This window comes from Salvia miltiorrhiza, chromosome 7 (genome assembly GCF_028751815.1).
Source record: "Salvia miltiorrhiza cultivar Shanhuang (shh) chromosome 7, IMPLAD_Smil_shh, whole genome shotgun sequence".
Taxonomy (NCBI): domain Eukaryota; kingdom Viridiplantae; phylum Streptophyta; class Magnoliopsida; order Lamiales; family Lamiaceae; genus Salvia; species Salvia miltiorrhiza.
Window position 1 is genome coordinate 44,180,234 of NC_080393.1, and position 60,948 is coordinate 44,241,181.

The following is a 60,948-nucleotide window of genomic DNA, read 5'->3' on the forward strand; positions in this document are numbered from 1 at the left end:
TATATAAGGGTTAGGAACGTTCATGTAAAATTTGAGGTCATGTGGACATCGTTTGCTACTGTTTTAAAATATAAATCTCCTACTGCAACTTTCTACCAAAAGTTTGGAAGAAACAGACCTTAGAGTCACCCTTCTCAGCAATTTTCCCTAATGTTTTGCCTTCCTAATTTTTATGGTAAAGATATTAATATGTTATCTAGCTACCCACAAAATTTCAAGTCATTTCGGCAATGTTTACTATTTTTCAAAAATCAAATTTTTCGGTTGCACGAAACTGCCGAATATCGTAGACTGTGGGAGAACGGTCATATCTCTTAAACCACTTGGAGTTTTTCAACCTACTTTTTTTAAATGAAACTAGACTTAAAGAGGTTTCCAATAGTATGAGTCTCAAACCCATCAGAGTTCCGAGGAGAAACAATTTATTCTCTTAAGTTAAGGCAGTGCAGAAAGAGTGAATTGAATAAGATTTTGATTATGAGATGAGATATGAATTAAAGATGCCTATATGTGGCTTAGTGAAGGTGAATTGAGCTTATACATGAAAAATGAAATAAAATGGCACAACTTGTTTATGTGAGTTAATTTTTGAATAATTGGTTTAAGAATGATTTATAAAATAGATTTTTGAGAAATTTCCCCGACTAAAAATATTTTTTTTTTTTTCAAAAATGAGTTGTGTATGTGATTGCTATGTGCTTATGGATTGTTTATCTATGAGTTGTTCCTTGACAGAGCCTAGACCTAAATTAGGTGATAAGTTGAGAATAGAATAGTGATTACTTAGAAAGTGTTTACGATATGAGGTCGAGATAGACGGAGTGTAGTGATGAGGAGATGAAATAGTACTAAGATAGGAATGGTATTCTTAGTCAGGAAGTTTCTGACTAATCTCTTTTATTCTTATAATGAACTACTCCGATGTGATGGTATTTGAAGGACGGAAGTGAGTCCACCCCGAACGCTACGAGAGTAAGCTAGGACATCAGGTGGGCATTATTTTTACGATACGTATATAGAGATCCCCTGCGTATCGTAGGCCTCTTATACGAAATGAAGTAAATGACATGAGTTAACTGTTAAATTTCAGTTTGATGAAAATTATTACTGATGATGATGTTTATGAGTTTGATAAATAATTTGAGATTTATTGATGTTGAACTAATTGACTTCGCGAGTTTTGATGACGATGAGTCTGTATGTCACCCTCTACTGATGAGACGAATTCAGGTCCTGCCACAAGCGGGATTGTGTACACAGAGGTGACCGTGAGCTGTCCTTCGGGTCGGCCGAGTCACGGTACTTGAGAAGGAGGCCTACTTCTCAGTACCTTTTATGATGATGATTTGTAGATAACGAGAATTTTGACAGGTCATTTATTTATGATGTTTATGATTGTTAACCGCTTACACGGGTTCTTTTGAGTAAAATTTCCGTGTATTGCTAATGTGGCAAGTTCAATCTATAGCTCTAAGAGCTAGTTTTCATTGATTTTCGGCTTATGTCCACTGAGTATTATGTACTCAGCCCTGCATGTATTTCTAAACGTGCAAGATAAGCGAGGAGGGAGATTGGACTGGTGCTGGCAGGGATTTTGTTTCAGATAATCTTCATTATACCGTAATTATATTGTCGCAGCCCGACATCTAGCCAGTGATAGCGTAGATCGGGTATCGATACGACTAATAAAATGATAGGGTAAACCAAGGGAAACTAGAAGACTCGTCAAGCGGAAGCTACTAATAATTCAAGTTAAAGCAAATAAAATATCATCAAACTTAATAAAAACATTGTCGGCTTCATACATTCAAATGTATCAGGGTTCTAGTCAACGAAAACAAAGGGAGTAAAGCTAAATATTTACAATGATTCATATTGTTCAGGGTAGCACAGCAAAACGTGATCAGACTATATGTATGAGGACATATAGCTGAGAGTGACAATCCTAATTAAGTTCAAAGGACACAGTCTTCAACTATTCACACTACCGTATAGGAGCGGAATACGGTACTCAAAGTCGTCTAGAAACAACAGCGCTCCAGCGAACCCCCAATCTCTCTCCTTGCTTATCCTGCACATTTAGAAATACATGCAGGGCTGAGTATAAAATACTCAGTGGACATAAGCCGAAAATAAACAATCTCGCTCTTAGAGCTATAAATTTAACTTGCCATTTATACATTACACAGGGGTTTTTCTTAAAAGAACCCATGTAAGTAATTGATAAATTAACAGCATCATAAAGTAAAGAAAAATAGACTGCAGTCACAAATACTTAGCATGTAGTACCGCTTCTACAACTCATCATCATCATGGTACTGAGAAGTAGGCCTCCTTCTCAAGCACCGTAACCGGCCGACCTGACAGTCGGCTCACAGTCATTTCTGACCGGCCAAACCGGTATACAGCTCACGGTTACCTCTGTGTACCCAATCCCGCCTTTGGCAGGACCTGAAATCGTTTCATCCATAGAGGGTAACGTACAGGCTCGTCGTCATCAAAACTCGGCAAGTTAATTAGTTCAAACATCAATTTATCTCAAATCATCTTAAACTTATAGACATCATCATAATCATCATTTAGAAAGCCAGTAATAGGGGTATTAGAAAGTAATGCCCACCTGGAAATCCTAGTTTCGGTCCTCGTACTTCGGAGCAATCCTACTTATGCCCTTGACTCGTGTCTTCAGTTATCATCATTGGCATAGACGGTTCATGTAATAAAATAAACGTCGATCAGACAAATCCTCACTAGGTTTACTATTCTTATCTAAGTACTAGTCTTCCTTTCTCATTGTTTCCTTGTAACCAATCACTCTTAAAATAATACTTCCTAAATATTCATCGTTTCCATTTTCAACTCATCACCAAAATTTTAAGTCTAATCTGTTCATTAAGGAACAACTTCTAAATACTCAATACCCAGGTAACATCTAACAATCACATACTAAAGTTATGATGTTATATCACATCCTTATATATATATACTCGATAATTCACATAATGCTTAATGACATCATTATGTGGTTAACTATCTCAAGTGAACCAAATTTGGTTAAGTAAATTAAACTCGGAAAAAGTGTTATATCTATATATATATATATATATAAACATATATATATCCCATTAGCATTTTTATGAATTAATATGGTGTATAGTTATCGTCATTAACACATGAAATTATAATAATAATAAAAGTAGGTGTACTGTGAAAGACCATACTTGACCTCATACTCTTCTGTTTTAACTTCGAGGAATAAACTGTTTTACCTCGGAACTCTCCTGGGTTTGGGACTCATATCGTTTGAAACCTCTTGAAGTCTAGTTTCATTTAAAAAAAAGTAGGTTGCAAAACTCTATGTGGTTTAGGAGATATGACCATTTTCCTACAGTCTACCATATTCGACAGTTTTGTGCAACTGGAAGTTTTAATTTTTGAAAAAAAAAAATAGATCTTGTCAAAATGACTTAAAATTTTGTGGGTAGCTAGCTTACATGTTCATCTTGTTCATATAAAAATTTGGAAACCATAAACTCAGGGAAAACTACTAGAAAGGTGACTCTAGTATCTCTTTCTTCCAAACTTTAGGTAGAAAGTAGCAGCTGGAGATTCATAATTTAAAAGGGTATCAAACGATATCCAAATGACTTCAAATTCTGTATGTGCGTTGCTAGCACTTATATATACTTACCATAAAATTTTCAAGATTTTTGGGTATCATTAACCTTGTACAAATCAATCAAGTCAGTAGCTTGATATGCTAGCCAATTAACTCATCAATTAGTCCACCCACCCTAAACATATAGCCAAGCATACTCCATTTCTTGTCAAACCAATTTATCATAATCGTTATCAATCATTCTCTAATCATCATTTTAATCCATCAACTATCATAACTACAATCTCATAGGCTCATTTTTATACTCAAATCCTCACTTTCTTCATGAACTTCAACTTTCCAACATCACACAACCTAACACCTTTAATATTACGTATCTCAAAATCAATTCATGCTTTTAATTCAAAGACCAACAAATAACATCTTAATAGCATGCATATACTCTCCACTTAAAGTTAGAAGACGGCAAAATTTTAGAAGATTTCCAACCCTAGTAATTTTCGAAAATTTCCATCTTGAATTAGGAGTTGTTTTCATGCTTTGATCCTCCATTTACATGCTCATAAAGCTTAGATATAAGTAGATTCATGTGTTTAGAAGCTTACTCTTATGATCTGTATAGAGAAAAGTATAATTCCACCTTCTTGATTCCTAGCTCGAACCTTCAACCCAGCTTTTGTTCTATGGATTTAAGAGTGTTTTCAGCTTGATTTAATCGGTAGTTATGGCATACCAGTAGCTTGTGAAGCTTTTTACTATCTCATCAATGGTGTTGGGTGAAGACAGTCGAGAGAGGAGAGAGAGAAGAGAGAGGAAAGAGAGAGGAAAGGGACGTCTGTTATGAGGGATGAAAGAGAAAGGTGTTGTTTTATTTAACCCCATTTACTTAGCCATCTAGTACTGGATAAATAACACATGCTTAATTATCCACTTGCCTAAAATATGTTATCCGTTAACTATGTTTATCCACTTGCTTTGACTCCTCTCTCTCTAAAGTTAGTTCCGCACCAGAGCAGAGAAATAAATACTCGCCAGAGCAGAGGAATGATGATTTCTCTGTCAGAGCAGAGAAATCGTGATTTTCATGTCAGAGTAGAGGAATCGTGATTTCCTTGTCAGAGTAGAGAAATCGTGATTTCCATGTCAGAGCAGAGGAATCGTGATTTCCATGTCAGAGTATAGGAATCGTGATTTCTATGTCAGAGCAGAGCAATCGTGATTTCCATGTCAGAGTAGAGGAATCGTGATTTCCATGTCAGAGTTGAGAAATCCTGATTTCCATGTCAGAGTAGAGGAATCGTGATTTCCTTGTCAGAGCAGAGAAATCGTGATTTCCATGTCAGAGTAGAGAAATCGTGATTTCCATGTCAGAGTAGAGGAATCGTGATTTCCAAGTCAGAGCAGAGGAATCGTGATTTCCATGTCAGAGCAGAGGAATCGTGATTTCCATGTCAGAGTAGAGGAATCGTGATTTCCATGTCAGAGGAGAGGAATCGTGATTTCCATGTCAGAGCAGAGAAATCGTGATTTCCATGTCAGAGTAGAGAAATGAATTCTCGACTGAGTAGAGCAAGACTCAAGACAGAACAGTGCAGACAAGAGCAAACTCGAAAATTCATCATCAAACACTCTCAAACATCAAAATACTATCAGGCTCATATCTCCATCTAGAATAATAACTCGTCTCATCAAAAAGTGTAACTCTAATGCTCAATATCTCTATTTATCATCATAACTCCATCTCATCTTAATTATAATCTTATATCTCAGTACCGTAGTACACTCTCTATAGTGTCTCGGCACTATTACTACTCATATAAGTACGGGGTGTTATATCTCGGCACTACTACTACCCATAAAAGCAGGTCAATCGGCGCTAACTTTGTCCAAAGCAAAGACCGCTCAAAACATAACTCACTTGGCAGAGCAGAGCTCGCATCCAGAGCAGAACTCAACTTCAGCTCTGCTTCCAGAGCAGAGCTCGGCTACAACCTATCGAACGAAAAGAAATTTTTAACTTCATCAATGTTCAACCAACATCTCTATACATCCTTATTTGATCAAAGTATTTCATTCACTAGTTCTTCATTGAAAATATAATAGCTCAAACTATTAGAATATCTCATCTCATCATAAACTTATTTTTATATCTCAGTGCTCTCAGTGCTCTTAAAACTCAAAATATTTATAATGAGGAAAAATGCGGGGTGTTACATCCTACCCCCCTTAAAAAAAATTTCATCCCGAAATTTACATTATTTACCTTCGGGAAAAAGCTCGGGGTACTTCTCCTTCATCTTCTTCTCAAGTTCCCAAATTGCTTCTTCTTGGCCATGGTGCCTCCATTGGATCTTCACCAAAGCAATTGATTTGTTTCGCAACTGCTGTATCTTCCTATCCAAAATAACTTCTGGCCTCTCCCCATAGCTCAAGTCTGGTTCCAGGCATACTTCTTCTTGGTGAATGACGTCTTTTGGATCGAACATGTACTTCCTCAGTTGCGATACATGAAAAACTGTCGTGGACGTTTGCGAAGTGTGGTGACAACGCAAGTTTGTAAGCAACGGGGCCTACTTTCTCTAGTATATCATACGGTCCTATGTATCTCGGTTTGAGCTTTCCTTTCACTCCGAATCGATGCACTCCTCGAGACGGGGAAACTTTCAGAAAAACTTTATTTCCCACATCGAAATGAATCTCTGTTCTTCTGGTATCTGCATAGGTCTTTTGACGATCTTGGGCCTCCTTGATTCTCTGACGAATCTGTCGCACGGTAGAAATCATTTCTTCTACCGCTTCAGGTCCAAGTACCTTTCTTTCTCCTACCTCGTCCCAATAGAGCGGAGATCTACACTTCCTCCCATACAAGGCTTCATATGGAGCCATGTTAATAGTTGACTGGAAGCTATTATTATAAGCAAACTCAATTAAGGGCAAAACTTGTTCCCATTGGGTTCCTTTGTCTAGCACAACAGTTCGGATCATATCTTCCAGAACTTGTATAGTCCTTTCAGATTGTCCGTCTGTCTGAGGATGAAAAGTTGTACTAAAGTTCAATTTAGTACCCAACTCCTTCTGCATGCTTATCCAAAACCGTGAGGTAAATTTGGAATCTCTGTCGGATGTGATCGTCATCGGTACTCCATGTAGTCGTACTATCTCTCGAACATAGATCTGAGCTAGCTTGTTAGATTCATAAGTAATCGAAATAGGTATAAAATGGGCACTCTTCGTCAATCTATCAACAACTACCCAAATGGCTGTGTTTCCTCTTTTTGACTTTGGCAACCCAGTGACAAAGTCCATAGCTATGTGATCCCACTTCCACTCGGGAATCTCTAACGGGTGTAGTTTGCCATAGGGTCGTTGGTGTAGTGCTTTTACTTGTTGACATGCCAAACATCTTTCTACGAAAGCTGCTATTTCTCTCTTCATTCCTTCCCACCAAAACCTAGTTTTTAGATCTTGGTACATCTTCGTGCTTCCAGGGTGTGCGGTGTAGGGAGTGTCATGAGCTTCGCTCAAAATTTCATTCTTCAACTCATCTTTATCAGGTACACACAATCTTCTGTCGTATAGGATGGCATTGTCTGCCGCTTCTTGATAACTTTCTATTTTCTCAATTCGAATCTTCACACGCAATCTCTCCATTTTCTCATCTTCTCGTTGCGCCGCGATAATCCTTGATCGCAAATCAGGTGCAATACTCAACGTGGCCACAACAATCTCTGTCGTTTGTGGTGGTAATATAACTTCTATTTTCATCCTCTCAAATTCTTTGATCAAGTCCTTTTCTTGGGTAAGGAGAAATCCGAATTCTACTTGATTATTTCTACTCAAAGCGTCAGCTACAACATTAGCCTTTCCAGGGTGATAATTGATTCCACAATCATAATCTTTTACTAACTCGAGCCATCTTCTCTGTCGCATATTGAGATCCTTTTGCTCGAAGAAATATTTGAGACTCTTGTGATCGGTGTGTATCTCGCACCATACTCCATACTCCATATCTTCAATGCGTGTACCACTGCTGCTAATTCTAAATCATGCATCGGATAATTCATCTCGTGTGGTCTAAGTTGTCGTGATGCATAAGCTATCACTTTTTCGTCTTGCATAAGTACACATCCTAGACTATTTTTTGACGCATCCGTGTAGACAGCGTACTCTTTATCTGCCTTTGGAACAGCTAGCACTGGGGCAGTGGTGAGTCTCTTCTTCAATTCCTGGAAACTTCGCTCACACGCGTCAGTCCACTCATACTTGACATCCTTCTTTAGCAGGTGCGTTATTGGCTTAGCAATTTTTGAAAAGCCCTCAATGAATCTTCGGTAATAACCTGCTAACCCTAGAAAACTGCGTATTTCATGCGGCGTAGTTGGTGATCTCCATTCTTGTACAGCCTGCACTTTTGCTGGATCTACCTCAATTCCTCTTACATAACCGATATGGCCTAGAAAATTGACTTCCTTAAGCCAAAACTCGCATTTGCTAAACTTGGCGTAAAGTTTCTCAGCTCGCAATTTCTCTAACACGATCTTTAGATGTTCTTCATGTTCCTGTTTACTTCTCGAGTAAATCAAGATATCATCGATGAAGACTACCACGAACTTATCTAAGTATTCGTGGAAAACTCGGTTCATGTGGTCCATGAACACAGTAGGGGCATTCGTTAGTCCAAAAGGCATCACTATAAACTCATAGTGTCCATATCTTGTACGAAATGCCGTTTTCGGAAAATCCTCTGACCGTATTTTCAATTGATGGTATCCCGATCTTAAATCAATCTTCGAAAAAGTATTCGCTCCCTGTAGTTGGTCGAACAGGTCATCTATCCGGGGCAACGGATACTTGTTCTTTAGCGTCACCTTATTCAACTCACGATAATCGATGCATAACCTCAAGCTGCCATCTTTCTTTATGACAAAAAGCACTGGTGCTCCCCACGGGGAAACACTGGGTCGAATGAAACCCATGTCCAACAATTCTTGCAGTTGCAGCTTCAACTCCTGTAACTCTGCCGGTGCCATTCTATAAGGTGCTTTTGATATTGGCGCGGCTCCGTGCTCAAGGTCGATCGTAAACTCGAGTTGTCGATCGGGTGGTAATCCTGGCAAAGCTTCAGGAAAAATGTCTTGGTACTCCCGCACGACTGACACATCGTCAATGTTTGCCTTGGATTCCTCATTTTGATTTAAGTATACAACGTAAGCAGTTGTATCATTCCTCTCTAAAAGCTTTTTGGCTCGTAGCGCTGAGATGATTGGCGTCTTTTTCCATTTTCTCTCAATGCCAATAAAAGATGTAGACTCTTGGCCGGGAGGTTGAAATGATATTCGTCTCTCCTTGCATTGTATTGTCGCATGGTTTTCCTCTAACCAATCCATTCCCAATATAATGTCCAAATGCCACATAGGCATTACCCTCAGGTCTCTAGCCTTAAGCTTAATTGATCCCAACTTAAATTCTAAGTTAGGACACACATGTGAAACCGTAGTAGTTCTGCCTATGGGAGTGATTACCCTTAGATGTTGTGGAGCAAGTTCTATGTTCAGTTCTAACGTATCCACACACGGAATGGAGATAAAAGAATGCGAGGCTCCAGTATCGAACAATATTACTATGGGTACTCCTTTTAACTCACCCATACCTGCTAAATTTCCTTGATTCCCATTCCTCGCTTTCTGATCAATGGAAAACACTCTCTGGTGATGTCGCTGATTCGCCTGCGGGGCTAGAGGTCGTCTTCCCGACTGATGTGGTCGGTAAGCTTGTTGTTGGTGCTGTGGCGGCGGTAATGGTAGGTGTCCTTCCATAGCCCTAAGTTGTGGCTGGAACTGGTGTGGTCGCCCTCCGCCTCCATGTTACTGACGATTGGGACATTGATTTGAATAATGTCCAGCTCTTCCACAGGTATAGCAGTTGTTCGTTCCGATCTTGCATTCTCCCAGATGTAGCTTGTTACATTTCGGACAAGGTGGTATCCCTCGAGGTCCGTGTGGTGTTGCCGGAGGTCCAGCATAAGGTCGCTTATCTCTATTTTGAAATTGTGGTGGTGCATTCTGATATTGCCATGGCTTTTTAAATTCGTGACTTCGGTCTTCCCATTTTCTCCTTCCTTTCTGTCCCTGTCCTGGAAAAGGTTGATTTCCCTTTTGAGGGTTCGGGTTCGATTGAGGCACAGGAATTTGACTCGTCTTTTCTGGCTGCATTGCCAGTTCCATATCTAGTGCTCGATTTAAAGCTTCAGCATATGACAGCGCACTCTGACTTGCCAAGACAACTCGTATCTCTTGTTTTAGTCCAGAGCAAAACAGCTCTGACATCTTCTCGTCCGTATCTACTCGATATGGTGCATATCGAGCCAAATCACAAAACAGACGATCATACTCAGCTACTGTTTTGTTTCCCTGCCTCAGATTTACAAATTCCGTCTCCTTCTTCTTTCGATAACTTCGCGGTACATATTTTTCACACAGCGCTATCTTAAATTGCTCCCAAGTTAGAGCAGCCATCTGTTCTGGGGTCATGGTTTTCTATTTCGCTTCCCACCAAAAATCTGCTGACCCCTTAAGCTGATACGACATACACATAAGACACTCGAGATCATTACATCGCAAAAATCTAAAGATTCGCTCCATGCTTCTTATCCATTCTTCAGTTTCAGCAGGATCTCCAGACCCATTGAAGGTAGGTGGATTTTGCCTCAAAAAGAGTTCTTCTATTCTTCTTTCTGGCTGTGGAGGGGGTCGGTGGTGGCGTAGGTTCTCTTTGTTCCTTCTCTTCCTCTTCTTGATTTCTATATCTCCTTCTCGGCGGCATTCTTAAAACATACGTCAGCTCTTAAAACTAGTTCTTATAAATCACCAATCTTAGGGTTCTTACTCAACATCTTACTACATCTATAATATTACATCACTTCGTTCAAATCTCTATTCATATTTAACATCATAATATGGAAGCGTAAAACAAAACTCTTATTTAAAAAAAAGACTCTCGGGTCATCATCATATATATGAAAATTGTCTCTTACGAGGACTTTTACAAAATGGGATATATACAGCAAAATGTCCCCCAATACATACTATGACGCTCTATCAAAATGGTCGTCATACGTAATAGGCATCTATATGTGTCAGATACTGATATACACACTATACTATGCATCTCTATCTATATACATCTATCTACATATAAGCATCAAAAACCCAGCATCATATGTAGCTACTCTCACTCAGATCCATCCAGTCCCACCGAAACCGTCTCCTGATACTCTACTCTCTGCATCATCTACTGTCATATCTTCACTAGGCTCGGTCTCCTCATCCTCACCTCCATCAATCAAGCGGTTCCCATTTTCATCATCATCCTCTGTCTCATCTTCAACATCTGTATCCGCCATCGGGCCGCAAATAGGTGGCTCTAGAATAGGCTCCCATACATCGACTCCATCAGTAGTGGTCCGACGCCGTAGTGGTCGGGTCTGTCCATGCCCAACTGTCATCTCAGGTGTCTCCTCGTCTGGGTCCTCATCATCACTATCAATCGGAATCGGATGAGACGGTCCCTCCTGTGCATCTCGGGATGGCGGGTATAGTATAGGATGCATGTAAAGTTGAAACTCAAGTGTGCCGGGCTCAGGTAGAGGAGCAACCTTCGGGTAAGGATCAAAAGACACATACTCGGTCCAAGGCATCGTAGATGGAATAGGTGGTATAATCTCTGAAGGAGGCAATGATAATGGTTCTGTCGCTGGGGCCGGCTCCCAGGGCGGCAGATCAGCATAGGGAAAGGGTATCAATGTCAAGTAATGAAATGGATCAAAATCCATATATGGCGATCCAATCTGCAGAATGCCTGACTCCAGAACAGCAGAATCCGGGACAATGGGCTCAAAAGCAACGGCCTCATCAGGCACAACTGGCTCAGGAACATACGGAATCTCATCAACTGGGGGTGCGGGTATAATCGGAAAAGGATCTGTCGGAGGAGAGGGTGCATCATATGGTGGTGGTGGGGGATCATCAAAAGCAAGGTAGCGGTGACTAATCATCGCTATAAAACCCCTAAAATCTGCACGCACTAAACGTCCAAACTCAGTCCTAACTATATACTGCAGCACTAGTGAAGCCGCCCAATCCTGCCACTCAGGTGGTAACTGTGGAATCAAACTTGTGATAAGCCTCTGCTTCGCCAATCCCATATGCGGTAGTCTCCAGCCATCGGTTGTGGTAGTGGGCTAAAAACTCTCCGAGTGTATCCCCTTCTTGGGGCCTGTAATCCCTGAACCATCGGCGCATCATCTCTCTTAATTGTCGCTGCATCCTGAAATAAAATTCTAACTTCTATCACATCAAGGATAAAGAACTTACTTGGTACATCTCATACAATGACATACTCAATCTCGTTTGGTACGGTGGTGCATTGGCTATTCTAGCCTCAATATTTCTCCATTTATTCCAAAACCACTGGCTCACATCATATTCCATCACCTCAAGCAGTTCCATCCATCAAAACATTATATATCTTGTTAGTAAATCAAAATCAATATTCAACATAAACACAGTACAAAAGTAATAACTCTTACCTCGTTAAGCCGGAGGAGATGGGGCGCTGAGGTGTTGTTTCAGACTTACTCTCAATCTTACTATCACTCTAGCCTAAGGATTCAAGGTAGGCTAGACTCATCTTCAAGGTAGAACTTAGTCTCATGAGTAAATGAGATCAAAAGATTTACTCAACTCAGGGATAGTTGAAATCAATCATTTGGCTCAATCGTGGAGTTTTAACTCAATTAAGGAGTTTGAACTTAATCAAGAATGAAACTCAGAGCAGACAACCTGCTCTGATACCACTCTGTCGCAGCCCGACATCTAGCCAGTGATAGCGTAGATCGGGTATCGATACGACTAATAAAATGATAGGGTAAACCAAGGGAAACTAGAAGACTCGTCAAGCGGAAGCTACTAATAATTCAAGTTAAAGCAAATAAAATATCATCAAACTTAATAAAAACATTGTCAGCTTCATACATTCAAATGTATCAGGGTTCTAGTCAACAAAAACAAAGGGAGTAAAGCTAAATATTTACAATGATTCATATTGTTCAGGGTAGCACAGCAAAACGTGATCAGACTATATGTATGAGGACATATAGCTGAGAGTGACAATCCTAATTAAGTTCAAAGGACACAGTCTTCAACTATTCACACTACCGTATAGGAGCGAAATACGGTACTCAAAGTCGTCTAGAAACAACAGCCCTCCAGCGAACCCCCAATCTCTCTCCTTGCTTATCCTGCACATTTAGAAATACATGCAGGGCTGAGTATAAAATACTCAGTGGACATAAGCCGAAAATAAACAATCTCGCTCTTAGAGCTATAAATTTAACTTGCCATTTATACATTACACAGGGGTTTTTCTTAAAAGAACCTATGTAAGTAATTGATAAATTAACAGCATCATAAAGTAAAGAAAAATAGACTGCAGTCACAAATACTTAGCATGTAGTACCGCTTCTACAACTCATCATCATCATGGTACTGAGAAGTAGGCCTCCTTCTCAAGCACCGTAACCGGCCGACCTGACAGTCAGCTCACAGTCATTTCTGACCGGCCAACCCGGTATACAGCTCACGGTTACCTCCGTGTACACAATCCCTCCTTTGGCAGGACCCAAAATCATTTCACCCGTAGAGGGTAACGTACAGGCTCGTCGTCATCGAAACTCGGCAAGTTAATTAGTTCAAACATCAACTTATCTCAAATCATCTTAAACTTATAGACATCATCATAATCATCATTTAGAAAGCCAGTAATAGGGGTATTAGAAAGTAATGCCCACCTGGAAATCCTAGTTTCGGTCCTCGTACTTCGGAGCAATCCTACTTATGCCCTTGACTCGTGTCTTCAGTTATCATCATTGGCATAGACGGTTCATGTAATAAAATAAACGTCGATCAGACAAATCCTCACTAGGTTTACTATTCTTATCTAAGTACTAGTCTTCCTTTCTCATTGTTTCCTTGTAACCAATCACTCTTATAATAATACTTCCTAAATATTCATCGTTTCCATTTTCAACTCATCACCAAAATTTTAAGTCTAATCTGTTCATTAAGGAACAACTTCTAAATACTCAATACCCAGGTAACATCTAACAATCACATACTAAAGTTATGATGTTATATCACATCCTTATATATATATACTCGATAATTCACATAATGCTTAATGACATCATTATGTGGTTAAATATCTCAAGTGAACCAAATTTGGTTAAGTAAATTAAACTCGGAAAAAGTGTTATATCTATATATATATATATAAACATATATATATCCCATTAGCATTTTTATGAATTAATATGGTGTATAGTTATCGTCATTAACACATGAAATTATAATAATAATAAAAGTAGGTGTACTGTGAAAGACCATACTTGACCTCATACTCTTCTGTTTTAACTTCGAGGAATAAACTGTTTTACCTCGGAACTCTCCTGGGTTTGGGACTCATACCGTTTGAAACCTCTTGAAGTCTAGTTTCATTTAAAAAAAAGTAGGTTGCAAAACTCTGTGTGGTTTAGGAGATATGACCATTTTCCTACAGTCTACCATATTCGACAGTTTTGTGCAACTGGAAGTTTAAATTTTTGAAAAAAAAAAAATAGATCTTGTCAAAATGACTTAAAATTTTGTGGGTAGCTAGCTTACATGTTCATCTTGTTCATATAAAAATTTGGAAACCATAAACTCAGGGAAAACTACTAGAAAGGTGACTCTAGTATCTCTTTCTTCCAAACTTTCGGTAGAAAGTAGCAGTTGGAGATTCATAATTTAAAAGGGTATCAAACGATATCCAAATGACTTCAAATTCTGTATGTGCGTTGCTAGCACTTATATATACTTACCATAAAATTTTCAAGATTTTTGGGTATCATTAACCTTGTACAAATCAATCAAGTCAGTAGCTTGATATGCTAGCCAATTAACTCATCAATTAGTCCACCCACCCTAAACATATAGCCAAGCATACTCCATTTCTTGTCAAACCAATTTATCATAATCGTTATCAATCATCTCTAATCATCATTTTAATCCATCAACTATCATAACTACAATCTCATAGGCTCATTTTTATACTCAAATCCTCACTTTCTTCATGAACTTCAACTTTCCAACATCACACAACCTAACACCTTTAATATTACGTATCTCAAAATCAATTCATGCTTTTAATTCAAAGACCAACAAATAACATCTTAATAGCATGCATATACTCTCCACTTAAAGTTAGAAGACGGCAAAATTTTAGAAGATTTCCAACCCTAGTAATTTTCGAAAATTTCCATCTTGAATTAGGAGTTGTTTTCATGCTTTGATCCTCCATTTACATGCTCATAAAGCTTAGATATAAGTAGATTCATGTGTTTAGAAGCTTACTCTTATGATCTGTATAGAGAAAAGTATAATTCCACCTTCTTGATTCCTAGCTCGAACCTTCAACCCAGCTTTTGTTCTATGGATTTAAGAGTGTTTTCAGCTTGATTTAATCGGTGGTTATGGCATACCAGTAGCTTGTGAAGCTTTTTACTATCTCATCAATGGTGTTGGGTGAAGACAGTCGAGAGAGGAGAGAGAGAAGAGAGAGGAAAGGGACGTCTGTTATGAGGGATGAAAGAGAAAGGTGTTGTTTTATTTAACCCCATTTACTTAGCCATCAAGTATAGGATAAATAACACATGCTTAATTATCCACTTGCGTAAAATATCTTATCCATTAACTATGTTTATCCACTTGCTTTGACTCCTCTCTCTCTAAAGTTAGTTCCGCACCAGAGCAGAGAAATAAATACTCGCCAGAGCAGAGGAATGATGATTTCTCTGTCAGAGCAGAGAAATCGTGATTTCCATGTCAGAGTAGAAGAATCGTGATTTCCATGTCAGAGTAGAGAAATCGTGATTTCCATGTCAGAGTAGAGGAATCGTGATTTCCATGTCAGAGCAGAGAAATCGTGATTTCCATGTTAGAGTAGAGGAATCGTGATTTCCATGTCAGAGTAGAGAAATCGTGATTTCCATGTCAGAGCAGAGGAATCGTGATTTCCATGTCAGAGTAGAGGAATTGTGATTTCTATGTCAGAGCAGAGGAATCGTGATTTCCATGTCAGAGGAGAGAAATCGTGATTTCCATGTCAGAGGAGAGGAATCGTGATTTCCATGTCAGAGCAGAGGAATCGTGATTTCCATGTCAGAGCAGAGAAATCGTGATTTCCATGTCAGAGTAGAGGAATCGTGATTTCCATGTCAGAGGAGAGGAATCGTGATTTCCATGTCAGAGCAGAGAAATCGTGATTTCCATGTCAGAGTAGAGGAATTGTGATTTCCATGTCAGAGCAGAGAAATCGTGATTTCCATGTCAGAGTAGAGAAATGAATTCTCGGCTGAGTAGAGCAAGACTCAAGATAGAACAGTGCAGACAAGAGCAAACTCAAAAATTCATCAACTTTTTCATTCCCAGAGTTCATCAAACACTCTCAAACATCAAAATACTATCAGGCTCATATCTCCATCTAGAATAATAACTCGTCTCATCAAAAAGTGTAACTCTAATGCTCAATATCTCTATTTATCATCATAACTCCATCTCATCTTAATTATAATCTTATATCTCAGTACCGTAGTACACTCTCTATAGTATCTCGGCACTATTACTACTCATATAAGTACGGGGTGTTATATCTCGGCACTACTACTACCCATAAAAGTAGATCAATCGGCGCCAACTTTGTCCAAAGCGAAGACCACTCAAAACATAACTCACTTGGCAGAGCAGAGCTCAACTTCAGCTCTGCTTCCAGAGCAGAGCTCGGCTACAACCTATCGAACGAAAAGAAATTTTTAACTTCATCAATGTTCAACCAACATCTCTATACATCCTTATTTCATCAAAGTATTTCATTCACTAGTTCTTCATTGAAAATATAATAGCTCAAACTATTGGAATATCTCATCTCATCATAAACTTATTTTTATATCTCAGTGCTCTCAGTGCTCTTAAAACTCAAAATATTTATAATGAGGAAAAATGCGGGGTGTTACATATATTCCTTACGGTAACATCAAGATGTTGAAGTTTATTTTGAACTTAATCAAGAAATTTACTCTCGGCTATATGTCTTCATACATATAGTCTGTTCGCATTTTGCTGCGATACTCTGTATATCCCGAGTCATTGTGAGTAATTAGCTATGTCTACTTTGTAAAGGTTGACAAGAATCTCGATGATTTAAAAGTTATAAAGCCAATAATAATTTTATTGATGATGATGTCGTCTTTCTTGATTTATCACGTTTCAGTGATTGCTTCCGCTTGACGTTCAATCTACTTTTCTCTTTTTACCTTATTAATTTATTTAGTCGTATCGATTCCGCTTACACTATCACTAGCTAGGCGTCGGGCTGCGACAGGAATACACATATAGGCTATTTTTGAAAATTAAACTTTGAGACACAAACTGACTCAACCTTTAGTTAAAAGAGTTTTATCAAAACAAGGTTGACGACTGATACTGAATACTCTTCACTAAAGAGTTATCAGTTAAGTCAAAGACTTTAACTGATACACGTAAGGCTTCAGTTGAGTTTGTTAAACAAAGAGATGTTATGAATCTTACTGACTATCTGAAGATAGATCAGTTAGACTAATAACACACACAGCGGAAAACTTTTGTTTTGAAATAGCCTGTGATATTAATCAAGTTGTCAGCAGTTAAGTTTTTCTTTGCAATTAATCAGATTTTAGTTTAAGAAAGTAAGAGCACAGGTAAGAAGGTAAATACTGAAAGCTATAAATAACACAGAAATTTTTACGTGGTTCGGAAAATACTTCCTACACCAACGGCCAGTTGATCAGACCGACAACTTCACTGGGCATGTGCTTACGGGTGCACAGCAAACCTGAGCGTTTGCTTACGGGAACCTCAACGTGTGCTTACGGGTGCACAGCAAACCTGGACAACTAAAGATCCTATCTTCAGTCCCAACACACCTGGTTGGATTTCTCACTCTTAGCGCACATTGGGCACTAAGATCTCTTCGAAGACAGAGCACTGGTCTGAACTCCTTACAACTCAAACTCTCAATTCGGTCGATTGAAAAGAGGTTTGAAAACTTGCCAACTAGATTACAAAGAACAAGTTCTCTGTAATCAGTTATACATAGGCTTTGGATATACAATATTTGCATGTGTTTGTCGGTCGGAGAGACGTCTAGTTTGTCTGTGTTTGCCGACTGCTTTGACGTGATATTATGTGAAATTACGTGACTGATTGATTATGTGATTTTCGTTACTAATGTCTTTATGAGCAAATTATTATGATTTTTATTTGAGACTTTAGCACTTGGAATTTTGATTAAGTTTCCAAAGCAAGTGCAGATTATTTTTACTGAGAAATCGAATAATGCCGGTTTATGGAAATTTTTCCAAACAAAATATTTTCAAATTATTTTTCCTATGATGGTGTATTTATAAATTGAGAGAGAGCACTAATGCTAGTGCTATTTATTTTTAATTTTGGTTACAAGAGTTTTATACTCTAGTATTTTATTAATTGATAATTAGTCTTTCATGATTTTAATACATGGTTAATTCCTACACCACATACTACCTACACTCACATGATTATTTTAATCTATTGAGCATGTGATTAATTTCCTTACCTTCCAAGTGGCCGTGTGACATGGCATGGATGAAGGATGAGATTAGGATGTAGGATTAGAAGGGAACCAAGCATTAATTAGTGAATAGTGAATTCTCTTTTATCACACTTCCTAAGCAAGACAAGTTCATTTCACTCCCTCATACTTCATCACTCTCGGCCCTCTCCAAGCTCTCTCTCTCCTTCGAATTTTCCATCAAGAGATCACCAAAGTTGAATCACCAAAGCTTCTAAATTCACATCAAGATCAAATCCTCCACCAAATCTACCATAAACACCTTCCAATTCTTGAATATTTCAAGAGGACCGTGGGGTTTGGTTTGAAGAGTGAGAAAGGAAAACTTTGATCTTTGTTTAATCTTGAGTAAGTGATTCTTATTTTCATAGATCTAGATTGTATGATGTTATATGTGAGTATATGATCATGATTGAGCAAGAAAATCACCCAACTTATTTCTATGAAATTTTCGAAAATTTGGGGCTTGAGACATTACGAAATTTTGTTGTTTATTTTCTTGAATTGGCTTGAGTTATATGATGATTGATGATGGATTTGAGTTTATGAGATGATCTAGATGATTAATGATGGATGAGATTGAAACTAGAGGTTGAGAAGTGAAAAATGAAAAGTGTTAGTTTGAGGAAGAAGATGACATATATGTGTATCTATATGTGATCTTATTTTATGGTGTTGATTTGTGCTAATTGGTAACCTAGGATGTTAGATCTATGATTTGATCAATAGGTTATACATGATTAGTGATATTTTCAAAAGAATTAGTTTAATAAAAACTAGGGTTATTAATAAATCTATGTGTTAATTGTGTGAAATCAGTTAAGTATATAATCTTGAGCATTTAAAGAGTTTGAGATGAGATTTTGGTGAAATTTCGTAGGCCTACTGACCTACTGTGACCGACGGTTTCTGGATGTCTAATAGCTTTCAAAATTTTATAGCAAGTCCCTACATGAGTCTTGAGTACCCTGGTAAAATTTCAAGCCATTCCGACTTCGTTTGATATTTCTTTAAAATGCAAAACCTAAACTGCACATTACTACCGAGGATTTCAGAGAACAGGGGAAAGAGTCATTCATTTCAGTAGCTTCCTGTGTGATCTAGCTTTCCAAATTTTTATGATATTAACCTTATTGTGTTAGCTAGATATCCACCAACTTTAAAGGAAATCCAATTGGGATCCTATGCTAGACAAAGGTCGCTAGCTAGGGTTAACGTGTACACTCATGGAGACCGCTAGTCGCTTGCGACCGGTCTTGGCGTCCGTGGTAAGGAGGCCTCCTTGAAAATGAGTAAAAAGTTGCAGCCGAAAAGCTTCAACAATTGAAGGACGACCTAGAGTTGAAGATGCATAAGTATCGTGTTGAAAATGGGTCATTGAAGAAGTCGTTGAAGGAGACGAATGTGTAGGCTTCATACTTTGTGTTTTGTATTGATTGTAACATATGTGTTTTTTATGCTTTAGAATTTTGTAGGTCGAGTTGAGTTTGTATCGGACACCCGACGTCGTCTTCCTATGTAAATGTTATATTCTATGAAGTTTAGACTTTCATCACTTAGACTTCATACTTTGTTTGTTTTTCTGCCTATACCACTTGGCATATGTTGAGTAGAAATGTGTTCATTTCGAAAAGGTTATTAGTGAAGAGAAAGATTGTTACATATGGAAGAAATTTCTTGAATGTGATTACACGAAAACAAACTCACATACGAAAGAAATTTCACAACCTACGCGGGTGATTAAACAACAAAAATATGATATATGAGCTTAAGATGATCTACAAATTTCCCATTCATGAAAACTTAAATTAGATAACATAGCGTACTCAAAATGACAAGTTTCATCAAACTCCTAAACTTAGTCTCGGATAAGCATCAAAATGACAAGTTTCATCAAACTTCTAAACTTTAAAATTACAAGTTTCATCCCAATGATAAGTTTCATCAAAAAGCCTAATCAAGGCTACCAAAAACAACCCAAAAGATGTAACTAAGGAGGGGTAGGATCATCTGTTGGGTCTCGGAGGGTCTCGGAACAGGTGTATGCGGGGCGAATACACTTGTAGGGTAATTCTTCGCAAAAACTGATGTATGAAAATAGAAAAGAACTTAACAGTTTTCAATTGAAAAGAGGCTGGTGACTGATACTGATAAAACTATCAGTGGATGACTTCGGTTATCTGATTCAGTCAGATAACTTAAGTCCAGATACGGCTTCAGTCAAGTTTGAACGAAAATAGAGAAGTGTTATGAATCTTACTGATTATCTGCAGATTTATCAGTTAGACTAATAACACTGGCAGTGGAAAATAGACTTAGTTCAAATAGCCCTTAAAAAAAAGACACCTTCAAAATCCTTAGTTTCACTTTTCAGTTAGTCAGTTTTAGTTGATATCAACAATTGCGCAAATAAGAAATAACTTAAAGCAGGAAAGAACCCAAGGATTTTTACGTGGTTCGAAAATAACGTTCCTAATCCACGGTCACATGATTAATCTAACAATCACTCTAGGCTAATGCATTGAGGTGCACAGCAAACCTACCAACACCCTCGGTTAGATTTCTCGCTCTTAGTACGCTAAGACACATTCGTGTCCTCGTAGCGTTGCACTAAGATCTCTGGGTCTGAACTCCCGCTTGGCTTACGGGTGCCGAGGAACCGATCTGTTTAGTTTTCCTGGTACTAAACAACCATTCAAACACTCTTTTCTCTCGGTTGAAAAAGGATTTGATCTCTTCCAACTAAGACTACTAAGAACATGCTCTCAAGTAATCAATCCTAGGCTTTAGGTATTACAAGGATTTACCTAAGAAACTATAATCAGTGAATTGATTTTTGCTTTGATGATTCTCTTCTTCGATTCAAACTTTTGAAGGCTGAGTTGCAAATTTGGCAGAGTTTCAGCTTGTGCATTTGAATCGGTGGTTATTGCAGTGTTTCCTCGAGCTCTATTTATAGGCAAAATCTTTAATAGATCCGTTGGAGAGATGGTCTTCAGGATTTCTGTCGTTGTGAAAGGATGTCACTTCTTGGGCTGAGGCTACAATCCCTGAGGTTCCTGTTTTGGTGAAGAACGGCATCTCAAAGTACATCCGGTAGGGTGCCTCTTAAAAGGTTGCACCAATTAGGAACTCTTTGTAAAGAAAGGACGATCTTCAAAATCTCTGCATTTAATGCGGCTACAGGAGCATTTAATGCTGGTTTCAGAGCTTCGGTCCGATAAAGAATGTCGACTGATACTTGTCAGGAGAATCAGTTCGCTAATTCCATTTGCTCCGCATTAAAACTTTAGTCATTACTGAAAGTTCAATGAAACTCTCGTTTAGATGCATTTGACTTGTCTTTTGTGGCTTTCTTCAGCTGAGGTCTTCAATCTTCAGTCTTCAGTCTTCAGATTAAGTAGAAACATGAACTCTAACACTTGAGTTTGAAAAGTTCTAGTCTATTACAATAAGAACAAAGAGTTTTGGTATCATCAAAACTAGGGATGAGATATTTCATTAAGTTCCCAACATCATCCACTTAGCTGCTTTGCGATCTCGGAGTGATATCCACTATATTCTTTTTTCCTTTTTGGAGGTCGAGCAGCCGGTTGAGTAGCATTGTAACCACTAACAAATTGTACATGTTGTAGTCCCAGGTTCCTGAAATAATACGTTAAGATATGCATCTTTCACATTGCATAAAAAATCTTAAAGTAATACATACCCGAAGATAAATATTTCCTGTCTCGGGAGATACTAATGCGCCACATCCTTGTCGTGCCTGAAGGATGTTTAATTAAGTATAGCATTTGTAACTTAATTTGACAAAGTTGCAACAAATTGAACTTAGATACATACTGTGCGTATCTCTCTTTGCTTGACAAAGTTCGCTTGATTGTTAGGCTTTGGTGACTGAAACATTGAACTCGGAGGCGCCCTCGGCTGCCTACCTCGTGGCACACTGCCCTCGGTTGTGTTCGCACTTTCCTAAACATAAATCATATTTTATTGTGACATTATATTCAATTTCACCAACTAAAGAATATGAATTACATAATATTGTCAAAACACTAACATGTGGCATTCTTGGTTGCTCTTTACACGTTCTCTTATTGTGATGAAATCCACCGTAGTTCTTGCAAGACATGCGTAAATCGTGCATCAACCATTTTATCTTTGAAGTATTTTGTTGGTCATCAATCCCTCTTCTCCTACGTTTCTTTGGCCTTCCTGTCGGTCTTGAATATTTAGGAGGTAAGATTGGTGCTTCGGTCACAATCGGCCACGACTTATATCCCCAAAGAGGTTTCAAACCAAAGTTGTAACATTGCACAACGTTGGTTTTATAGTAAAACCGATCAATGAAAGCCGCATGATCATCTCTATTGTGAAAGATGCAACTTAAGGCATGACAACACGGAACACCTATCAACTCCTAAGCTCTACATGTGCAAACACAATCAACCAAAGATACTACGTGTTTGTCATCATTCATATGCACCTTGAATTTACTCCCAACAGCCAGCCTCACATCACAAAATCTCACTAAACCTTGAAGCTTTTAACATTTTTCCTAATATTAGGACATAGTGGATCAGACGAATGAAGACTTTTAGACATTCTAGTTGAGAGCTCATATAGCCTTGTCATGATCATAGTACGAATATCCTCTAACATATCAACAAGTACCTTATCTCTTGCCTTTAGAATGTAAGAGTTAAAGGTCTTACTCACATTATTGCCCACGAGGTCAGTTTTTGTGAAAGAAATTACTGAAGCCTTGCAAAATGCAGCTGGACCGCGTGCTTCAAAGTTAGTGGCAGCCTCTATGTTGTTCTTCCTTAACTCGTTCAGTGCCCACTCGTAGTCTACCTTGCATGTTGCCTTCACAATATTCTAAAACAACGCCTGGTACTTTGGGCCACTAAAATTCTTCTTCTAGTTGGCATATATGTGCCTTGGACAATGTCTGTGCTCACTATGCAGTGCAAGTTTCTGAATTCCATTTATCAACCCCTATGCATAATAGGAAAAATGAATTAGATGCTAATAAAATACTTGTAATACTTAATGTCCAGAAAAACATAAGAGTAGTGCTTGATATGTACAGAAGAGTAGTGCTTGATGTGTACAGATTACTACTAAAAGATAAGAGGCAGACATAATTGTTGATTTTCTCAAGACTGATTCTATTCAAATTAATAAGTTATCAACACAAAGGCCAAAAGAACCAACTAAAAGATGAATGTTGTTCTAGAAATGGAAATGCAGAACTTATTTTGCAACATCTTCTCACATTTGCATGAATTAACAACCTAAAAGACCTTATAATCTGAGAAAAGTATCAAAACATTGGCTGGAATAGCATCAAAACACATTTTCTCGATGTAAGACAGGCTATTAGGAGACTGATTCTTTTTTAAGCTGCTCTAGAGTAAGACTTATATATACTTTTAAGATGCTACTAAAAATAATTGCAATTAGAATATACCTTTTGCTTATCGCTCATAAAGGTCCATCCTAAGCCGTCACCAATGTGTAATTCTTCGAAGAGACGCTAAAAAAACTACGTCCAACTTTCCTTATTTTCTTTCTCAACAACGGCCCACGCAACGGGGTACATCCGATTATTGCAATCTTTAAAAACCGCGGGAAACAATGCTCCTCCTAGCTCCGCCTTCAAGAAGCAAGCAACAAACCCAATATACTTTCGACAGCCAACAAGAAACCCTTTCTGTAGGGCTGAAAACCCTACATAGAATCTCTCTATCACTGGTCGGTTGTGCTTATCAAGATACGTCTTCAACTCAAAGCGTCCCTCCTTATCTGACATCATCAGCTCTGAAACATATGATCTCACCTCGCATAATACTGATCAAAAGTACCTCTTATGGATTCCAATGCCATCTTTTTCCCTCTATAGCACTTGACAGGCCTAACACTCACTCCTGAATGTCACGAGCAACTCGTTTATCATTTGTTTGATTGTGATGTTGGCATTGGTCTTGATCTTCTCCATAAAATGGTCTGCCACGAACTTCAAAGTTACTTGTCGATTGGAAGCAGCCCGTACACATGTGTGCTCACCAGATAGAGTCTTGATTATGCATGTCGGCTCTCCATGGATCTTTGAAGCATACAACCGCCACTCACATCCATCTTCACAAATGGCTTGGACTTTCCCATGGCACTCTTTGTCCACCTAATGTTTTATCCATTTGCAACAGCCCACTGCCTAGCAACATTCTGACATTCCTTAGGATCTTTAAATCCCATTCCAAGTTCTATCTTCAGGTTCTTGAAAGGAATATTATTCGAGTACAACTTAGAGTTGTTCTTTTTGTTGCCTTCAGCATCAGTGATTTCACAAGATGCATCTGAGTCCAGCTCATCCTCATCCTTGACATCTTTTGCTTGCAATGTTGCCTTCACACTCTCAATTGCAGAATACTGCACAACACTCTTGCCTTTGTCATTTTTTCGTGCTCTGTCATACTTTCTTGCTTTGAGAAATTAATCATCATCATCTGAAAAGTCTATGTCTTCCAGCCCATCATCACAACTGTAATCATCTTCAAAGACCCTGTCATCAAAGTCAGGATCTGAATCAGTTGGTACCTCCTCCTCCACAGTTGGTCCCCCCTCATCTACATTAACTTCTATACCCTTTTGTTCTGCAGTTGGTTCTCCCTCTTCTACCACCTTTTCTTTACCCTTTTCCTCAATAGTTGGTCCCCCCTTCTCATTTTCTTCTTTCTTACAGTCACAAAATATTTCCAAGATCTTCTTTTCATCATCCACAAATGTTCATGCAAGTGACACGAAATCGGTCTTCTCATCATTATGACCCACAAACACAAATTGACCATTATTTTTAGCTCTAAATGCATATCTACAACATCAGCAACCACCAACTCATTAACAAAATCATCCTCCCATTCAAATATGTCATATTCAGGAATATCTAGTGCTTCTTTGCATTCATACTCTCTATCACTGAGAAAAGACCCTTCATGCCACAATCTAAGCCTAACCACAAGTTTATCTATTATATGATATTTGCAAAAAAAAAATATTTGGGAGTATTAGAGAATCCATTTCAGAAAAGAGTCTTAAAGAAATTTAGGAACAAATTAATGCTGGAAATTTCAGACGCTTAGACGCAATATGCAGAAATCGAAAGGAATTTAGGAACAAATATGCATAAACATTTTCTTAGAAATCAAAAGAGTCTTAAAAGTATTTAGGAACAACAATGGGGATGGCGATACCTACCGAAAATTCTATCACACGCCGAAAATTTCAGACGCTTAGACTTTAGCCCTAGATTGAAGAACACCGAGATTCTTAGGGCTTCTTCAGCATAACACCACGATTTGAAGATGACGCCCCCGATTTCAGGAGCCGCCGCCTATTTCAGGAAACGGCCGCCGCGATTCCCAGTGACCCAGCCGATTTCAGGCTGCCTTGATTTCAATTAACTCTTAAGAGAGAGATGCGTTCTGCCATTTTTTTCAGGAGACAAGTTTCTGTCGTTTGTTTGCTTACTAAGAGGAAATAGATTTTGTATCAAAACGATGTCGTTCTGCCCCTATTTTTAATTTCATATAAAAAATAATTACAGCTAGATTAAAAGAGTCCACGTGGATTTGCCATGTTGTAACTCCGGCAATCCACGTCAGTTTCCGATTATCGGAAAACTTTTCCAGGACACGGACGATATTTTGTGATAGGTTGGGTACCGTTTTGATATTATCGTTAGGGTGGAATATTTTTGAGAATTCGTTAAAACGATGGGACAGAAAGTGATCTTTACCCCTTTTTTCATATTTTGTACAAAAGAGAATTTAGGTCTTTCTTCTTTCTCCCTTTCACTCAAATGAGGCCGTGGAGTAAAAAAAAAGGAATGAGAAAGGGTACATAAAGGATTTAACAAAATAAATATTAAAAAAATCTGAATTATAAAGAATAATTTTCTGGTTAGTCTGAGAAAATGGATTAATTTGCCAATTAATACATGTAGTTCTTTAAGGGTACCACAAAATATGTACTCCATCTGTCCACGAAAAAGTGCCCTACTTACCCTTTTTTTTGTCCACGAAAAAGTGCCATGTTTACCTTTTTGTACATTCATACCCTTTACTTTTCAATTTATTTACAACTTATGTCATTAATAAATCCACACTTTTATTTAATCTATGCAATTAACCGACACAATTAACTCACTAATTAAAACTACGAAACCAACTCCCCCACGCCTAATCAATCCCATTTCCCCCAAAATTAAATTACTCTTTCTTTGAACTCAAACAAGTGGAAGAAATACACACAAGCCCTCCAAATTGTATCTACAGCCCGATTTAATGACTTTTGGGCTATGTGTGTTTGTTGATTAGCTCAATGGAATAATAAATATGTTCTGAAAATTAACTCCACTTCACGTGTGAATTCCGCACTACAAGAAATTGAGTTTTTACCCATACATAATTACCCACACATTATAATGTGTGGTAGTTTAGCCACATATAATTTCAAAATGTGTAGGTAATTCACACAAAAAAAATTCATTAGTTATTGACATTTAAAATGTGTGGCAAAAACATTTTCGTGACATTTATTATTTTACGATTATTTTTAAGTTTTGTTTATGTATAATAAAATTTATTTTTAAATTTGTTGCGCCAACGTGGCAAACTAATAAAAGTTATTAACCACACATAATTCTAAATTATCTATGTGTGGGTAATGAATTTTTATCATTATTTATTCTTGACATGTAAGAAACGTGGGAAAATATTTTTAGCTACATTTATATTTTGGCTTTAATTAATTATTTATGCAAATCTTAATTGATGTTTTACCCACACATAATTACTCACACATATTTTGAAAAATGTGTAGGTGAAACAATTTGAAACTTTCAATTAGTTATTGACATGTAAAATGTGTAGCAGAAAATTTATTTGTAACATTTATTTTTTTTTTTTTTTGGTCAGAAAAAGAAATTTATTGAAGAAAGGAAGACACCAGAGGTGCCTAAGCAGAGCTTATTTACAAAGAAGGGAGCAAATGGGCGACGAGCACCACTCTCGAAAGGAGAGATCGCCTCTAAGGATGTTAAAGATGGAATTCCAACTCCACATTTTGGCTTTGATTTCCAAAACGACTTGATCAATCTCCCAAGACTTATCTTCGAATCTGCTTTCGTTCCTTCGCCTCCAGACAACCCAGACTAAACAACTCCAAAGGGCCGAGAGGAATCTCCCGCAATTCTTGCTCGAGCCCAGCTGAGAGAAGGAAAGGAAATGATCTGGAATTGCGAAGGGACGTACCGACTGGAATCCGAGCCAAGTGTACAGATGATTCCAGATCATATCAATCTTTGGGCATCGGAGGAAGATGTGATTTGCTGTTTCATCTTGGGCAAAGCATCCGTTGCAGAATCTCTCAACGACTCCCACGTCAATCTGCCTTTTGACCAGGTTGTTGCAGGTGGGGAGTCTGTTAAAGAGAGCTCTCCACGCTGTCATTCGCGCCTTGTGTGTAGCCGGCGATTTCCAGATTTTTCTAGCTGCCATCACAGCAGGAGGGAGCTCGACCTTGTCTTCTTTAAGTTTTATTTTATTTAATGAAGTTTATTTTTATATTTGGCGTGCACCTCTATTAATTTTTTTAAACCACACATAATATATGTGTGGATAATAATTTATATATATATATATATATTGACAAATTAAAGTAAATTTAATTCTATTTTTATATATTAGTGCCAACTAATCAATTGATTTCTCTACAATTATACAATAAAATAAAAATTAAATAGTCTTTAACATTAAAATAGGCATAAAAAAATAAGAATGAATATGTTAAAACAAAACACAAGAATTAAAATAGGCATAAAAATTAAATACTAGTCTTTAACATTAAAATCGAACTCAATAAAGAGTAGGATTGTTTAAACTCTCAACAACTAAAAGACAAGAAAATATTAACAAACTAATCAATGTCATTAGAACTACCCATATTGTAATTTTTACCCCACTCAAAACAACTTTATTAGCTTTTTTAGTATCTGTGCCAGCACCCAAATGGGCACTTTTTCGTGGACGGAGGGAGTATATCAAAATATCATTATTTAATTTATTAAATGATGAAAACTATATGATAATTAGTTTGACGAGATGCAAGAGAAAAAGGGAGTACACTATGCAACTGTTGTGGAAATTGAGATTTATGGGCCGGGGTTTCTGGTGCATGGAAAGAAGAGACATTGGTGCCTAGGGGTAAAGAAGTCAGGTTACCCTTTCTGTGAATTATCAGTACTCATTTGGAAGAAATAGTTATCCCAAAAAGTTTATATTCATATAAATTCGATACAAAATTACATGTCGGCATCTACTCTTCACGGTAGCAGAAGAAGAGATATTACTATAATTGTTGTATCAATTATGATTTAAGTTGAAAAGAAAAAATTTGGTGTCTGATCAGTAAGTGCATGTAATGTGATATAATTAATCCTATTATTTTGAAAACAATATTACTATATGTAACTTAAATACATACATACATATATAGGGAATGGTTCCAATGACCATCCCCGTAAATAGGAAGCAAATATTTTATTAATTTTTTGAATATCGTTATTTAATACTTCATCCGTCCACGAATTAAAGCCCCATTTGAGGATGGGCACGGAGACTAAGAAAGCTGAAAAAGGTGTTGTGGATGAAATATAAGGGTAGTTGACTAAAGTAATAAAGTAGTTGACTAAAGTGTTAAAGGTGTTGTGTGGTGGGTCCACTAGTGATAAAGTGTAATAAATATAGAATATAAAAATGATAAAGTAGTTGTAAGGTGGGTCTATTAGTGGCAAATGGTAGTAAATATAGGAAAAGAAGAAGAGTAAAAAGGTACATAAAGCACAATAGGACTTTAATTGGTAGACAAAAATTTAAATGCAAGTAGGGCTTTAATTCGTGGACGGAGGGAGTATTATATACTTCCTCCGTCCCATTTCAATTGGCACATTTGCCTTTTTTGTTTGTCCCACTTCAATTGTCACTTTCCAAAAATAGCATGTGATCCCTACCTTCTCTACACACATTAAACAAATGGTCCTCACTCACTTTACACACCCAACCCTTTATTCTTAATCTCCATGCCCAAAGTAAAAGTGTCAATTAAAATGAGACGGAAGGAATATATTTTATTCATCAGTCTCGTATCTCACCAGAAATAACATTACGTCTCGCTAGAGAATATAGTATATATTAGTTGCAGCAACTATACTAGTGCACTGTCTTGTATTGAGCCCATACAATGTGGGTTTTAGCTGCAAATATTTGACATCGCAAATATAATTAAATTATATAGTTCATGTTAGGTTTTCATTTATATACGGAAAGGCCCTATCATATAATTTTTTGTCTTTAAAATAGCATTTCTTCCCAAAACACCATTTTGCTAAATTATCTGCTAAATTAACCTGATACCGTTAAATTTTAATCTTTTTAAGGATAGTTTAATTAACATATAACAAACTTTCTATATATTAATTATAGTTACTCCACTTAAAACATATTGTATTTTTTGGGTTAAGCGGCCCTATAAATATATAAGGTGTATATGAATTAGATATAAATAACGTTGTTTATAATAAAATTAAAAGGGTTAAGCCCTATAAATACACGATTTATACTTAAATTTGATTTTTAATAAAATTTATTTATTTTTGTTAAAAAAATATATAATCTTAATTTTATATTTTTGGAATTTGATGATCGGAGCATGAAGTTCGTTGGCTAATTATAATTTGATTGTCTAGAGTCTGATGGGCAATTCGAATGTACTGTTGAAAAGCTCTTTACGTTATCTTTCTAATGATACTTATATTGTTGGGTTTTCATCACAGAAAGTGATAGGAAAATAACATGAAAGTTGATGTCATGAAACTTCATATTTTTTCTTCTTTTTCGATCACTTTTGTCGATCAAAACCCAACAATATGAATATTATTAGAGAGATATCACAAGAGGTTTCCAACGATACATTCGAATTGCTCATTTCATCACATCCAATCAAGTTATTCAGCAACGAACTTTAGGACTCATGCCAAATTCTATAAAATTAAAAGTGTATACATTTTTTGTTCAAAAAATAAAATAGGTTTAGTTAAAAATCAAAAATTTGGTAATCGTGTATTTATAAACAATTAAATCATGTCAAAACGAAAAAAGTAACTTTTCAGGTTATTTATATCCAATCAAGTAAGAAAAGAATGTAAAAAAAGTTTTTATGTGGCATATTTATGTAATTTTTACGAGTTATATTTCAAGCGTTTTGTTTTTTGTTGAGTATTCCAAAATAGAATATATAAGATATTTTATGTGGGGCAATCAAAATAGAAAAATAAGAGGTTTGAAATAAAATAGAGCTCCATTCTTTCAAGTGATTTTATCTAGATAAAGTTAAAAAATAAATATAGGTCGAGTATCGCTTTTTTGTTTTATTATTATATTGTAAATGAACAACCATTCTAATTATTGATAACTTTGCTTCTTCTTTTTTTTCTTCAAGAATGTAATCAGTATGCATGTAATCAATAATAAAAAGAATTCTCATTTAAAAAAAATTATAAAAAGAATTCTTGGATGCCGTGTTGTAATAGAAGTGCAAGATGAGATCTATGATCCGAACTCGAAGTTCAGTTTCTACCAGGGTGGATGGCTTTAAAATTTAAAATTAATTATATATAATTAGGAATTAACATATTACAAAAGAATTCAAATAATTGAGCCATAACAATGAAACTAGACTTAAAAGGGAACTACATACGGTCACACTTAGTTAAATCAAATTAATGACATTTTCGTTAAGATAGTGTACGATGTCTCATTTTTATCGCTTGATGAATTAAATATTATCAGTAATATGTTACTATCGAGATTTAATTTTTAATTTTTTGCAATAATAATAATATTAAATTTTTTCAGCTTAAATTACAAAAATTATTTTTCGATAAACATTGGACGCATTTCGCCGAAAGAAATTAGAATTGTGTGTTAACAAAAAGTAAATAAAATATTGTTTTATGATTCTAACATTTAAAAATGGCTTTCTAATTGTAAATTGAAGTAAAAGGTTGTGTTAACTCTAAAATTTAAACTGAACTTGCTGTACCCAAATATATGCACAACTTCGTTAACGAATTAATTGGAGAGTACATTTATGTGTCAAATATTCTAAGTTTATAGGAGTGTGATTTTTAATACTTGAGAGGTTTCAACAAAGGATATCATGCACGTGAGAGGACACTATAACATTACTATAGATGTTGTGCCTTTCTGCATCAAAAAGTTGGTGAAAAAGGAAAGAACCCTCCCCTCTCTCTCTCTCTCTCTCTCTCTCCTTCTCTCTCTCTTTCTCTCCTCTCCCTCTCTCTCTCTCTCTCTCTCAAAAAAAGTTGAAGAAGACAATAAAATGATTGAAGCCTTTATAATCTAGCAAGAGTCAATAGTATTGGGGCACTCAAATTAATCTCTGGTATAAAGATGAAAGCAACACCTCAAATATTAGGAAATTGAGAGAGAGAGAGAATGACTATGGAAGCACTTTCTTCAAGTGAGCTCTTGAATTTCATCATGTATGACACAAACGTCTCCGCCCCATTGAGCTGCAACAACAATGACTCCTCCGAAGCCAGCCCTCGCGAGATTGGGAGCTGCTCCTCCAGGCCGCGGCCGACCCACCCGCCGCCGCCGCCCGAAACGGCCAGCGTAGCGCTGCAGGGCCGCAAGAAGCGGCGGCGGAGGCCCAAGGTGTGCAAGAACAAAGAGGAAGCCGAGACTCAGAGAATGACTCACATTGCCGTCGAAAGAAACCGCCGAAAGCAAATGAATGAGCATCTCGCTGTCTTGCGCTCTCTCATGCCGGACTCTTATGTTCAACGAGTAAGAAATACATAATTTATCTATACATTTGTCATAAATTTTACTTAGGAAAATCTTTTAATATGGAATAATTGCAATTATGATTACGTTTCGTGTTTGAACAAACTACCTTGCACCGAGAACCCTCTTGTGGATTGCAACTGTTTGACAATTAGATGACTTTTTTTTATTATTATTATTGAAATTAATTATCGCAGCCGATAACCCAAATTATGCTTTTTTACTTGATGATAATAATGTGATTTGAGTTTTCCACTGTTGTTCTACCAAAAGGAAAAAAGTTCACAAGATTTGAATTCGAGGAAGGTACAATTTGATTCCAATTAAAATAGTTCTTGCACTCATCTTCTTCATTCATCTCTCTGTCTGTTTTGGACACATGTTGTTGTCTTTGTTCGCCTCCGAGTATAAGCCAAGCAGATGTGACAAATTATTGCTCCAGCTATAAATATAAAAGAAAATTTAATTAGCTCCCTATATGAGGTGTTCTAAAACTAGGTGTTGTGGCTTAATTCTTCGTTTTTAACATTTCAACAGTTTTCACGAAATAAAAAAATTATAGTTGTGGGATGTATTAATTTTGCTCTTGTTGATGTTCTGATAGAACAGAATATAGTGACGTAACACTCTCAACCTCCCCATGTCTTCTTATTGTCTCTGTCCTACTAAAATCTCATTCTCATCTTATCAACTTTCACCATACATACATCATTTAATGATTCAAGTACTATTTGAAAATCATTGCAAATTAATGGAGTCTAAAATATATGGAGTATACAAGTAGCTAGCTAGCCCAAAAAACGAGTTCTATTCTATTAGTAACAAAAAGCGAAATAGAATCATGAATCTGAAAATTAATTATTAATGCTTTTGGGATTACCTTTTCTTTTTTTAAATAAAAAATAATAGTAATAGCATTGTTTTGCAGGGTGACCAAGCCTCAATTGTTGGTGGTGCAATAGAATTTGTGAAGGAGCTAGAGCACATTCTGCAGTCACTAGAAGCCAAGAAATTTGCATTATTGGAGCATGGCAATGTGACAAACAAGGAGCATCATGATGATGAAGAAATTAGAAATGATGATAGGAATTTAGGCAGCCCATTTGCTCAATTCTTTGCATACCCACAATTCAGTTGCTCCCACAGCCAAGTTAGTAACAAATACACATCTCAGAGCAAGGCAGCCATTGCTGACATCGAAGTTACCCTAATCGAAACCCACGCTAACATCCGAGTGCTGTCGCGGCGGAGGGTGCGGCAGCTCTCGAAGATGGTGGCCTCGTTCCAGTCCATCTTCCTGGCCATCCTCCACCTCAATGTGACCACGCTCGACACCCTCGTGCTCTACTCCATCAGCGCTAAGGTACGTCTGGATAAAGATAAACAAAGTCCCAATCTCCAACCAACTTGGTTCACTCGTTCTAGATTTTAATTTAAATTTAATTTGTCTCTACCTTCTAGCTATATCACCAACAAAATAATGTTGTTGTCTCGATTCATTAATTAGGACGTGCCCTAGCTACGTATGTCACACACCAATTATTCAAAATTTTGGTCCCTAACTTATATCATATGTGTCGCGTTACAATACATTTCAGCATTTTTGTTGTTATGCATCGGCACAGTTTATTTGATGGTAACAAAACTGGGACTGGCGAAAATGACCTCAGCATGCAAAAGAATCTACTTTTTTGCACACAGCCTGCACCTACTTCCACATCAAACTATGTGCACTGTGCAAAAGATTCTACTGCCTGTAATTAGTACTTTTCTCCCGAGGGCGTTTTGGGAATTGATGTGAAATGTGATTTTTCAATTGAATTTTCCATGTGCTGTGGTGGCAGGAAACGGAATTTTTTCCTTATTACTTTAATGGGTGTTTTCCTATATATGAGTACATTGTTGTTGTCTTTACACATAAATTTAGTGAAACTTTTCCACGTATCTTTTGGGATGGACAAATAAAATTAATAATGAATATGATATATGTTGCTTTGTTTGTTTATAGGTGGAAGAAGGTTGCCAACTCAATTCAGCAGACGACATAGCCGGAGCAGTTCACCACATGCTCAGAATAATTGAGGAGGAAGCCATCCTAGGTTGTCACACCTAGGGTTATATATAGTTCGTCTATATATCATCAGTAAAAGTTATTGAACTTCGTCACCTCGATTGTGTTTAATTTAGGATTTAATTGCAAAATAATTCTCCACTTTGCTCATTTTAGCAATTTAATTATTTTCTTTTAGTTTTTTAGCAATTTTCATCGACCTTTTCGATTATTTTGCGATTATTTTGCGAAATTTGTTTAATCTTGATCTTGGATTTTCTCTATTAGCGATCATGATACCATGTACATTGCACACGGTGTGTAAATATTTTAATAAAATGGTAAACGAATCATTAAATTTGAATGATTACATGATATGTGTGTGCGTGTGTTTTGTAAACATGCTTCACGATCAAAAAGGTCATTAATCCCACACATGCATGATTTAAAAATTATTTATTCTTTTTTTTTCTTTTATATGTGAGCCGTTTATAGTATTAGCCGAACATGGTGTTAAGAAGAATGCCTGCTTCTCTTCACTTGATGAGATGTATATGATGATGCTATAGTAGTTGTGCTACATACAAATTAATATTTGTAGATTTATGATGATATGAGATTGAGATTGAGATGGTTCTGATTTTTACTGCTTGGACAGGTTTCTTTATAACTAAAATCCCATGTGTTGTGATATCTACAATATAAGGCTCTAATCAGTAATTGATGGGAAAAACTTAAAACAAGCTAAATGCAATCAGAAAGTTCGAACTAATTAATTTTGAACTAGGGGACGTATCCTCCTTGATCAATCCACTATCTTAGCTCGTTTGTCCAGAGTTTGAACTTTAAGTAACTTAGAGTTATTTTTCTATTAGACCTTCAGTCAACCTAGGGCATACTATCATTTGAAATTAAAAGACTGAATAGTTTTCAAAAAACTTTATAGTTCTTAAAAATTATCTAGACCTCCAAAAGCAGTCTCTAGACAAAGTGTTTGACAATGTGAGTAAATGTACACACAACGTAACTTAGTTCACATCTATTTTTCAGAAGTTTGTCAGTTGAGATTTCTAAATAAAATATTTAAATTCATTTAAGGAATATGTGGGTAAACGTACACGCTACGTGGCTTATTCGTATAATTTTCAGAAATGCTTTAGAGGATGAAATTAAATAAAATAACTAAGAAATTAAATTGAAAGTAACATGGTCCTAGTGAGTATGTCAATTTCAAGAATTTAATATTCAAGGTTAGATTTGTGCTTATTGCCTATATATCATAGTAAGTACAACTCCCGGCAGAATCCCTTCTTAAATATGATATGGTCTAGTTAAGGTCAAACCATTAATTTCATTTGTCAAAAGATTAAGTTGACATGGATTGACATTAAACGACTATGTGAATAGTTTGGCTGAGGGGTTCATGTGTAAACGATCACACTACGTGGCTTACATATGAGATTACTTGGGCAGTTGGAGGCTTCATCAATATTGTTTTATCAAAAGGTTACAATATTGTTGTTATAAATAATGTGATTTTATATTCTTTATTTTCATATATGTCTGTGTGTGACAACCTGACTTAGCTGGGTCCCGACAAGTGGACTGGTTCTTATCTTTGAGTAAATACTCAACTGCTTAACTAAACTAGGTTAATTAATAGTTTTGACTCTGCTAAACTCGATTAATTAGCGAAAATAATTAACCTAAAATTCGAATCAATTGCTCAAAGAAAACCCGGTTCGACACGGAGTATTAAGACTCTGGTCATGTCTGGGTGATCTTAATAAACGAAGTTGAGTGCTTGACAACAACTAAATTATTCAATTGTCATGCAACTAAATAAAATTTATTTTTGAAGTGTCACGTAGGGGCATTTCAAACAACCAAGTTTAACTTGAAAGAAACTAACAGTGACCTCAATCAGAAGACACGAGTCCACTCAAGAGTACTCTTGTCAAGGAGTTGACCTGCTCGTAGCGTTATTGACCAACACCACCACTCGCCCTCGACTGCACCCGACTCCTCATTAATCTGAAAGAGATTTAAAAACTTAGGCCGAGTACTAATGCACTTAGTAAAGTTAATGCCATAAAACTTGTTTTAACGAACATTCTCTTAGTGAAATGCATGCCTACCGGAAATATAGCAACACTCTATCAAAACAGTTACTATGAATCAAAAATACTTTAACTGTGAGCCCAGGCTCCTCAAATACTCGTGTTTTATCTGTGTTTGGTGTTACTTATTAGGTGGTAGGCAAAGGGGACCCAGTCGAGTCAATCCATACCTAGACTTTTACTCGTGTACACTACCTTGATCCCCTGTTGAGCTCAGAGTCAATCGTCTCTTTCGGATAAACCCGACTGCATGTAACAACTGAAACAAAACATTTTGCATGAATTCACAAAACAATACATATACTTGCAACTTTAAAAGAGGACTTACTAACTCAAAATTATTCGCAAATATAGACAACCTATTAAATCTACAGTGTGCGGATTGAACTCAAGATGTAGCACCATCTTGCAGAACAATCTCTACAAGAAGAATCTTAACTCTTAGTTCATGCCATAGATAATGGAAACCATTGTTTATCTTAGAGTTCTCCAGTTCGATCCTATTTCTGGATTCTTATTACATAATCAAAACACAGATCATGCATACTTTACTCATTTTTGATGCCTTTAGTAGGTGAACTCACACTACTACAGAAACGCTCATAGATAACGGATTTTATCCGTTATCTATTATCCCAAAAAACCGTTATGTGTACTACTGTTGTGTATGATACGGTCATACATAATGGTAAAAAAAACCAGTTATGTATAGTCATATAGATAATGGTATGATGCGCTCATACGTAACGAAAAATATATGTTATTTTCACCAGTTATACATAATGGTTCCTACAGTTATGTATTAGATATATATTATTTATTTATTCATCATAATTAACAGTTTTTTATATTTTTTATAATGATTTTAACCGTTATCTTTGATTGAAATACATAACAGTTATATATCCTTATAGATAACACTAATATCCTTTATATTCGTTGTGTAATGTCGTTATAGATAACGATTTTTTCTATTTTAAATAACGGTTTTTTATATTGTTATGTACTCCAACTACAACTAGCATATTTAATATTTTTTTTCTCAATTTTAATATTATTTATCTCAAGAAATAAATAAATAACTTTAAAACAACAAAATGATAAAATCAGCAATAACAATATTATATATCATCCAAAATATTCATACATTATCATCTAAATGAACCAAGTATCAAGTATATATCATCATTGCATATTTCGATTCAAAATTGAAAGTACCAACTATCATATAGCTAAAACGAAAATCTATCGTACTATGTGTTCTAGCACCAAGTCCTCAAGAACTAGTTGGTCAACCTGCTATGATGAATCTGCAGTAACTAACTCAAGAGAGAACCCGACACACAAGCTCAACCTGCAAATAGAAAAATCATCCAAATAAATTATGTGAAATTTTGTACTTGGCAGAAATGTCGATTTGAAAAATCGAGTGAAGAGTAATTAGCAGAAATGTCGATTCGAAAAATGAAATGAAAAATCAAGTGAAGTGTAATTACTGTTGAAAGATGCCTCATCAATAACATCATACACCAACTAAGATTGAAACAAGTTTTGATGGTGTAGGTGTGGATGCGCCGATGAGTGTGTCGTTCTTTACATATCTGTGTCTGGCTGCGGTGTTCGGTAGCATAATGCTTTGCAGAAGGCGGAAACTGCCGGTGATTTTGTGGGAATTTGAATGTCATGTTTTGAGTTTAAGGTATTAATTTGAGTTGGGACACAGGCTATCGTGGTATTGGTATGTTCCTCTTGCGTTTGTTGATGTGCAGCTAGTAATTTTCATCGACCTTTTCGATTTTTTGCGATTATTTTGCGAAATTTGTTTAATCTGCTTGATCTTGGATTTTCTCTATTTAGCTAGCGATCATGATACCATGTACATTGCACACGGTGTGTAAATATTTTAATCAAATGGTAAATGAATCATTAAATTTGAATGATTACATGATATGTGTGTGTGTTATGTAAACATGCTTCACGATCAAAAAGGTCATTAATCCCATCACACATGCATCACTACAAGAAAAACGCACATAGATAACGGAGTTTCTCCGTTATCTATACCCAAAAAAAACTGTTATATATAGTGGTGTCATCTATGATGCGCTTATACGTAACGGTAAAAAAATCGTTATCTATTATATTAGATAACACACTACAAAAAAACTTAAAATTACCGGCAGCTTTTTCCCGCCGCTAAATATAGGGCGGCTGCCGGAAACACATTTACCGGCGGCACTACCGGCGGCAAGAGGCCGCCGGTAATTTTGTCGCCGGTGATCTCTATTCCGGCGGCATATGGCGGCCGCCGGTAAATACCGACGGCTGTTGCCGCCGGTGATTAGTGGCGGCGCCGACGCCGCCGGTAAAGTCCACCAGACGACGGCCGCACGCTCGCCGGACTGCCGGAGGGTTACCGGCGGCTTTTTGTCGTCGGTAATATTTTTTAATTTATTTATTTAATTTATTTATTTATTTTATTGTATGTCCACAATTTATTTTCGTATTTATATAGTATTGCATAACTTAGACGAACTTCTCACTCGGTCACCCATCTTACTTGTACTCTGAGTACAGCACGCTTAACCTTGAAGTTCTTTTCGAGTGGTCACCAGTACAGAACACTCGTATTATTGATATATCTAGTACTTATTAATTCATTTAAAGTCTACTTCAATATACAATATCATATATATTCATAACCTTAGAATATATCGAGATGATATCCAAAAAATGTTGTTAATTACGGATTTGTCTCGTTTCAGTCCTTATTTTTATGTCGGAAAACTATTTATTTATTATTTTAATTTAATTTAATTTTTTTTATCAATATAGTAACAATCTTGAATTCTTACTATGAATATATCTTAGGTTAGTGATGATTGATGAGTGAATCACTAATCAAATTAACATTCTTAAGTTATAGTTATAAGTTTCTTACTAAGAATCTTGAATTCTTAGTAATAATCTTGGATTAGTGATGATTGATGAGTGAATCACTAATCAAATTAACATTCTTAAGTTATAATTATAAGATTCTTACTAAGAATCTTGAATTCTTAGTAATAATCTTGAATTAGTGATGATTGATGTGTGAATCACTAATCAAATTAACATTCTTAAGTTATAATTATAAGATACTTACTAAAAATCTTGAATTCTTAGTAATAATCTTGGATTAGTGATGATTGATGAGTGAATCACTAATCAAATTAACATTCTTAAGTTATAATTATAAGATTCTTACTAAAAATCTTGAATTCTTAGTAATAATCTTGGATTAATGATAATTGATGAGTGAATCACTAATCAAATTAACATTCTTAAGTTATAATTATAAGATTCTTACTAAGAATCTTGGATTAGGGATGATTGATGAGTGAATCACTAATCAAATTAACATTCTTAAGTTATAATTATAAGATTCTTACTAAGAATCTTGAATTCTTAGTAATAATCTAGGATTAGTGATGATTGATGAGTGAATCACTAATCAAATTAACATTCTTAAGTTATAATTATAAGATTCTTACTAAGAATCTTGAATTCTTAGTAATAATCTTGGATTAGGGATGATTGATGAGTGAATCACTAATCAAATTAACATTCTTAAGTTATAATTATAACATTCTTACTAAGAATCTTGAATTCTTAGTAATAATCTTGGATTAGCGATGATTGATGAGTGAATCACTAATCAAATTAACATTCTTAAGTTATAATTATAAGATTCTTACTAAGAATCTTGAATTCTTAGTAATAATCTTGGATTAGTGATGATTGATGAGTGAATCACTAATCAAATTAACATTCTTAAGTTATAATTATAAGATTCTTACTAAGAATCTTGAATTCTTAGTAATAATCTTGCATTAGCGATGATTGATGAGTGAATCACTAATCAAATTAACATTCTTAAGTTTTAATTATAAGATTCTTACTAAGAATCTTGAATTCTTAGTAATAATCTTGGATTAGTGATGATTGATGAGTGAATAACTAATCAAATTAACATTCTTAAGTTATAATTATAAGATTCATACTAAGAATCTTGAATTCTTAGTAATAATCTTGGATTAGGGAAAATTGATGAGTGAATCACTAATCAAATTAACATTCTTAAGTTTTAATTATAAGATTCTTACTAAGAATATTGAATTCTTAGTAGTAATCTTGGATTAGTGATGATTGATGAGTGAATAACTAATCAAATTAACATTCTTAAGTTATAATTATAAGATTCTTACTAAGAATCTTGAATTCTTAGTAATAATCTTGGATTAGGGATGATTGATGAGTGAATCACTAATCAAATTAACATTCTTAAGTTATAATTATAAGATTCTTACTAAGAATCTTGAATTCTTAGTAATAATCTTGGATTAGCGATGATTGATGAGTGAATCACTAATCAAATTAACATTCTTAAGTTATAATTATATGATTCTTACTAAGAATCTTGAATTCTTAGTAATAATCTTGGATTAGTGACGATCGATGAGTGAATCACTAATCAAATTAACATTCTTAAGTTATAATTATAAGATTCTTACTATGAATCTTGAATTCTTAGTAATAATCTTGGATTAGTGATGATTGATGAGTGAATCACTAATCAAATTAACATTCTTAAGTTATAATTATAAGATTCTTACTGTTAGGTCCTGAGGGTCTCAAATAGGTGTATGGGGGGGGAATACACCTATAGGCTATTTTTCAATAATCTTCAATCAGAGGGATCTCAGTCAGAGATCAAAACGAAACTTTGCATGCAAACAAAGACGCCTGTTTTACTGAAATCAGTTTTGACCGAACAGGGTTCACGACTGATACTGAAAGCTCTTCAGTAAAGAGTTATCAGTTAAGTTGCTGGAACTTAACTCATGCAAGTAAGGGCTTCAGTCGAGTTTGCTAAAACAGAGATAATAACACTCTTCCTAACTATCAGAAGATAGATCAGTCAGACTGATATCATACGCAGCGGAAATTAAACTTAGTTTTGTAATAGCCTCGGTGGAGCAAGTTGTTGGTTATGGTTTCTCTTTGCAGTTAGTCAGTGTTCAGTTTTATCAATTGAAATAACACAAGTAAGAATGTAAAACTGAAAGCTGTAAACAACACAGAGACTTTTACGTGGTTCGGAAAAACCCTTTCCTACATCCACGGTTGGTTGATCAGACCAACAATCCACTCCGCAAGTGCTTAACAGGTGCACTGCAAACCAAACCGTGTGCTTGCCGGGTGCACACAACCGTACACTGCAGAAAACCCTTCTTCAGTACCCACGCTTCACTCGCGTCGGATTTCCCATGCTTAACGCAACCCGTGCAAAGACTCTCAGAGTCAGAAAACCCTTCTGACCTCCGAATCACTCAAAACACTCTTATGGGGGGAGGTTTGAACGAGTGCCAACTGTACTTACAAAGAACAAGTTATTTTAAGCAAGTTTGACCTTTGGCTTCTAGGTGAACAGAGTTTTGCCTAAGGTCTAAGAGAATGTATGTAATCAGCAGTGACTGATTTTGGCTTTGGAATTCTCTTCTTCGATTCAAGCTTTGGGGAGTTTAAGCTTAAGGCTGAGTTGCAATTTCGGCAGAGCTTAAGCTTATGTCGTTGAATCGGTGAAGGTTGAAGTGATCCTCGAGCGCTATTTGTAGGAGAACTCTTGAATAGATCTGTTGGCGTAAATCGTCCTCAAGATTTCTTCCGTTGGAGAGCAATTCGAATTTGGGCTGAGGCTTCAATCTTCGAGGTTCCTTATCTGGGTGGAAACGGCTCTATTTGATGGACAAGAGATGTGACGTCTCTGAAAAGTAACCACCAGATAGGAATGACCTCTGCAGAGATAAGATACTGAGATCTCTGCATTTAATGCGGCTGTACTTTGTGAGTACGTGGCTTCCTCTGAACGTTGGAAGATCAGTCCTAGGAGGAATATTCAACTGATACTTGACTTTAGTATCAGTCCATTGCGCGCATTAAGTAATCAGTCTTCAACTGATTCTTCAACTGATACTTCAGTTGGTATCTGCAGTCTTAAGTCCTTTGTTCTTCAGTCTTCAATCTTCAGTCTACGACACCGCAAGTTAAAACTAGAAACGAACTCTAACACTTGAGTTCAAAATAATTCTAGTCTATTACAATTAAGTCCTATGAATTTTGGTATCATCGAAACAAGGGTTAGGATATTCCACAAGGTTCCCAACAATTTCCCCATTTTTGATGATGCCAAAACCACACAGCAGTTCTAGACAGCAAAAAGACTGAACTCACAGTACAAGTTCTAAAACTGGGGTGAAAACAGTTCCCCCTTAACAATAGAACCTAAAAAACTTGTACTTAGAGTTAAGAACGAAACATTTCTAAAAACAGAACAAGGAGAAGACATAAAAACATAATCAGAGCCTGGAGTCATTGTCTTCAGGTTGAGATCAAAAAGAAGTTCTTTTCATTAATAAAAGACTGATAAGCCATCAGTCTAGGTACAGAGAAAGACTTACATTGGAGTAAAAAGAATAACAAAAACATCATGGGAAACCCATGGACTCCAGCAGTTTGCTTGGCTGCGCCTTGAACTTCTTGATCTTCATCTTGTGTCTTCGTGTCTTCATGTTCCTAAGTTTGTTCCACTCTCACTTGTGTTCCGTTGAATTGAGGTCTTTACTGGAACGTCATCCTTATAACTTCTGGTGATCCTTTGTTGTCCCATCATCAGTCAAGAGTTAGAGGACAAGAGTAACCTTAGGGAAGGTTTCTCTCTGACTTCTGACTTTCCCCCTTTTTGGCAACATCAAAAAGAGAGCTGACGATGGAGGCTATGATCGGATGGGACTTCAACTCTGATTCCCAAGCATTCGTGGGAGAGCTTGGAAATGGAGAATTGATCCCGAGATGCAGAAGAAAGAGGACGCCAGTGGAGAGGTAGAGAGATGAGAAGAGAGACGGAGAAGCGATGGAGACGGAGAGATGAAGAAGAGCAGGGTGAAGGAAAGGAAAGTATGCATAGCATGTTAGAGATAAACATGAGATGCAGCTATACATACAATCCAGAGGGCGAATAGACAGACGAGAATAGAAGAATTATAAGAGTGCGAGAAGTGGGGAGAAGAAGTGAAGGAAATGCATGGCGAGTCTTTGATGAAAGAAGTATATCAACGCGCCTCGTCATACATGGGGGAAGGAGGAGGTGAAGATGAAAAATCGAATCAGTGGCAGTCGTGAGGACTAGCACTGTCGATATTGCGCCGGATGGCAGTGAGCTCCTGCTCATTGTTGTTGCACCACATCGAAGCTTCACCAAAAGGCGAGAGGCTTTCCTGAGAACCAGGTGAAGTCTGTCATCTTCAGACAGGTACTTCAAGCCGATGTGCCGGGCATGAGGATGGAAGACACTCGCTTCGCTGGATACAAGTGAGGGTAGAGTAAATTTTGACGTCGGAGAGACGTTGAGATCCAGTGGAAGGGTCCGGTGAAGACCATGGCTTTATGCCTCGTCACAGTTGATGGATGGTCTCTAGAGAAGCCCAAGACTGAGAAAGGACAGTGTATCCCATCAATCCTTTCCCCACCTTCCGGATCTACAGCGCCTTTTGTTGACGCTGCTCAGCTACTCGGTCGTGGGTATACCGGTTGTCAAGCCCTGGTATATCCTAGCCTTTGCTTGACACGGACAGCGTTTTACCGAACGAAGATCACCCGTTAGGCCCCTACTGTCCATGGTTTCGAACAGATCCTTCCAGAACCACGAGATTCAACCGAAAGAACAAATATCTCACGAATGTTTACATGTTAACAACAATTATTTCCACCCCTAAAACCTCACCTAAGGGATTACTCACGCATAACAGAATTCATCAATACGAAATGAACTAAACACATTATAGAACAAAAGGAAATACTTGAATAGATAAATAATACCTAAGGCTTCAAGCCTTCAATCTTGTTCGAATGCAAACACAGCGGAAATATGTAAATAGTACTGAAACGTAAATTGTTTTGGATGCCACACACGGCGAATCAAAGTAATAGCTAAAGTAAAAAGAGTTCAAAAAGGTGCCAAGAGCTTGTGCATGCTGCACACATCAATCTTTTATACTGCCGAATGGTCGAGGTCTAACCCTAGCTGCGCCAGCTCCAAATCTTCCCCGGGATCTTCTTTCCTTCTTTAGCTCAATCTTTGATTGATCCGATTGAAGATGGCGTCCAGCTGCAAGCTTAGTCAACCTTTCCCATTATTCAGATCCTTCCAGTTCCTTCCTCTTGCTTCCGCTCGCTTCTTCAAAATCTCCAAGATTTACTTTCCTTTCTTGGCTCGGCTGTCTGCTTTTTAGGGTAGCGATCAGACGGATTGCTTTCTTCAGTGTAGTTCATACCAGGTGGGTTGCTTCAGGTTCCCATGCCCCAAGTTAGACTGGGGAGGTACTTGTTGGCCGAAGCTCCATGCTGGTAAACATGACATAGCAATCTGGGCTCGGGAGTGCCCATTCTGACCACATTTTATCCGTTTCCACTCTACTGACCTTCCTTCCTCCACAACTTTGTTTTTCCCCAGACAGACCTGTACTGACACAAATAAAGAGAAAAAATAGGGCCAAATGGCCCAAAAGTCGAAGACGCATCACACCTACACACTTAAAGCATACTTGCCCTCAAGTATGTAGGTGGATTCACAGAAGGCACGGACGAAAAAAGGTTGAAGGAAAAGAAATAAAACTAAGAGACACGAAACTTGCATAGATTTCAGGATCAAATCATACCAACATGCATCATTCAGTTCAGTCAAACCACAAACAAGAGTAATGATCATGCATAAAGCGTGATAGTAGTCTCTCTTTTCGCTCAAGTACCGAGCTAAGTGTATACACTCATAATTTGCTGTGCCAGTTCTTCTAAGAGTTTGAATAAAGACTATAAGTGAAACATACTAGCATGACTCATCAGAGGGTCTTTGTTGGGTTGTAACGGGGTATACGGAGCTAAGGTGAGATAAACATGGTTCAGTGGCTAATTTCAGTATCACCCTTACTCAGTATACGCATTCAGTGCAGCTACAACCAACCCTTTATTTCCCGCTTTCAATGGGGTTCATCTTTTCTTTGACTTTTTGGGCAATAATTTTCATTCATCACTTTTTTTTTGTGCCCAGATTTTCTCTCTTTTCTCTAATTCCTTGTTTACCATCTTATGCTCTTCATAAATTCTTTCTCCTAGATATAGCAATAGCAAGGCTCATGAAAGAATGAATTCGGCTCAAATTGGCATACAAGGGATTCTTTTCACATTAAACAACAAAGAAGAATCTGGGGCCCTAAATCAAATGAACATGCCCAAATCACACAAGTCATGACTAGCAAAAATAAGTCTTTAAACAAGTCCAGATTCCCTAGTCATAACAAATTCTCACCATAAACATGCAAAATATATATATATATATATATATATATATATATATATATATATATATTTACTTTGGCCCTGATCTCACCGGTGGGGTACTCTCAGTAACCTCACAACTACCATCATGCATCTCATACTCAATCCACCAATTCACACCAAGACCGAAATCAGCATGCACAATCTCATCACCATAAAATAAGAAAAGCAAAAGACAAAATAAAACCTAATCTACGAGTTCAGGGGAAAAGAACTTAGTCGTTTTGGTCGGAGGATCTCGCCTCCGCATTCAGCCTCTCCTTGATTTCTTTAAAACCAGCTTCCATCGCCTTGAATCCTTCCTCCATGGCATCCCTCAATGTGGCCACCTCTCCTCCCAGCATCAACAGCTCGTCTTTGATTTCCTTCAGTTCGGCCGTCAGCATGACAATCTCGCTACTGGTTGGGCGAGATGTTCCCTGTTCTTTTGCAACTTTCGGTTTAGGTCGAACTGAGCTGCCTTCTTGTTGGACCAAACGGTAGCCGCCTCTTTCATCCACCTCAACAATCCGCCACCGTACAAGACGCCCGATATCAAATAGTCGGGTTTCTGCCACAGCTGCTTCATCCGGGGCCTTATCGTTGAAATTTGCAAGCTTCTTCGCTAGGAGAGTCACCAGCGGGCATAGGGAGAGGTACTTGTTGGTATGGGTTACCCCATACTGAAACTGTAGTGCAGCGGTGAACCCAAAGTTCACCCTCTTTCTCTCCACCATACACTAGAGCAAAAAGAGCTCTTGCTGTGTGACAACGTTGGATCCCTCAATTCGGCCGTAAATGTTGTAGGCCAACCAACGATGGCAAATCTGCAGGGCTGGGTCGCGAAGTTCATTGGATTTGTTGATATTCTTCACGTATTTAGCCCCCGTTGAGAGTTGAGACCAGTACTGGTCAATCTGACTGCGCCACTCGGGTGGAGCCATGGTTTCAGCTTGCTTACACTCATCATCGTACACCTCCTTGTCCTCGATCACTCCCAGGTGGATGTTCAAGTCATTGATGGACAGTGGGAACCTCTTCCCCCGCAATTGGAAGCGGAGGGTACCTGGTGTTTCAATCGAGTAATTTCCCTTTGGTTTGAATTCCACCGTGCTCATGAACTCTTCCGACATATTCCTGAACGCTAACACATTCCACTTCAGAATCTTCCCCCAACCAATGCTCTGAAAATATCCCTCCACACGTTCTTTTACCCCGAAATCCTCCAACACTTCAGTCACCAGAAAATACCAAGGGGTTATCTCCCGGTTCTGCAAAACGGCATACCTCTGACTGTCCCTCGGTATGACCGTCTCCATGGTGCTAAGTCGCACCACTCCCTTGCGCTTGACGCCCTTGGGTTTTGAGGTGATTGTGCTCGTCACCGGCTTAGCAGGGGCGATCACATCCTCTGAGTTGGAGCTTTCAACCATCTCGGTTCTCTTTGGGTCTACTTCCATCGGCTCCTCCATCTCCTTGGTCTTCCCTTTTTCGGCTGCAGTGGGTTTCCTTTGTATCTTACTCTGTTCAGCTTTTGCTCGGGTCTTACTGCCTGCCGGTGCTGGTCTGGCCTTGACTGGCAGCGGGGGCTTTGCAACATCAAGCTTTCTCTTCACTCCGGGTCTCTTGCTCTGGGGTGTCGGAATCTCTACCTCCTTCTCTTGAACGGCCTCAACTTCATCTACTTCATCAGCCTCCACCTCGTCCACCTTCTCTTCTTCCCCCTTCTCCTGCTCCGCTTCCTCTTGTCCTTCCTCTTCCGAATCCTCGGAAGCTGTTCTCTCCTCCTACATGGAGGTTTCTGGAGATTGCGGTTGAGTTTGGGTTTGAACAGGTGGTGGTTCGGCAACTGATCGCGCCGGAGTCCCCTTGCTCGCCTGAGTCTTCTTTGACTTCTTGACAGGAGGGGTGGGCTCCGGCTCCCCTTCGTCCGGTTGTTTTGACTCGGCGGCTGCTCTTACTACTTCCTGCTCCTCTTGTAGAAGGACTTCAGCACGCCCTCCGTCCTCGGGCTGGATATTCAGCAAAGGGACTTTGGTGATTTTTGTGGAGGTCTCCTCCGAAGCGGTTCGCCTGGTGGTACGCTTTGGTGGTGGAGCTTTGGTGCTTTTCTTCTTCGGTGGTTGGGTGCTTCCGGAGCCTGCTTCTCCTTTGGTTTTTGCCATTGTGATTTGTAGAAATCAGAAAGACTTAGAATTCGCACGGAAGTTCTGGATTTTGTGGGGATTTTTGAGAGCAGGGTCGTCTTTAAGAAGGGTGATTGGTAATTATGGAAATTTAGGGTTTGAGGCGAGTGGAGATCGTGGTGTAGCAGTTTTCGGAGGTTAGGGTTTGTGGGAGAAAAAATCGTGGGTTAAGGCTTTGAATATGGCAAGAATGGCGGTTATGGCAGAAAAAGAAATTTTTTAAGGAAAGAAAATCATGGCTAAAATTTGAATTTCAAATTTCTGCGGAAACTGAAGGGCTGCAGTCACATCGCCGCCTGCCTCTGACACGCTCACGTCATCTCTCTCAGTAAGCCTTCTTCCAGATCATTCCAACCCCCAACTCTCCACCTACACACTTTGCAACGCAAAGTGGGCTCGGATCAACCTCTGGGCCTCCTTCCAAATCCATCTGGGCCCGTCTCCCTGTAGGGTTAGTGCATCCAAACAAAACAAAACAACATAAAAGAAAAGAAAAGAAAATTAGGTTCAGATCATATCGAAGAAACCACACTGGGTTGCCTCCCAGCAAGCGCTCTTGTTTCCCGTCTTGAGCTCAACTCTTCTTCACTCTTTACTCGTACTCAGGGTCGAGAAGGTGGCATTCCTCCTTCTCCTTTTCTACTTCAACAAGCTCATGATAGGGCTTTAGACGATGCCCATTTACCACGAATGTATCAACTCCATTGTGATCATACACTTCTATGCTTCCGTTTGAGAAAATTTCTTTGATCACGAATGGTCCTGACCACTTTGAACGAAGTTTCCCGGCCATCATCTTGAAGCGTGAATTAAAAAGTAGAACTTTTTGTCCCACCAAGAATTCCTTCTTCCTGATCTTGGCATCATGGATCCTCCTGGTTCGGTCTTTATAGAGCACCGGATTGTCGTAAGCCTCCAACCGAAGCTCTTCCAACTCACTCAGCTGCAACTTTCTTGCCTCTCCCGCTAGGGTCATACTGAGGTTAATTTGCTTGATTGCCCAGTACGCCTTATGTTCGATCTCCATAGGCAAATGACATCTTTTCCCATAAAGCAAGCAGAATGGGGACATTCCAATGGGTGTTTTGAAAGTGGTTCTGTATGCCCACAACGCATCTCCCAAGTGGTTACTCCAGTCCTTGCGGTTGGGGTGTACCACCTTCTCCAGGATGCTTTTTATCTCTCTATTGGAAATCTCGGCTTGGCCATTTGCTTGGGGGTGATATGCAGTGGTGACCTTGTGTGTCACCCCCATCTTCTTGGTTAATGCTCTGATAGTGGCATTACAGAAATGAGACCCCTGATCACTGATTAGAATTTTGGGTATACCATACCTCCCGAATACTTGCTCCTTCAGGAAACTTGCCACGGTATGAGCATCATTGGTTGCGGTTGCCTTGGCTTCAACCCACTTTGACACGTAATCCACTGCCACCAGAATGTATTCGTAGTTCTTTGACTTTGGGAAGGGCCCCATAAAGTAAATCCCCCATACGTCGAAAATTTCGACTGGCATGATTGGAACTTGTGGCATTTCATCATTTGCGGTAATACCTCCAGTCATCTGGCACTTCGGGTAGCTATGTACCCATTTCCTTGCATCCGCGAATATGGTGGGCCAGTAGAATCCGCTCTCCAAGATTCTGTGGGCCGTGCGCTTTCCTCCAAAATGCCCGCTATTTGCTGTTCCATGGCACATGTCCAAAATTTGGGCATGCTCATCCTCAGGTAGGCATCTCCGTATGATATGAGATCTGCTCCAATCCTCCAAAGATATGGGTCCTCCCAGTAGTAAAATCGTGCTTGCACGAGTAACTTCGTTTGTTCGAACCTTGTCAGGCCTGGGGGCAACTCTTTAGTAACCAGATAATTAGCTATATCAGCATACCAGGGCTCCTGCTTGGTTAGAGCATACAACTCTTCTCCTTCCTCTCGGGTGCTCATGGAATATAACTTCTCATCTGGAAAGTATCGGTAATGGGCATACCATCATCCTCTTCCAGTTGCAATCTGCTCAAATGATTCGCCACGAGGTTCGCAGCTCCTTTCTTGTCCCTTATTTCTATATTGAACTCTTGTAACAGTAATATCCACCTGATGAGTCGAGGTTTGGATTCCTTCTTGGCCATCAAATACTTCAACGCAGCATGATCCGTGTAGACCACCGCCTTTGTTCCCAAAAGGTAGGAACGAAACTTTTCTATGGCAAACACCACTGCCAAGAGTTCCTTCTCAGTAGTGGTATAGCTGCATTGTGCCGGATTCAGTGTTTTGGATGCGTAGTAGATCACGCAACTTTCTTTGCCTTTCTTCTGCCCCAGTACTGCTCCAACGGCATGGTTGCTGGCATCACACATGATCTCGAACGGTAAGTCCCAAACCGGAGGTTGAATAATGGGGGCTGACACCAACTTGTTTCTCAGAATTGTGAATGCCTCCTTACAATCGCCATCAAACTCAAACGGCACATCTTGTTGAAGAAAGTCTAGTCATGGGCTGGGCAATCTTGGCGAAATCCTTGATAAATTGCCGGTAGAAGCCTGCATGGCCAAGGAACGCCCGTATGTGCTTTACTGTTGTCGGGTAGGGCAGTTTGGCGATGGAATCAACCTTCGCCTTATCCACTTCGATTCCTCTTTCCGAAATCACGTGCCCCAGCACTATCCCTTCCCTTACAATAAAATGGCATTTTTCATAATTGAGGACCAAGCTCTTCTCCACACACCTTTTTAATACAAGTTCTAGATGATTCAAACATGCGTCGAAAGAGCTACCATATACGGTGAAGTCATCCATGAAAACTTCAATGTAATTCTCCAATAGGTCGCAAAATATGCTCATCATGCACCGTTGAAAGGTTCCCGGTGCATTGCATAATCCGAACGACATTCTCCGGTATGCAAATGTCCCAAATACGCAGATGAAAGTGGTTTTCTCCTGGTCTTCATGTGCCACAAAGATTTGCATGTATCCAGAATATCCGTCGAGAAAATAGTAATAGGCATTACCAGCCAATCTTTCCAGCATCTGGTCGATGAAGGGTAATGAAAAATGGTCCTTCCTGGTTGCATCATTCAGCTTCCTGTAGTCAATGCAAACTCTCCATCCAGTTTGCAATCGGGTGGGCACAAGCTCGCCTTGATCATTCTCCACAACCTGTATCCCCGACTTCTTCGATACGACATGAACTGGACTCACCCATTGGCTATCGGATATAGGATAGATGATTCCCAATTCCAACAGCTTAAGAATTTCTTTCAGTACCACTTTCTTCATGACCGGGTTCATCTTTCTTTGAGAATCTCGAACGGGTTTGGCTCCCTCCTCAAGGTAAATGTGATACATGCACTCCGTGGGACTAATGCCTTTTATATCAGCTAAGGTCCAACCGATAGCTTCCCTGTTTTCTCGTAATACTCTGACCAATCGATCTTGTTGCGCAACGGTTAGATCAGCACTGATGATAACTGGTAGTGTCTCTTCTGGTCCCAAATAAGCATACTGTAAATGCTTAGGTAGCTGCTTGAGCTCCAAAACGGGTGCCTTCTGGATTGAGGGCAACAGCTTCTCGTTCTGCCCATACTGAGACAACAGCTCCGGTTAGCTTGCTTCTGTTCCTCCAGCTAGATAGACATCCTGAATTAATTCCTTGATCTTCTGATCTACTTCCACCTCGGCTTCCAAAGTACTTTCTCGGAGAGAGTAAAGCTCCATGATGGCTTCCTTAATCTCATCATCCTCCATGTGTTCTGCATCCCAATCAGTCAGACCATACTGAATTTCCTTCTCTGTGGTATCCCTGGAACCGAAAGCAATTCCTTGTTCTTGCACCAAGGGCTCAAATACATCGATCATGTCCACCGTTTCCCTTGCCTGTTTCCTCTTCATGGTCTCATAAATGTTGAATTCCACTTGGACTCCATCGAACTCACATGTCAAAATTCCGATTTTCATATCGATCTTAGTTCCAGCAGTCATCATGAATGGCCTTCCCAATAGTATAGCATTCTCTCCTGTTTCGGGTCCGGTGTCCAGAACATAGAAGTCTGCTGGGAAAATCAAATCCCCAACCTTGATCAGTACGTCCTCCACCACTCCTTCAGGGTAAGCGTTGGACCTGTCAGCCAACTGTATGACCACACGGGTATTCCTCATCTCGCCAATATTCAATCTCTTGTATACAGCAAATGGCATCACATTAATGGAGGCTCCCAGATCCATCATCGCCTTATCCATGTTGGTTCCTCCTATATTGCATAGAATGGTGAACATCCCTGGATCCTTTCGCTTCGTGGGTAGTTTCCGTTGGATCACCGCCGAAACACTTTCTCCCATCACGTATCGGACTTCTTCCTCCATTTTGACTTTTCTTGAACAAAGGTCTTTCAAGAATTTGGCATATTTTGGAATTTGCCTGATAGCATCGAGTAAGGGTATGCTCAACTCAACCTTTTGAAACATCTTCATCATTTCACTTGCTTCCTTCTCTTTAGCTTTCTGTTTCAGGCGCCCTGAGTAGGGTGCATCGGTCGGGTTGCTACCTCCAGCTTGTTCGTCAGTTAGACCCTTTCCATTCTTATTCCAGCTTCCTCGAAGCAATTCAGCCTCTGCTAACAACTCTTCTTCCTTTTCCTCTCCCTCAGGAAACTCAGTCAACACAACTTGGGCATGTTCTCTGGGGTTGATTCCCATGGCTGGGAGTTTACCAGCGTTCTCCTCCAGTTTGGCCACTGCTTTAGTCAAATGACTAATTTGCTGGTTGGTCTGGTTCATACCGGCATGAATTTCATTGCAAAATTTCTCGCTCTCCTTAGCCATGCTTTCAATGGCTTCTTCCCAGGGTGCTCTCCGATGTGGTGGTTGATAAGGGGGTTGTTGTTGATTCTGGTTATGGTGTTGAGGGGGTCCCAATTGGTACTGTTGTTGATGCTGGTTCTAATTATACTGGGGACGTGGCATCGGTGCACCCATATTGTTCTGCTGTTGGGGCTGACCATCTTGCTTCCATCGAAAGTTAGGGTGATCTCTCCACCCTGGATTGTAAGTGTTTGCATAAGGATCATACTTCCGTGGATTCCCATCATGTCCTCCGATGGCATTGACATCTACAATATCTTCGCCAAAATTGGGGCAATTTTCAGATTGATGTCCTGTGGCATCGCAAAGGCCACACTGGCGAATCTTCTTCGGTGTAGTCAAGCCCGATAGAAGTTCCTTGAGTTCGTTCATGCTCTTCTCCATAGTTTTGTCCAGTTTAGACATCTCCTCCTTCTCTTCAGCTCTCCTTGGTTTTTCCAGATTCCTTTCATGTCCTTCATCGCGTGATTCTTCTGCCATGGTGCCCAACAATTGGAAGACCTCCAATGGAGTCTTACTCATCAACGATCCATTGCAGGCTGCTAGGACCAAACTACGATCGTTTCTCCGCATATCTTTTACAAAGCTCTCCACCTGATCCTTTGGAGTGATTTGGTGATGAGGGCAGTTGCTTAACATTCTCTTGAATCTCGTCCAGTACTCGTAGAAGGATTCTAGCCCATCTTGCCTTATGCTGCGGATATCCCATCTCATCCGCTCCACTCGTGATGCTGGGAAGAATTCTTCCAAGAAAGCCTGTTGCAGTTGTGCCCATGTAGTGACACTGCCTTCGTGTAGGTCATACAGCCATCTTCTTGCGTTGTCCACCAAGGTAAAAGGGAAGAGTATCAATTTGACATACTCTTGCTGCTCATCATTGGATTGATGCATGATTGTCATCTCAAAATCTTGGAGATGAGTGTGAGGGTCATCTCCTTGGTATCCATTAAACTTCGGTAAGATCTGAAGCAATGAGGGCTTCATGTCATACCGACGAGGTGCAAACGGATTTGCGGGTAGGGTGATTCCGTTCGGCCTCAGGTTGAGGTTAGTTGGGTATGCCAACTGTCTGAGGGTCTTCTCCGGTACGGCTTCTGCCTGTTCAGCCTCTGCCATAGCTTCGCGTCTCGCTATTCGTGCTCATGCGCGCAGTCGTCTTTCTGTACGATCAATATCAGGATCAAACACCAATGCTCTTACAGCTCTACGAGTTCCACGCATACACCAGTAGCGGAAAATGGAATGAGGAGAGAACAAAATTGCTGCGCGTCACTCCCCGGCCACGGCGCCAATTTTGACATACACCCGTCGTGCGGTGCGGGCAAAATACTTGTGTATGCCCAGTACAGACAATACACGCTCCTACGTCTCACAACAAGATCTCAGTCTTAGTGGTAAGTGTAGGGTCGAATCCCACAGGGAGTGAGGAACCACTTTGTTCTCCAACGACAAACTGATGTGTCACAATTCTCAATCTGTATACTCTGCACAAGAAATTAACAAGATCAATAATAACAAGGGGTGAGGTTATTCGGTTAGGTCATAACTGTTGTTGATATTCGTTTCGGTCATAGGCATACTGATAATCCATCCATGATCCATATAAACCCAAGGCGTGGCCCAAAGACATTTGGGCGTTTCAAGGGGTTATACTTCACATATAGGATGGTTGATCCCATTGTGGTCACTTGGTCCGAAGGTCACACGTTCCCCGGTCACAAGGCAGTGCTTCACTTCTCCTTAGATGGTAGTCATACCCGTTATTCACCAAGTAGGTCCCCAACTCCGCACTTTGAGTGACACATGCCTTCTGGACACAACCATTTTCAGCCTTGTCAGCCGACCAGTCATAGACATGCTACGGCGCCGAGATTGCTTTCCTCGTTTGATAACCACGGCTTTATGCCTCGTCACAGTTGATGGATGGTCTCTAGAGAAGCCCAAGACTGAGGAAGGACAGTGTATCCCATCAATCCTTTCCCCACCTTCCGGATCTACAGCGCCTTTTGTTGACGCTGCTCAGCTACTCGGTCGTGGGTATACCGGTTGTCACGCCCTGGTATACCCTAGCCTTTGCTTGACATAGACAGCGTTTTACCGAACAGAGATCACCCGTTTGGCCCCTACTGTCCATGGTTTCGAAAAGATCCTTCTGGAACCACGAGATTCAACCGAAAGAACAAATACCTCACGAATGTTTACATGTTAACAACAATTATTTCCACCCCTAAAACCTCACCTAAGGGATTACTCACGCATAACAGAATTCATCAATACGAAATGAACTAAACACATTATAGAACAAAAAGAAATACTTGAATAGATAAATAATACCTAAGGCTTCAAGCCTTCAATCTTGTTCGAATGCAAACACAACGGAAATAGGTAAATAGTACTGAAACGTAAATTGTTTTGGATGCCACACACGGCGAATCAAAGTAATAGCTAAAGTAAAAAGAGTTCAAAAAGGTGCCAAGAGCTTGTGTACGCTGCACACATCAATCTTTTATACTGCCGAATGGTCAAGGTCTAACCCTAGCTGCGCCAGCTCCAAATCTTCGCCGAGATCTTCTTTCTTTCTTTAGCTCAATCTTTGATTGATCCAATTGAAGATGGCGTCCAGCTGCAAGCTTAGTCAACCTTTCTTCAGATCCTTCCAGTTCCTTCCTCTTACTTACGCTCGCTTCTTCAAAATCTCTGAGATTTACTTTCCTTTCTTGGCTCGGCTGTCTGCTTTTCAGGGTAGCGATCAGACGGATTGCTTTCTTCAGTGTAGTTCATACCAAGTGGGTTGCTTCAGGTTCCCATGCCCCAAGTTAGACTCGGGAGGTACTTGTTGGCCGAAGCTCCATGCTGGTAAACATGACATAGCAATCTGGGCTCGGGAGTGCCCATTCTGACCACATTTTCTCCGTTTCCACTCTACCGACCTTCCTTCCTCCACAACTTTGTTTTTCCCCGGGACAGACCTGTACTGTCACAAATAAAGAGAAAAAATAGGGCCAAATAGCCCAAAAGTCGAAGACGCATCAGGTATATACCCTACTCCCCCCTCTGGTGACATGTGCAATGCTCTGCATGAATATGTTAAGTGAAATATGTAATTTGGAAAGTAATAAATTAAAGTAAATGAGTCAACACCAGGGAATTCCCTAGAACCACGTATCTAATTTTATTGATATCATGGCCCCGAACCTCGTTAAAACCCCTGTGGGGAAAAAGAGTATTCGGTCTACAATTTATCATGTCATTGAATCAACATTATACATAGAACTTTTTCAGAGTATTGATATTCCATGGTCTGGGGAGGGCTCTGCCGTCTGGATCCGACAAAGTGTACGCTCCGCCGCCCAGGACCTCGGTGATGATGAAGGGTCCCTCCCAATTAGGCTCGAACTTGCATACTGGCTTCAGTGCATCGACCCTCTTGAGGACTAGATCGCCCTTGGCTAGCTTTCTTGCTTTGACCCGCTTGTCGTATCCCGCCTTGATAATGCTTTTGTACTTCGCTGCTCTGACTTGAGTTTCGTCCATCTGTGCTTCCACAAGGTCAAGTTCTGTTCTTCGGAGTTCAGAATTTTGCTCTGTGTCGTAGGTAGTGATGCGGTATGACTCCAGTCTGGTCTCCGCCGGTATTACTGCATTGGATCCGTATACCAAGGTGAAAGGCGCTTCTCTGGTTGCTGTCTTTGGGCTAGTTCGGTAGGCCCAAAGGACAGTGTCCAACTCCTCAACCCACTTCCCTCTGCTCTGATTCAGCCGTTTTTTGATCCCCTCGCAGATTGATCTGTTTCCTAGCTCCACTTGCCCATTTGCTTGAGGATGAGCCACGGACACGAAACGCTGAGTGATATCCATTCGGTCACAAAAGTCAGCAATTCTCTGTCTTGTGAATTGGGTTCCATTGTCTAATACAATGATCCTAGGGACACCAAATCTGCAGCATATGTTTCGCCAGATGAACCGCTCCACTGTTACTTCATCGATCTTTGCAACCACCTCGGCTTCGACCCATTTGGAGAAGTAGTCCACCGCCACAATGAGAAAGCACTTGCCTCCTGGTGCGGTAGGCAATTTCCCGACGATATCTATACCCCACTTATCAAATGGGCATGCGGCATACATGACTCCCATGGTTTCCCCTGGGACGTTGATTCTCCCCGCATATCTCTGGCAAGCCTCAGATTTGCGAACGAATTCCCTGGCATCCTTGTTGACGTTAGGCCAATAAAACCCTGCCCGAATTATTTTTCGTACGAGATCCCTGAATCCCGTATGCCCACCACAGCAACCTGCATGAATTTCTTTTAAAGCAAAGTTAGCTTCTTCAGGCGATAAGCATTTTAATAAAGGCTGAGTAAAGGATCGCTTGTAAAGTTGATCGTTAATCAAACAATAATTCTCGTATCGAGCCCTCTGATTAGATTCTTTGCTCAACCGTTCCCTTGTCTTAAGAAAGTGTATAATTGGGGCCCGCCAATCATCCCGAATTTCCACTGAGAAAACCTGTGAAGTCCCCATTTCTCTGGTATCACAGAGCAGCGTGATCTCGTCATTCCAAGTCTGTTCCACGGTGCTGGCCATTCGTGCTAGTAAACCTGCCTTTGTATTCTCTTCTCTGGAAATCTGTTCGATTTTAAACTCCATGAACTTTTGCTTCATTTCATTGATCTTGCAGTGATATGCTTTCATCTTGTGGTCCTTAATGTGATAACTCCCTGAAAATTGCTGAGCTACCAACTGAGAGTCAGTTATGATTATAACACATTCAACCCGTAATTCCGACAAGATATGTGCTCCTCTGACCACGGCCTCATACTCGGCCTCATTTTTGGACATCCTACAAGTGAATTTGATGGCGAATTGATATACTTCCAAGGTTGGAGAGATGATGTATACTCCAATTCCGCACCCTTCCTTGGTGACTGATCCATCCACAAAAGCAATCCAGAACTCCTGCACGGGGCGGCGAGTAGTGTCCTGGATAAAGTTTGCCAGAGCTTGTGCCTTGATAGCCATTCTTGGCTCATACTCCACGTCATATTCCCCTAGTTCCACGGCCCACTTGACCTTTCTCCCTGACAAATCTGGCCGCCCCAACACCTGCCTAAATGGTAAGGCAGTTCGCACCACTACCTGGTGTGACAAGAAATAGGGTCTCAATTTCCGTGCTGTGACCATGACTGCCAGAGCAGCCTTCTCAATCTCTGAATAATTCAGTTCGAGGCCCTGAATGAGTCTGCTGACAAAGTAAATTGGCCTCTGATGACTCCCCTCTTCTCTGATAAGCACCGAACTGACTGACTCCTCGCCCACTGCTATGTATAAATATAATGTCTCTCCCGGGACTGGTTTGGTCAAAGTTGGGAGCTCCACCAAGTAAACCTTGACATCTTCAAAAGCTGTTCGGCATTCCGCTGTCCACTGGAATTTGGTCCCCTTTCTCAAGATTTTGAAAAATGGTAAACTCCGTTCTGCTGACCGTGAAATGAACCTGCCCAAAGCAGTGATTCGTCCGTTCAGAGTCTGCACTTCCTTGATTCCTCTGGGTGGTGTCATATCCATGATAGCTTTGACCTTGTCGGTATTGACTTCAATACCCGCAGGCGTAACTTTGTATCCCAAGAATTTTCCTGTGGTGACTCCAAAGGTACACTTCGTCGGGTCGAGCATGAGCCGGTGTTTTCTGATTACCGTGAAAACCTCCTCCAGGTTAGAGACATGGTCTTCCGCTCTGACGCTGCATACAAGCATGTCATCCATATACACTGATATATTTTTGGAGAGTTGTTCTTTGAAGATTTTTTCCATCATCCTCTGGTATGTGGCTCCCATATTTTTTAAGCCAAATGACATGCTTCTCCAGCCATAAACCCCACAGCAGACGGCGAAAGCCATTTTAGCGATGTCCCCTCTGTTCATTTTGACCTGGTGATATCCCTGGTATGCGTCCATCATGGACAATAGCGCGCAGCCCGATGTGGAATCTACTAATTGATCAATTCTCGACAGAGGATAGTGGTCTTTGGGGCAGGCGGCATTGAGATCCTTGTAATCCACGCACATACACCAACTATTCGTCTTTTTTGCCACCATCACAGCATTTGATATCCACTCTGGATATTGGACTTCTTCAATAAGGCCCGCATCCAGCAACCCCTGAACTTGCTCCCTGATCGCGACATCTTTCTCGGCACTGAAATGCCTTGTTCGCTGTTTCACTGGTTTAACCTTCGGATCCACATTAAGGCAATGTTCCGCTAACCCTCTGTCTATTCCCTTCAGATCAGCCGTGCTGAAGGTAAATACATCTGCATTTCTCCGCAGACAGCTAATTAGCTCCTCTCTGGCTTGGTTGTTCATAGAAGATCCAATCTTGGTCTGGAAACCCTCTCGCCCAGGAAATAATTCTATCATATTACATACATTGCTGGTGGAGACCAGCGCAAATTTCTCTGTACTATCCCGGTCATTTAATAATTCCGCCAACTCCTGGCGCTCCTCTACTGGAGCAGTGATTTCGCCCATTTTTCCTTTTTTCCGAGCGTCTGGTCCCTCTGTTATTCGTTCCCTTTTCCGCCCTGAAGAGTGCGTGAGCATCTGCACATGGCATGCTTTCGACATTTTCTGGTCGCCCCATACTTCTCCCACTCTTCCCCCTCCGATGGGGAATTTCATTTTTAGATGGAACATGGAAATGATTGCTCTGAACATCGTCAAAGCAGGACGGCCAAGTATCACATTGTAGGATGGTTTTGGCATGTCTACTACTAGGAATCGTATTACCCTGGCCTTGCTGGCATCCGCATTGCCGAGACTTAACGACAATTCCACAAAACCTATTGGCATGACCATTTCTCCCCCAAACCCGAATAATGGGGCGTTTGTTGGTTCAATGTGGGCTTTGACTCCCATGTTCTGGAGGCACTCCAGATATAAAATATTCACTGCACTGCCCGAGTCTACGAAGACGCGATGAACAATGCAACCGGCTATGTCTGTCGTGATAACCAGCGCATCGTCGTGCGGATACATAAGCGTTCGCAGGTCCTCTGCCCCGAAGCTGATGACCGGCTCTTCTGTCGTGCCCATAATCTCCATCACATGATTGGGATAATACCCTGATTTTACTGCACGTACAACCTGTTTCTTGGCCCTGTTGGATGTCGGTGTCCCATTTTCCCCAAAGATCATGTGTACTTCTCTTCGGTACGGGAAGGGAGGTACCCGACCCTCTGCTCCTCCTCTGCAGTTATCCCAATTTTCCTCTTATCTACGATCCCTGTTATTCCCCTGATCCTGTCGGGGCTCATTTCTCTGCTCTAGTCTCTATACCTGATCCTCGTTTCTTTTGGCTATGAACTGATCTAAGTTACCCTGGCGCACCAGAAACTCCAACTGATGTTTGAGGTGTCCGCAGTGCTTGGTGTAATGCCCATAAACATTATGGTATTCACACACCTTATTATTAGGGCCCTCTTATGGCTGCCCATCCCGATAAGTGCCGGGTGCCCGGAAAAACGGCTGATTTTTTATTAAATGAAATATCTCCTCCGGAGATTTGTTCAAGGGGGTATACTCATTAAAACGATTGACCTCATTCACAGTGCGCTGCTGGCGAGGTGGTCCTTCTGACTGGTGAGGAGGTACCCTCGGGGGCAACCCTCTGAAAGGGGCCCGATCCCGGTTTCTGTTGTACCGCTCTGTTGTATCCTCGGCCTTTTTAGCCTTGTGTTTGTCGTTTTCGGCCTTCCTTGCCATCCTGGCATCCTCCAATTGTAAATACCCTGGCAGCCTAGCCATGATATCATCGAAGTCCCTGGCCGGTCTGATTTGCAGCTTATCGAAGTAGAGCCCCGGCTTGAGCCCTCTGACGTAGGCGCAATTCTTGATCTGAGATTCCGCCTCCGGCACCTCCAGGGCGGCGAGGTTAAACCTAGCAGTATACTCCCGCAGTGTTTCATTTTGATCTTGCTTAATATCCATTAGGGAAAGGGCTGACTTTCCCACCGTTCGCGAGCTCGCGAACTGT

At 39.3% G+C, this 60,948-nt stretch overlaps 3 protein-coding genes across 3 annotated transcripts; 1 reads left to right on the forward strand and 2 right to left on the reverse strand.

The window, feature by feature from the left end:
• Nucleotides 1–10,853: 10,853 nt before the first annotated feature.
• LOC130994258 (pollen-specific leucine-rich repeat extensin-like protein 1) lies at nucleotides 10,854–11,822 on the reverse strand. The gene has a single exon (XM_057919299.1). It carries the CDS (start codon nucleotides 11,820–11,822, stop codon nucleotides 10,854–10,856), a length of 969 nt encoding a protein of 322 aa, XP_057775282.1.
• A 19,254-nt stretch (nucleotides 11,823–31,076) lies between these two features.
• Nucleotides 31,077–34,546, forward strand: LOC130996269 (transcription factor bHLH71). The gene is made up of 3 exons (XM_057921779.1): nucleotides 31,077–32,292; nucleotides 33,221–33,655; nucleotides 34,301–34,546. Exons 1-3 carry the CDS (start codon nucleotides 31,939–31,941, stop codon nucleotides 34,403–34,405), a joined length of 894 nt encoding a protein of 297 aa, XP_057777762.1. The 5' UTR covers nucleotides 31,077–31,938; the 3' UTR covers nucleotides 34,406–34,546.
• A 21,631-nt stretch (nucleotides 34,547–56,177) lies between these two features.
• On the reverse strand, nucleotides 56,178–60,110 carry LOC130994259 (uncharacterized). The gene is made up of 3 exons (XM_057919300.1): nucleotides 58,494–60,110; nucleotides 57,311–58,340; nucleotides 56,178–57,151 (listed from the first exon to the last, which is right to left on the reverse strand). The coding sequence occupies exons 1-3, from the start codon at nucleotides 60,108–60,110 to the stop codon at nucleotides 56,178–56,180; spliced, it is 3,621 nt and encodes a 1,206-aa protein (XP_057775283.1).
• Nucleotides 60,111–60,948: the final 838 nt, after the last annotated feature.

Excerpts from the sequence above, each read along its gene's own strand:
- LOC130994258 (XM_057919299.1), bottom strand. The coding sequence starts at position 11,822 with ATGGGATTGGCGAAGCAGAGGCTTATCACAAGTTTGATTCCACAGTTA.
- LOC130994259 (XM_057919300.1), bottom strand. The coding sequence starts at position 60,110 with ATGATCTTTGGGGAAAATGGGACACCGACATCCAACAGGGCCAAGAAA. Across the intron at positions 58,341-58,493 it reads TTGAAGTCAATACCGACAAG|TGGACAGCGGAATGCCGAAC; the intron begins GTCAAAGCTATC and ends ACCAAATTCCAG. Across the intron at positions 57,152-57,310 it reads GGCTCGATACGAGAATTATT|GGTTTTATTGGCCTAACGTC; the intron begins GTTTGATTAACG and ends TAATTCGGGCAG.
- LOC130996269 (XM_057921779.1), top strand. The coding sequence starts at position 31,939 with ATGACTATGGAAGCACTTTCTTCAAGTGAGCTCTTGAATTTCATCATG. Across the intron at positions 32,293-33,220 it reads CGGACTCTTATGTTCAACGA|GGTGACCAAGCCTCAATTGT; the intron begins GTAAGAAATACA and ends ATTGTTTTGCAG. Across the intron at positions 33,656-34,300 it reads TCTACTCCATCAGCGCTAAG|GTGGAAGAAGGTTGCCAACT; the intron begins GTACGTCTGGAT and ends GTTTGTTTATAG.